Below are 68,707 nucleotides of genomic sequence, written 5' to 3'. Positions count from 1 at the left end.
CCAACTCTTCTATGATTCTATCCCAGATCTAAAGCACTTGGGGCTACCAGTGAGCTTCAGCCTTTGCCCTTGACACAAGGATGGTGAACCTGGTGGTCTTCCAGATGTTCTTGGGCTTCAGCTCCCATCAGCCCCAGGCAACGCAGCCCAACGGTCAGGGTGGGATGATAGGAGCTGTAGTCGTATGGAAGGCAGCAACTTCCCCATGCCTGCGTCGCAGTCTCAAGGCTGCTGGCCCTCCTGGCCTGTCTTCCCCAAAGGACCCCTGTCCCGCAGAGGTGTCAACAGACAGGCAAGCAACCTTCAGGACTGAAATAGCTTAAGCAGCTTCTGGACGTAGAGCCCTTTATTTTACATCACACGACAGGCTCTTGACAATGCAAGGCACCAGCTGATCGAGGCTTGCTTCCACCCACTCCTTATTTTGAATCCTGCTGGAAAAAATCATTGTAGGTCATGCAGAGGGCCGAGAGGAAGCCAGTGTACTCCTTGAAGTCAATTTCTTCGTCTTTGTTTTTGTCTAGGGTCTTCATAAGCTTGTCGATTCCCCCATCCTTCATCTTCTGCAACGGAAAAGGGAGCAAATGAGAGAGAGCATCAGAAGAGCCCTGCTGGATCAAGCCAATGGCCCATCTAGTCCACCTTCCTGTTCTTGCAGGGGCCAATCAGATTCCACTGGGAAGCCCACAGGCTGGGCGTGAAGGCAAGAGCCCTCCCTTACGCATGAGGACACCAGAAGACCCTGCTTTATCAGGCCAATGGCACGTCTAGTCCAGCCTCCTGTTCACGCAGGGGCCAGTCAGATTCCACTGGGAAGCCCACAGGCTGGGCGTGAAGGCAAGAGCCCTCCCTTACACATGAGAAGACCCTGCTTTATCAGGCCAATGGCATGTGTAGTCCAGCCTCCTGTTCACGCAGGGGCCAATCAGATTCCACTGGGAAGCCCACAGGCAGGGCGTGAAGGCAAGAGCCCTCCCTTACGCATGAGGACACCAGAAGACCCTGCTTTATCAGGCCAATGGCACATCTAGTCCAGCCCCCTGTTCTCGCAGGGGCCAATCAGATTCCACTGGGAAGCCCACAGGCAGGGCATGAAGGCAAGAGCCCTCCCTTATGCATGAGAACATCAGAAGAGCCTGCTTTATCAGGCCAAAGGGGGCTCATCTAGTCCGGCATCCTGTTCTCACAGTGACCAACCAGATGCCCCAATGGGAAGCCTGCAAGCAGGACCTGAGTGCAACAGCAATTCTCCCCGTTTGTGAGAACTGGGATTCAGAGGAACGCTGCCTCCGACAGTGGAGGGATAGCCTTATCCCTCATGAATTTGTCTTAAACCTATAAGAACATAAAGAGCCCTGCTGGATCAGACCAATGGCCCAACTAATCCAGCAATCTGTTCTCACAGTGAAAGCAACTCTCCCCTCCTGTGGTTTCCAGCAACTGGTATTCAGAAGCGATACCACATCCGACAGTGGAGAGAGAACACAACTATAGTAGCCATCGGTAGCCTTATCCTCCATGAAACCTGGCTAATCCTCTTTCAAAGTTGTCCAAATTGGTGGCCATCTCTATCTCCTGTTGGAGCGAATTTTAAATATGCACTGTGTGAAGAGCCTGGTTGTTGGATCAGTCCAGTGGCCCATCTAATCCTGCCTCCTGTTCTCACCGTGGCCAATCAGATTCCACTGGGAAGCCCACAGGCTGGGCGTGAAGGCAAGAGCCCTCCCTTACGCATGAGGACACCGGAAGAGCCCTGCTTTATCAGGCCAGTGGCCTATCTAGTCCAGCCTCCTGTTCTCACGGCGGCCAGCCAGATGCCCCAGTGGGAAGTCTGCAAACAGGACCTGAGCACAACAGCAACTCTTCCCACTGAATGATTCCCAGCAACTGGCGTTCAGAGGCATACTGTCTCCATCAGCGGAGATAGAACACAGTCAGTGAGAGACAGAGAGAGCAGGGAGGATTTGGGTTCATGTCCAATTGCCTGCCTGCCCCTTGCAACTTTAACTCTCTTTCCGAACTCAGGATTGTACCCCTTGGGAGTTTTTCTCGGTGCAGGCCTGTTGAAATGAATGGATCTTCCTCACATCGTGCCTAATGATTTCAGTGGGTTTACTCTGGGTAGGACTAATGCTGGATACAACCCTTTGGGAGGAAGGAAGTACTAAAAGGCAGGTGCCTGGAGGGAAACTGAGGCCCGGAGAGAGAAAGAGAAAGCCTGGGGAAGGAAGGTAACACAGATTTTCCCAATCTCGCTCCAACCTCTCCTCTAGTCCATGGACAAGGGCCAAATCCTGACTGCTACGCCACCCTGTCCCCTCCAAGGATGCATATGCGGGCCAGTGCCATCTACAGTACACTGACTGGTGGCTGCTCTCCAAGGTTTCAGATTGAAAGCTTTCCCACCCTTATGTGGAAATGCCAAGGATTGAACCTGGGACGTTTTGCATGCAAGACAGGTGCTCTAGCACTGAGCTGCGGGCTTTTCCCAGAGGTGATGTGCCCTGTCAATGCACTGCCTCATTCCCCATGATGGAGGACGCACAACCTGAATGCACCGCTCTGGTTTCCCAACCGAGTGCTTTGTTTTGGGGAGGTTTCTGTACCCCTGCTTCCAGAGCTTGGAAAAGTTACTTTTTTTAAACTACAACTCCCATCAGCCCCAGCCAGCATGGCCACTGGATTGGGCTGATGGGAGTTGCAGTTCAAAAAAGTAACTTTTCCAAGCTCTGCCCGCTTCGCCCGATCCCCAGGCACTTGCCTCTTCGAGTGCCAGCTCCTTCTTCACCAGCTCCTTCAACTCCTGCTTGCTTAAAGTAAACTTGTTGCCTTCCTTCCCTGAGTATTTGTGGAAGGTGTACACCAGCGTGGCCAAGGCTTTCTCCAAGGGTGTCTCCATGTGGCCGGGCAAGATCTGAAAAGGAGAAAAGGTGGGCGTGAACCATAGGATGAGTGCAAGGAGGTGAATCAGCCACGGAGAAGACTCTTCCCAGCAGCTAACATGCAGCTGTTTGGCTCCTAGGGACGTCTGTTGTAGCGGAAGGTGGACTTGCGAGACGCCAGGAAGAGGGAGACGAGAGAAAAGTGGGAAAGGGGGCGTGGCTGTAAGGGGGCATGGTATGACTATCATGAAGGGACCCTGCACTTCTGAATTTTCCACTACACTACTGATAATAATGATGATGATGATAGTAACAAACCGGTTGCTCAAGAGGCTGATATTTCCAGGGCTCCTACTTTCCCTATCACGGTATCGTTGTCATGCCAGAAGGCATTTTGTTCGTGGATTTCAACCTGTTGTGCAGTTCAAGCCAGAGAGCCCTGGATTATAAGGTGTATTCATCGTGGGTAGGAACTGGGAGAGACCATCCTGTTGGGGGGAAAACTAAGCAGAAGATGATATATATATATATTTTAAAAAGAAACAGGCTTGGCAAACAATTGTTATATGAAGCAGGGAATCGTGCAATTAAGGAGAGAGGAAACCAGGAGATAACTGCTCCATTAGGAAGGGATTTTCCTGGAAATGCCGGCCCTCACTCTTGGGCGAGTGCACCCAGGGCCAGCATGTCCCTGATATTGGTACTCGGAGCTTTCGGCACTTTAGATGTACGGTTGTGGCTCATAACCCTGGCAGGTGAATGATGAAGGCAGCCTGAATGATACCACGCAGGCTGTCCTATACACAACAAGCGAATTCACTCCCTGCGCCTGGATGTCATTACATCACCGACATGGTATCACCCACCGACTAGAGGGAGAGACTGGCAGGCTTGGGGGGGTGAGGTAGGGTGGGTGGGAAGGAACCCGATGTGGCCATGTGAGTACTGGGTATGCTCAGTGGCCACAGAATGTGTTCTCTTTTAGGAGGATGGGGGAGATGGTGGTAATGGAATGGAGTCTTTCAGAAAAGGGCATGGCTGGCAGAGACCCTTGTGAGGAGCGTTCTCTACTGCAATGTTTACACACACATGCACACACAGACGCCTTGCTGTCCATGGAGAGGCCTCTCCCCTCTCTTGTACTTATTCCATTCATTAACCTTTGCAGCAAATTAGCTAATCGCTTAGGAACTCTCCGTGGATCCAAAGGGCAGAGTGTTTCCTCTGCTGATCACCTTAAATCTGTGAGCTCTGCCTGCTTTTCGTAGCCACCCACACACAAAAGGGAGGAATCATCAGGCTCAAGGGAACCCCAATGTTTACAGAAGAAATACTAACACGAATAATAGTGATAAATAATAATGTTGTATCCAATGTTAGCTCTGCTTGGAGTAGACCCATTGAAATTAATAGATATGACAAATTTTGGTATGTTCATTTCAGTGAGTCTGCTCCAGTGGTGTAGTCATCCAGGGTCTTGGAGGGTCATAGACCCCTTACTTTTTGGGGAGCTGGGTCCCTACATCTCTAGCGTCCTACAAGCCAATCGGCATGAAAGGGGAGTGTGTTAGCCACTGAGGAGAGTCTTCTAACCTACTTCCTTGTCCTTTCCTGCTGATTGGAGCCAATCAGTGTGAAAGGAGGTGAGTCGGCCACTGAGAAGACTCTTCTCAGTAGCCAATACACTCCCCTTTCTTGCTCATCGGCTCCTGGGGACGTCTGTTGTTACAGGAGAAGGCATGCATGGGAAGGACTGAGGAATGTGGAGATGATGACAGAGAGCAAGCAAGTGAGGGGACACAAATGTGAGGGGGCATGGCATGGTTATCACAAAGGGACCCTGCACTTCTGAATAGGACACTACACTAGTGGCCTGCTCTGAGTAAAATTCAGTTCACTACCACCCAAAATCTTGTGGGGAAAATAAAATTAGTGTGCCGGGGTGGGGTGGGGACCCCAAAATAGCTCAATGAGGGCTGATCATACTCAGTGGGCACAGAAAGATGGGGGCAACAGGGTGAGCACCCCTGTTTTACAGACAGCAAGCTCCCAAAGATGTCCTCTGCACCTCAGGCAAAAGATGATGATGGTGGTGGTGGTGGTGATGAATAAATTGACTGCCCACCTTTCACCAGCAGGTCCCAGGGTGGATAACGGGTTACAACAGTTTAAAATGCAATGTTAAGATGCTAGGTAAGGGAATTTCTGGAGAACCACAGCCGTTCTGAGAGAGAGAGTGAGAGAGAGAGAGAGCAAAACATCCCATGCTGAGATAGAAGATTGGAAGATTGTCCTGCTTGGCCGTCTTCCCCTCCTCTGACTGTCTCTCCCCCACAACAATTTTGATTGTAAGCTTCTTGTGGTGGACAGGGCCGGCACCAGACATGATTGGGCCCTTGGGCACCAGCCTGCCCTGGGCCTGCGGCAACATAACCCGACACCTCCCCGATACAGGCAGCATGGGGCTAATAAGCCTGCCCACGCACCCCACCTACCGCTTAAGAACATAAGAAGAGCCTGCTGGATCAGGCCAGTGGCCCATCTAGTCCAGCATCCTGTTCTCACAGTGGCCAACCAGGTGCCTGGGGGAAGCCCGCAAGCAGGACCCGAGTGCAAGAACACTCTCCCCTCCTGAGGCTTCCGGCAACTGGTTTTCAGAAGCATGCTGCCTCTGACTAGGGTGGCACAGCACAGCCATCACGGCTAGTAGCCATTGATAGCCCTGTCCTCCATGAATTTGTCTAATCTTCTTTTAAAGCCGTCCAAGCTGGTGGCCATTACTGCATCTTGTGGGAGCAAATTCCATAGTTTAACTATGCGCTGAGTAAAGAAGTACTTCCTTTTGTCTGTCCTGAATCTTCCAACATTCAGCTTCTTTGAATGTCCACGAGTTCTAGTATTATGAGAGAGGGAGAAGAACTTTTCTCTATCCACTTTCTCAATGCCATGCATAATTTTATACACTTTTATCATGTCTCCTCTGACCCGCCTTTTCTCTAAACTAAAAAGCCCCAAATGCTGCAACCTTTCCTCGTAAGGGAGTCGCTCCATCCCCTTGATCATTCTGGTTGCCCTCTTCTGAACCTTTTCCAACTCTATAATATCCTTTTTGAGATGAGGCGACCAGAACTGTACACAGTATTCCAAATGTGGCCGCACCATAGATTTATACAACGGCATTATGATATCGGCTGTTTTATTTTCAATACCTTTCCTAATTATCGCTAGCATGGAATTTGCCTTTTTCACAGCTGCCGCACACTGGGTCGACATTTTCATCGTGCTGTCCACTACAACCCCGAGGTCTCTCTCCTGGTCGGTCACCGCCAGTTCAGACCCCATGAGCGTATATGTGAAATTAAGATTTTTTGCTCCAATATGCATAATTTTACACTTGTTTATATTGAATTGCATTTGCCATTTTTCTGCCCATTCACTCAGTTTGGAGAGGTCTTTTTGGAGCTCTTCGCAATCCCTTTTTGTTTTAACAACCCTGAACAATTTAGTGTCATCAGCAAACTTGGCCACTTCACTGCTCACTCCTAATTCTAGGTCATTAATGAACAAGTTGAAAAGTACAGGTCCCAATACCGATCCTTGAGGGACTCCACTTTCTACAGCCCTCCATTGGGAGAACTGTCCGTTTATTCCTACTCTCTGCTTTCTGCTTCTTAACCAATTCCTTATCCACAAGAGGACCTCTCCTCTTATTCCATGACTGCTAAGCTTCCTCAGAAGTCTTTGGTGAGGTACCTTGTCAAACGCTTTTTGAAAGTCTAAGTACACTATGTCCACTGGATAACCTCTATCTATATGCTTGTTGACACTCTCAAAGAATTCTAATAGGTTACTGAGACAGGACTTTCCCTTGCAGAAGCCATGCTGGCTCTGCTTCAGCAAGGCTTGTTCTTCTATGTGCTTAGTTAATCTAGCTTTAATAATACTTTCTACAAGTTTTCCAGGGACAGAAGTTAAGCTAACTGGCCTGTAATTTCCGGGATCCCCTCTGGATCCCTTTTTGAAGATTGGCGTTACATTTGCCACTTTCCAGTCCTCAGGCACGGAGGAGGACCCAAGGGACAAGTTACATATTTTAGTTAGCAGATCAGCAATTTCACATTGTGTGTCATGCCAATGAAGTGCCTACCATCAACCCCTTAGGGAAGCCTCCAGCACCATCGTGGGTGATGGCAGACGTGCCCACACAGTGCTTGCACTGACAGAAGAGGTAGGTGGGGAGTGTGGGTGGGCTTATTGAAGCGCACACTGTCTGTATTGGGGGAGGTGCCAATACCCAACACTGCCACAGATCAAGTAACAGGAACGCCACCCTCCCACCCTTCAGGGCCCCCTCTGGGCTGCAGGGCCCCTCGGCCAGGGCCCACCTTGGCCGTCCTCTGGCGCCATCCCTGATGGCAGAGGCCTCTGTTTTATACTTTGTGAATGTGCTATGCCCATTGCCCACAAGTGGCTGTGAGGGCCACCAACTTGGATGGCTTTAAAAGAGGCGTAGACATCTGGTTGTGAGAACAGGGTGCTGGACTGGATGGTCCACCAGCCTGACCCAGCTGGGCTTTTCTGACATTCTTACTTGTTTATAAAAATATTTGTATACCCCAATTTCATCAAAAATAGCAAAGCAGTTTACAATTAAGGTACAATGACAAAGCACACAAAAATTAAAACAGTTCACCAGTCACGATGCTGCTGCTGTTGATGATAACTGAGCATGATATTGAGTTGCACTTCAAGAGTATTCGTATTAATATTTGTTTTTTTTAAATTGGTGTACCTATTGGCATCCAACACATGATAAAACAGATCTGTGTACTTAAACTCCCCTTAAATATTAGACAGGCATCGTCTCAGTGGCCTTTTCAGTGCCTGCTGAAGACGTTCCTCGTTCAACAAGCCTTTTAAGTCTGCGTCTGTGGTGGAACTGTTTGAAAGACATTTTAAAAAAAATTTTAAAAGATTTTTTTCTAAAAAAACCATGTTTTAAAGATGCTTTGTTTTAAAAGATTCCATAATATGTTTTGTTTTTAAGATGTTTTTCCCCCCTGAATTGTGTGTGTGTGTAATTTGCAAAGTGGTGTAGAAATGTGGAAAACTGAATGAAAGGTTAGAAAAATGAGAAACCTGAACTGACAGTTTTGCCTACTCCCAGGCGCCCTGTCTGTAAATGACATACACCCCCCCCGGCCAATTTGATGTGTATAATGCTCAGTGTGTACACTTAATGCTGAGCTAATGCTCAGTGCGTACACTTGCAAGGGTTTCTACCTGCCCCCACAACCTCCTTGCTGTTGTTCACTGTTGCCAAGGCATCACCTCATCAGCCAAGAGGAACAATGCAGCATATAAACTCCAGAATAAATATAAATTTGAAAAGGCCTCTTTGTGGTCAAAGCTGCTGGAAGGCAGAACCCCACCTGCAAATTAGGCAGTTGAATTCAAAGCCGGTTATCTGTGACCAAGGTGGGGCTGGGATCCTGTTGAGGATGACGTGACTGTTCACATGAGCTCATCCTGGCAAACAGACCAGAGCAGGGCTAAGGTTATGAAGATCCAGGTTCTGACGGAGCTCCTGTACCTTTTAAGACAGGGCTTTTAGGACCGTGGGCACGTGGATTTTTGAGGGAGTGCTGTGGGTGTCACCCCCTATGGTCACTTTCTTCTCTCCTCCTCCAGATTAGTACCCACCCGACCCCAGAGACAGAAGGAGAGGAAGCGTGCGCACATACACACTTCTGAGAGATCGGGTACAAGCTGGATTTAGCAGAATCCAGCAGAATTAACGTGAGCCTCAAAAAATCCGTAGAGCTGAAAGAGGAAGTGGGAACGAGTGCCACTTTTCCAATTTCCTCCTTCAGCTCTATGGGCTTTTTGAGGCAAAAATAATAACTGCCACAGCACCTCATGACCAAAGAGGCAGTAAGGGAGGGCTCAAAGGTTTGATGGACACCCAAGGGTGCCATTGCTTCCGGTGGCATTTTGGCAGCCCTTAAGAGTTACATCAAGCTGATGATTTCATCTAGTGTGGTTTCTCCCTTCGCAAAGCTGACAGGCAGATGGGTGAAGATGTATTTGAAGCTTTTAAAGATACAAGATAACTTAAGAATAGCCTGCGAGACCCCAGGTGCTTAGACTAGCCCAGCATCCGTTTTGCACAGTGGCAAACCAGATGCCTCTAGGAACCCCACAAGCAGGACTCAGAGGTCATGAACCTTTTCCTGTTTATCTGGTTTTCAGAGGCATACTGCTGTTGCACATGGAGGTTCTAATAGCCATCAGTAGGTGGCGTTTTGATCAAATCTTGGGTTTGTTTTTTTAATCCATGCATTTTATCTAGTCCTTTAAAAAAACCTGTTTAAGTTAGTGGCTATCCCCACAGTTTGCAGCAGTGAACTTTGGAAGTTATTATCTGGGAAATTATCTCCACGGAGCTATTTTTGTTTAAGGGTCCATTGAGGAGGGGGGGGGTCAAAGGAGAGGACTCAAATTGGGCACCTGGAGGTGTTGCAAGACCCTTAGGATATGCACATATATGTATACCATTTGCATATGCCGATTTATATGTTGAGTTGTAAATTTAGGCTGACTTTTCAGAGGGAAATCTGTTCTGTAGGGATGGGGGACAAAGTTCTCCAAGCAACACACCGACTAAAATGCAGCTTGCGTTCCAAGTGTGCACATCTCTGAATTTTGGGATGCACTTCTCCAACCGGGGAATGTGTACAAAAGGGTGTATGTTAGCAGAAAGCGTGCCCGGAAGTGCACGTTGGTGAAAATGGCGTACAAAATACATTGTATTAGAGGAAATTGCGTGCAGGACTGTGAGCCTGAGGAACAAGTCACAGTGAAACGCTGCTTCATTTTTGTGTGCTTTTTATAGAAATATATGTGATTATTTGGGGACATTCGCACAAAAATGAAGGATTTTCATTTTCACGAGGATGGAAAGTGTACCAAAGACTGGAGAAATCAGAAATGGAGACAAACGGAAATTGGCACATTCATTCATCCCTACCTGTGAGCAGGGATGGAAAGGTCTGTCAATTTCGGTTCTCTCAGTTTCTCATTTTTTCCAATCTTAAATTCAGTTCTTCACATTTCTGCAGCAATTTCTGATTTTTTAAAAATCCTCATGAAAATTCTCCAGCATTTGAGTGCAGATTTCTCCTAACAGACGCATCTTGGTAGGCATGCACACATTTTTGTAAGCAATTTCTCCTAACAGAATGCCTTTGTGTGTGTTATTTTCACTAATATGCACACTTTCCTCCAATATATGCACTTTTGTGAACCTTCTTTGGTTGCAGAACTGCACTGCAAAATTAAGAAAAGTACAAATTTTGAAGGACGGCCGTCGTTTGGTTCTCATGCTCTTTCGGAAAGTGTGGATTTGAAAGATGCGCTTTAAATGCAAACAGTCGAATTTAGATTTGGAAACAGGTGGAGTTAAACAAGAGTTCCAGGCCATGGACAGAGAACATTCCCCTGATCACAAGGATTACTGTCAACTCCTCCCCTTACTGTGCCTTTTAACCAGGGCTGTGGAGTCAGTAAGCCAGACCTTCAGCTCCGACTCCTCTATTTTTCTACTGTCCGACTCCGACTCCTTCATAAATGGCAAATGTATATTAACTAGTAATAACAAATTTACTGTAGTAAATGGTAGCACAAGGCATTTCATCACCACCACATGAATCCAGAGCCCAATCCCTGGGGCTGATGGGAGTTGTAGTTCAAAAAAGTAACTTTTCCAAGCTCTGACTCCACCCAAAATTGCTCCCGACTCCGACTCCACAGCCCTGCTTTTAACAACATCCCAGAAATGCCTGTGTACACTTCCCACCTCTTGTGTAAGGAAAACTGTCACCTGCTGCATTTCATTTCTGTACGCCCAGATGCTGTTTAAAGGCGTGGAAGCAGGCAGCCAGGAATAAAGTTGGCAATCGTAGCCTCTGGAATCAGGGACGTTAAGCCAAGCATCTGAGTTAGTGAATTCTTTCCGAAAGGTCAAAAAACAGAGCCCAGTTTCCTTCTGAAACCACAAAGGCTTGAATGCGAACAGAGGATCTGGAATGATTTAACTAGGCTCTTTCTCTGACTCACAAAGAGAGCTTACAGTGTGGAAAGGGCGCTGGCCGGCCTGGAGGTTGCAGACCAAGAATTGCCAGGTATGAACGTACACAGGCAATTCAGAATGCCGGATCCATGGGCCACTCCAAAGTTGATTTGAACATGCAGAGTTGTGTGTCCTCCAAGCAATCCAGCTGGCTTGCACATCTGGAACTTGTGTGAACATCTGGAGAGGAATTATCTCCTCCTCCAGGGAGGACTTGCTCCCAGCTCAGTGGCAGAGCACCTGCTTTGCATGCAGAAGGTCCGAGGTCCAATCCCTGGCCCCTCTGGGTAGGGCAGAGACTAAAACCAGGAGTGGATTCCACTCACACACTGACATGGAGCCACCATTGCATACAGCTCAGTTGCTGGAATTTAGCTCCGGCTAGTGACTCAAGGGGCACTGTAAGCAAGGAAGGAAGTCAGCATCCCAGCTGTGAGGGGAAATGCACTCTGCACGTGTTCGGCAGGTGAGGCCTAGCTGGTGGTGCCAACATCAGGCGTTGCCTGGTTGGTGCTGACCCGTGACAGGGCTGTTTCAGTGGTGGCTCTCTGTTTGTGGAATGCCCTCCCTCGTAAGGCGCACCTGTCTCCTCTTGGCTCACTATTGGCTTTCAGGAGGAAGTTAGAAGCATTTCCGCTTACTCCCAGGCATTCGATGGCTGATGGGGACTGTTCCTGGCAACCTGGAGATAGCTAGATGTTTTGTTATGTTTGCTGCCCTAGGCTACTTCTGGGAGGATGGCCGTGATATAGATAGATAGGTAGATAGGTAGCTAGGTAGCTAGGTAGCTAGGTAGCTAGGTAGGTTTCCCTACTGAGTATGTTCCAGGGTGGCAAAAAATAGATCCTGAAGCCCAGGATAACAACCAGCTACAATCTTGTTTTTTGGGGGAGGAGGGCAGGAGAGTCATTACTTTATTGCCTTTCTGGATTGAACTGAGAATTCACCTATTCCAGCATCCTGTTTGCATCAGCAGTCACCCAGGTTTGCCCCTAAAGGAGGGGCGTGAAGGGTGACAGCCCTTCTTCCCTGCAGTTGGTAACCCCTCCCCTCCTGATAAGCCAGCATTCAGAGGTAGACTGCCCTTGTCCATGGAGGATCTGATTGAGCTAGCACAGCTAATGGCTACTGGGGGTGGGGTGGGGTTGGGGAGAGCGATCAATCTAGAAAGCATCACAAGAAGGGAATAAGTGCTGGCCTATAAAGCCAAACCAAGCCATCCCGGTCGGTCGATAAAACGGATGGGCGCAAAGTGCTGATCATGTGAAGCCATTTTGGGCAAAGCAATTGGCAAGCAACTCACCGGATGAGAATGTGGACGGCGACCTTGAGAGGCGAAGCAGGAAACTGGGTGTGGTGCATTATCTCCCTCTTATACGCTTTCAGAGGGATCCCCAGAGATTGAGGCTAGCAGAAAAAAACAAGAGAAATTGCTTGATCTTGTTGCCAGGATCTGTCCTAAGGGACTGCTAGCTTTCGGCTGTCTTGCCCTCTGGTTGTTCACAACCTTTCTTTGAGCTTAGATTTAGGGTTCTCTTGCCCTTATCTACGGGCTCTGGATTTGGCTGAAGGTGACCACCTTTTTATTTTATTTCAGCAGGGCTTCTGTGCAAGGAGCGGGGAACCTCTGGCCCCGAGAGAGATGTGTTCTGCTCTTGGCCTAACTTATTGTGATGCAGTTTTGCAGTTTAGACTCTAGACTTCACTGGTCAGGGATGATGGGAGTTGAGAGTCCAGCAACATCCTCCCCCCTGTGTCAAAGGCTCTTTATACAGCCTGCAGACTTAACAGTCGACTCTGCAGCTGCCCTGCCCCCCGTCAGTTTCAGAGCCAAGAGAGAGGGTGTTTATTCTTTTGGCGAAAGGTATTATTTGAAAGGCGTCATTATCCCACAATGTTATTACCAACAGTTCAAAGAAAATGCACCTTGGCAGCTGCTGCGGCGTGTTTATCTCAAGCAGCAGGTGGTGTGCTGTCTTAGCATCCCCTGGGCACGCATTGGCACGAGGGACTAGAAACTTCCTCCTACGCAAATGTTCGGAGAGTTAACTTTTGCCAGGACCCCGGAGAGGAGGCTGAACGCTGAAGGATGATGCTGACTGTTACCTTTCACTTGTTGTTGTTATGTGTCTCCAAGTCGACTACGACTTATGGCAACTCCATGAATCAGCGACCTCCAATAGCATCTGTCATGAACCACCCTGTTCAGATCTTGTAAGTTCAGGTCTGTGGCTTCCTTGATGGAATCAATCCATCTCTCGTTTGGCCTTCCTCTTTTTCTACTCGCTTCTGTTTTCCCCAGCAAAACGAGGCATCCATTCTCTCTGATGCCCTCGCTGGCCTTGCGTTGTCCCTTCCTTGAGTTCTTTCGCCTGGCTGCAGCGGTGCCCTTGAGCTGTGAGAATGCCTCTTGCTTTCCTTGATGGAGAAATGGAGAGATGTACGGGAACCTCTGGTTTTTGTGTGGCTAGAATACACTAAACACAAACATCACATCCACCCACGGAAAGATATCCCGCGAGCGAATGCCACCCTCGGGTTGAAAAAGATTCCTCACTTCTGGTCTACACTGGCTGGCAGCAGCTCATTCCAGATTTTCCGACACAGGCCATTCTTGGCCCTACCTGGAGTTTCTAGGGACTGGACCTGGCACTTTCTGCACGCAAAGCAGATGCTCTTAATGGTCCCTTAAAAATGTATGCCAAGTAACCAGGAACATAGAAAGCTGCCTGGTCTGTCTAGCTCAGTGGCACTAACCGGCAGCACCTCTCTAGGGTTTCAGACAGCGGAGTCTCTCCCAGGCCTACACTGCGGATTGAACCGGGGACCTTCTGCATGCAAGGCAGATGCTCTGCCCCAGAGCTACAGCCTTTCCTCAATAAAGTAAGATTCCAGTCCTCATGGTTCTGATGCTCTGAACGATTCAGAGGTTTGACTTCTAGAGACCCCAGGAGCAGAGCTGAAGCTGAAGGCTGTTGATGCTAGGAGCTCCCAGTAACATTTTAATGTTTCCAAAAGACAGAGCAGAACGAGGATAACGAAAATTCTTCCAGAAAAAATGCAAAAGCTGCTTAAACGCGCTGTTGCGGGAGGTAACAGTTTTCTTGACAATGTTGTATAAAGGGCAACCAGTTTACCCCCAAAATTGCTTCTGCATTTGTGTGCCATTCTTGCTCTCAAACATGTCCTTTTTTGCCATTATAGCAAACTCCCAAACTATATTAAACCATTTTTTTCCAACAAGGGGGTAACGTGACTTTTCAGTGTTGAGCCAGTAACATCCATGCAGCTGTTAACAAGTGGGAAATAAATTCCTTAATTCTTCTGAAGAGCGAGGGACTGTTTTGCAGAAGAGAGGGCTGTTTTCTCCGCAGGCCAAACACAAATAGACCTCTTTGTGTACAAAACAGAGAGACCAGGAGGGAGGAAATGAGAAAAGGGGGAGAGAGATGAAGTCATCAGTCCTACAGAGCTTCAGGGTTGAGGTGGGTTGGGTTTGAAAAGTGTCTTTACAAAGGCAAGAAGTTTGAATCCCTTTCTGGGAATCGAGTGAGATGCACGCCCAGGATATGCCCCGTCTGTGCAGCTGGTGCTTTGACAAGAATGCATAATGTTGATTGCGCACTTGCAAGGAATCACTCCTTCACTGTAGCAGCGCCTATTCTCTGGAACTCTCTGCCCATTGATATGAGGCAAGTGCCTTTGTTGCACTGTTTTTGGCAACCTCTAAAGACCTCTTTGCTTCAGGCAAGCCTGCCAGACATGTAATTTGGACAAGGGATTTCATTTTATATTGCATGCTTTCATAATTGCTGATATTTTTTTTACTCTTTTGATCCATGTTAGGTTGACTTACTTTTAACGCTTAGTTTAAATCAGTATTTTTAAATGAACATTGTATCCTCTATGGAAGGCCCTTCGAGGTTATCAGCATATAAATGCTGATAAAAACATAAATCCCCTTCACCTGTCCGATTTGGAGATCCATCTGATTTCGCTATCTTGGTTAGGGCAGATGGCACCATTTTGTGATAGTATATATTTTGGGCATAAATGCAGAGTGCTTCTGAGTTTGCACAGAGCTCTTTCCCCTTGTGAAAGAGGCATTTTTTTCTTTTCAAAACCTAAGGCATGGGTGCCTTGGAGAATGCATTCAGAGCACCTAACCTATCGCCTCCTCCACCCCACAGCGACATTCTTTATATAACACCTTAAATAAATTTAACAGTGGACAAGCTGACTGACAGCTGTGAACTACACTAGCTCAATGGAACTTCCAGGTTCAGAGGCAGTTTTCTTCTGAATGCCAGTGACTGATGGGTTTGCTGGAGGACTCTGCCTGACCACCATCAGAAGCTGGATGCCGGACTAGTTAGTCAGCTGTGCCCTCCTCCAGGATATTCCACTCCATCACCCCTTCCACCCAGCTTCCTGTTCCCTGTTCCCAAACGTCAATCAGTATCCTATAGCCACTGAGCATGGGAGCCACCAAAACAAGGTCCCCCCCCTAAAGATTTTTTTCTACTTCAGCAAACTTTGAGGTCTGCTGTTACCCTCTCCCCCTTGTGTGTGGATTTATTTACAGGGATAGAGTGCGGTTGCATATGGCAGGTTTAGGGAATGCGGCCCCACAGGCCTCTCCATTTGGCCCTCAGAACTCTCTTCAGGCCACACCTCCTAAGCCCAGGTCATACCCTTCGCTGGCTCTGGTTTGCACCCTACTTGAGGATTTTTGCACTGTGTCCTTGAACTCAGATTGTGCCTCTTGCTTGCTTGAACGGAGAGGGGACTGGGCGTGAGTGTGTGTAGGAACTAGACTAGGGAAACTTTGCATTCATTGCTCTGCCCACTTTTGCCTCTGGCCCCACCCGCTACTGGCATGTGGCCCCCGGAAGGTTATCCAAAGGGGAATGCGGCCCTCAGGCTGAAAAAGTTCCCCCAGCCAGCCCTGAAATAATGAAACAGGAACATTATCTTGCCTCTCTTCTCCCAGAAAAGAGAATCCAGTGAGGAAACAGATTTGACGAAGGTCCTGTTTGAAAGCAAAATTTATTGTGGAAGCAGGAAGGGGCGATTAATAATCCCCATGCTACAAATCAGACGAGCTTTACAGACGGGACCCATGTGGGGGGAGGAGAGACCCCGTGCAGCGGAGATCTTGATTCTCCTGCCTGCACTGACACTTGCTGCTCCCGCCCGCCCCCCAATCACTTGCTTCGGGGCATCTTGTCGGGGCAGCCTTGGAAGAAATCGTTGCACATCATGGCGACGCAGGCCAGGAAGACGGCGTATTCTTGGAAATCGACCTCATTGTCCTTATTGTTGTCGAGGTTGCTCATGATCCTCTGGAAACTCGCCTCGTCCTTCTTTTTCTGTAGGAAGAAGGTTTGAATCAATTTTTTCCCTAAGAGACGAGGTTGCCGTGCTGCAGCCAGAAATGGATGATTATTATTATTTAAATTTCCTCCCAAAAGGAGCCCAGGGTAGCAAACAAGAGACAAAACACTGAAAACATCTTAAAAACATTTAAAAAATAAAACGTCTTAAAAACATCTTTTTTAAAAAAGCTTTAAAAACATCTTCAAAATCAATTCCAACACAGACACAGACTGGGATAATGCCTCTCCTTAAGAGGCTTGCTGAAAGAGGGAATCTTCAATAGGTGCTGGAAAGATAACAGAGAAATGAATGGGACTGGCCTGCTCTTAAAAATTGGACTTGGGTAAATTGGATCATTCCTTTATTTTCACCAGTGACATTTCCATCCCATCTCCAAGAAGCTTGAGGTGGTGGACAACAACCTTGTGAGGTAGGTTAGGCTGAGAGGCAGCAACTGGCCCAAGGTCACCCCAGTGAGTTTCATGACTGAGTAGGGATTTGAACTCTGGCCTCCTGGACTCTAGACCAACAATCTAACTCAGAGGTGAGGAATCAGTCTATAGTCGAATGTGGCCCTCCAGGCTTCTCCAAAGTTAGTCACGCCCATTGATTTCAGTGGGTCTGCTCTGAGTAGGGCTCACATTACAGATAACCCATGTATGCGTGTGCGTGCGTGCACACATGCTCAATTATTGGGCAAAACAGCACCATCTACAGTCTTGGTAGAAGGTTGCTGAAAAGAATGTGTTTCAAATGTTTGGCATTCAGTCACCTCTCTCTCTCTCTCTCTCTCTGCCTTTGTAGCCATGTTTGTGGGCAAGGTTTCCCATTAGGCTTGTGGACAATCTGCTCATTGATGGGGTATGATGGATGTTAATAGTCAGCTGGCTGTTCCAAGGGCCTCCCGCTTGCTAGGGTGAAGAGCAAAACCATCTGGCCTCACCCAGGGATGGGGGAACCTCCAGGTGTTACTGGACTCCAAATCCCATCAGCCACACCCAATGGCTACCATTTTGCATCTGCCACGAGGCCTCAGACCTGTCGTCCTTCTGGGGCGGAGTGGTTGTGGTTGAGGTGGGAAACGGCATCCGCCAACCAAAAAGCAAAGTCTGCAAAGTCCTCTCTATCTGGCCTTTGGGACTCTTCCCTGGCCACACCCCTTCTTCCCTGGCCACACCCCTTCTTTCCGGGCCACACCCCTCACTGGCCCTTGAGTGGTTTTGCCTGGCCAGGATGTGTCCTCAAATTCTGATCCTTCGTGGATGGAGGATGGAGAGGGGTGTGTGAGAGTGTGTGTAGAAACTAGCCTACCAAGATAACATTTACATTTGTTGCTCCGCTCACTTTTGCCTCTGGCCCTGCCCACCACTGGCATGGAGCCCCTGGAAGGTTGCTGAGAAGGGAATGTGGCCCTCTGGCTTTGACAAGGGTTCCTCTGCCCTGGTTTACACTGACCGGGAGCTGGTCTCTCCAGGGTTTCAGACAGAGAACATTCTACCTGGAGAAGCTGGGGACTGAGCCTGGGACCTTCTGCATGCAAAGCAGCACCACATTCACACCCTATATTTATTCCACTATTATTCCACTTTAAAAAGCCGTGGCTTCTCCCAAAGACTCCTGGGAAATGTAGTGTGAGAATGGTGCTGAGAGTTGTTAGGATACCCTTATCAGAGCTTGGAAAAGTTACTTTGTTGAACTACAACTCCCACCAGCCCAGTCCAGTGGCCATGCTGGCTGGGGCTGATGGGAGTTGTAGTTCAACAAAGTAACTTTTCCAAGCTCTGACCCTTATTCACCTCACTGACCTGCAGCTTCCAGAGTTCCCTGGGAAGAAGGATTGATTATTAAACCACTCTGAGAATTGTAGCTCTGTGAGGAGAACAGGAGTCTCCTCACAACTCTCAGCACCCTTCACAAACTACCGTTCCCAGGATCCTTTGGGGGAAGCTAGGACTGTTTAAAGTGGAGCAATAGTGGAATACACGTCTGGTGTGAATGTGGCCCAGGTGCTCCGTCACTGAGCTGCGGGCCTTACTCCACTAACCAAACTCTAGACAGGCTCCCTCCGTCAACTTACGCCGACGAATCCAGGCAGCTCTTTCAGAAGCAACTCCTTCAGCTCCGCCTTGTTGAGCTTGAATTTGTCCCCTTCCTTGCCGGAGTAGAGGTGGAAAGTTGAAATCATCACGTCCAGGGCCTTTTCCAGGGCACTCGCCATTTTTGGATGCTCTCGAAACCTGATGGTGACAGAAGAGGGGATTGGAAACCAGAAGCCCAGCCAGGCAGCTGAGAGTGGTGGCTGGTGCTCTATGGGACTGGTAGGGCGGAAGGCAGGAAAGCCCAGAAGAGGTGGAGGCAGAGCTAATGGTAGGTGGAGCCACAGCCAATGGCTGTGGCCTATTGGGACTGGTGGGGCGTAAAGCAGGGAGCCCAACGGGAGGTGGAGTTGAAGCCAATGAGAGGCAGAGCCCCCTAATTCTAGTTTTGTTTCCAAGCCCGTCTCTGCTGAGTTCAACAAGGGGCAGCTCTGAGACTAAGGGACTGACGGCCAGGGTGACCCCCTGGACTGGCTGTAAGTAGGGATAGGTGAGAAATTTGATTCGGTTTGCGTTCCAAGCCACATCTATCGAATCCGCACTTTCTGAAACAATATGAGAGCTGAAACACGGCCGTCCTTCGAAATTTGCCCTTCTTTGAATTTTGCAACGAAGTCCTCCAACCAGCCCATAATGTTTACCGAAATGCCTATGTTAGGGGAAAGGGTGCTTGAAAATGAATACATGAGAGAGAATAATATACAAAAGTGGCATTAAATGATGGGGAACGGCGTGACCAGATGTGTACACGAGTCAAAACTGCCTCCAAAAATGAGTTTATTTGGAGAAATTCGCATCAGCAGTCCAATAGATTTTGCTTTTCCATCAGGCTTATAGGAGGCATCCTGGAGCCATCGTGCAGGGAGCAGGCCTGTGTGTGTCTCCCATGCCCAGCCTCTCCTCAGACTAGTTAAAAACACAAGCCTCCCTGGGGTGGGGGGAACTCTCTTGAAGAGTTTCTATAACAATAGTTCACCAGTTCATGGGCACTTCACAGACCCGTTAGCCCACCTGGCCACTCTGTTAGATTAACAAAGGACACTCATCTGACCAGCAGAGCAGGTTTCTTAGCCGCACAGCTCAGCTCTATGTACCAAATCAGAGACTGGAAGGGGACTCGTAGAAATCATCTATCTCAACCCCCAAACCCATAACAATGCAAACACATGCAAAGAACCATACATAGACAAATCCTTAAAATCTTCCAGCACATCAATAAGAAGGGGTAAAAAATTAACCGAATGCTTGGATAAAAATATGGGTCTTCAGCGGCCGTCTCAAAAGGGGAAGAGAGGGGGCTGATCGTACCTCCCAGGGGAGAAAGACACAGGTGAAAGACGGCGATGCCAGTGCTAACTTCTACAAGAAAGCGAGGGGACTGGATGGGAAGGTGCCTTATATCGCGCCAGACCATTGGGCCACCTAGTTGTCTACACTGACAAGCAGGAGTCCCAGGCAGGGAACATTCCCAGCCTTACTTGGAGATGGTGAGGATTGCACCTTCTGCACGCAAGGCAGATGCTCTGCCGCTGAGCTATGGCCCTCCCTCTGCTCATGCTGGACGTTCCGATAGGATTGGAACCATATTAGGTGACTCTGGGGAGAAGACGCAGGGAAAGCGATGGGAAGGAGGGCATGAGCAGGGCTGTTTTGCTCTTTCGCGTCTTTATTTTTTATTTTTTATAGCCTCCAGGCTGGGATTTGCCGCTGGAAGCCAACGCCCAACTTGTCCAGGAAAGGAAAAGGGAAGACGCGGAAGCTCTGAGTCATGAGTCCGCCTTGGGAGATCAGCAGTAGCATTTGGTGGCCAGGACAGAGAAGGCTTAAGTAAAGCCGATGCAGTGATAGGTGGAGGATGGCCCTCCAGAGGGAGTCTGTACTTGGGGGGGGGTGCTGTGGGGAACCCAGGTCCTCTTAACTGGCAGCTGGTCCTCTTGATCTCAGACATGTGGAGGTTTAACTGCAGTCAGTCACTGATTTTTTTGGGGGGGGAGCACTTTGTGTGCATCCTCACCCTTTAGTGACTGGGGATCTGAGCATGTGCAGAGTACTATTCTTCTTGTTATTGAATAACAGCCCTGCTTGGCGATGCATTTTGTTGTGTGAAAATCAGAAGACAGGGCATCCAAAGCGACTTGTTGCAGAGTCCGTGTTGTGATCTCTGTGGCTACCAGTGGTAAACATTTAGGGTAAGACTCTGCCAGATGGTATTGGAGATGCAGGTCAGTGACTGTCAGCAGATTGTTCCTATTTGCTGCCCCAGGCTCCTACTGGGAGGAAGGCTGGGTTATAAATCTAGTATGTATGTAAGTAAGTAAGTAAGTAAGTAAGTAAATGCCATGGATGTCACCCTTGTAAACTGGGCTGAAGCTGGTTCTTGGGAGGAATAAATGGTGCTGGTGCAAGAAAGGTTCACCTTGGATGGAAAATAGTTGTTACATAAACTGAATGCCTGGATAATACCTGAGGATTTTCACTGATCTCCTTTACAGAGCTAGTAGTTTTCAGTTCCTTCTGCATTTAGTGTGTGATATTCCATGTTAGTCATACTCAGAGCAGATCTATTGAAATCAACGGACTTAAGTAACATTGGGTTGCAGCTAGGGATGGAAAGATCTGTTAATTTCGGTTCTCTCATTTTCCCCTTTTTCCCAATCTTAAAATCAGTTCTCCACATTTCTGCATCAATGTTCTCCAGCGTTTGAGTGCAAATTTCTCCTGATAAATACCTTTTTGTAGGCAGTTTTGACATTTTCACAAGCCATTTCTCCTCATCTAATGCATTATTAGATGTTGTTTTCACTCACATGTTCATGTTTATGCAGACTTCGCCCTAATGTATGTATCTTTGGAAGCATTGTTCGGTTGGTGAACTGCGTTGCAAAATTCAAATCTGTGGGAATTTTGAAGGATGGCTGTGATTCGGTTCTCATGGAATGTTTTTAGTGTTTTTGTTTGCCGCTCTGGACTCCTCCGAAGAGGAAGGGCATGATATAAATAAATAAATATTGTTTTGGAAAGTGCAAATTTGATAGATTCAGCCTGAAATGCAAACTGAATTGAATTTCTCGTCAACGTTAGTCCTACTCAGAGTAGACAATTGCAGTTAATGAACTGATATTAGTCATGCCTACTAACTGCACTGATTTCAATTAATAAATGTTTAGAAAGTAGAAATTAGCTAGATAATGCCACCCTGAAACCCATTGATTTCAATGGGCCTACTTTGAGTAGGACTTAGTTGGCGATCACCCCCATGCCACAATCTCTCTCTCTCTTCCTCTATAATTACAAATTCAGCACTCCATTTGGAGTTCTGTAAGTTGAGACGTTCCCAGGAAAGGCATCCTGAGACTGACCGAGAAAGCGTCACCCTCGTTCTATTGACAAGGATTTTTTTTAAAAAAAACACTCAAACTAGGCACATAGAAATAACAAACAAACTTACCACGGCAACCAAACAGCAAAGCGATCCAGAAGACTACAGGGCAGAATGTGAAGGGGAATGAAAGACTCGAGCCATATTTAAAGCCTTGGCAAAGCTGCCCTTTTTATTGTTGATGCAAAAGGGTACACCCACTGGGGATAGAAAGAGACCAATAGGGGTCCTACCAGTTTTGTGAGGTTTTTTTGCGGGCTACGAGGGCCTTTGGTGATGGTTGTTTCCTCTCCCTCCCTCTCTCTCTCTCTCTCCAAATTCCTGGGCTGATTCTTTCCAGCTGTCTGGCACAAAAAGGACCTTCAGAAATGCCAGCTTTGGCAAGATCAACATAAAAGTTACCGAAGCAGGAATGGGAGACCCGGTGAGGACCAGAGATGACATCGGAAGATGAGAAAAGAATCAGCGACAAGGAATGCCCAAAGAACGACAGAAGGCAGGGCAATCAGAGCATGTCATGATCTCACATATGAACGTGGGGATATGCTTGCAGCAGCCCAGTTCTTGAACAGGAGTGGGGAACCTTTTTTTCAACCCAAGGGCCGTAGTCCTTTCCGGGCAACCTCCCAAGGGCCACACCCCAGTGGTGGGTGTGGCCAGAGGCAAAAGTGGGCGAGGCAACGAACGTAAAGTAGGCTAGTTTTTACACACACACACACACACACACACACACCTCTGTTCTTCCTCCAGACAAGCAAGTGGCATGACCTGAGTTCAATGGCACATTCTGGCTGAGCAAAAACACTCAGGGTGCGATGCCGAGCCACTAAGGGGTGTGGCTCAGGGAGAGTTCTGCGGGCCAGATGGCGAGGGCTGGAGGGCCTTGAAATTCCCCATCTCTGTCTTAGAGACCAAGAATAGGTGCCTGAGCTCTGCTTGTCTCTGCCACACACTGCTGAAGCTCTTGCACCATCGGATGTCTGCTGTGCGGAGTTGATTTGTAGTGGCCTCTCGTATGTTGATTTTGAAAGCCAAGGGGCCTGTTTGATGCTGTGGCTCAAGATCAGTGTTCAAGAGGCACCATATCAAAAGTTCAAAATATGGTGCAGCAGCTGGAGCAGCAGCATGTGAAACAGCAGGCAGCATATTGCATGGCGCCTTAGCATGTATGCTCAGGCAGTTGCCCATCTGCATGTGGCAAAGCGGTGGCAGAGATTTGTGTGTGTGTGTGTGAGGGATGTGTCAGAATTCCACCCAATTCGGGTTCGGTATTGAATTTTCCATTAACTCGCTTATTCTTTATTGCTGCGGATCGGATTTTTCTGTAGGGATTTTTTTTTTAAACTGCCTCTAAAATATTGATATTAAGAATGATAATGTTATCGATATTTCCTTTCATTTATCAATATTTCCTTTCAATACGTTGATGTTTCCTTTCAAAATATTGATATTAATATCAATATTTTTTGCGAGGGAAAAAACCCACAGATCAGTAAAAGCAGAGGCTAGGGGACAAAGAACAAACTTAAATCGATACCGGCCTGTTAGGTTGACGGAATGTTTTTGAACCGGCACTGGCCAATGGATCCCATCCCTATGTGGCGATAGAAATCCTCTGCTGACACATCTGGAATGATAAGCCGCTCTTCCTCCCTGAAAATTATTTGAATTTGCCCTGCATCCTGAAAGTCGTCAGAGAGTGGAACAATTGGGAGGGGGGAACACAACAGGGGAGGATTGTGAGACACATCAACACAACACCCTTGAAGCAGAGGAGAGCAGAAAGGTATCTCCTCATAAGTCAGATGCACTCAGGAGTCTCTATGGTGGATCACATGAATGCGGACAATATTGGCGCTGAGAATCCGTCCCCTCAGCCTGTCGTTCCAGTCCTTGTTGACTCCCCTGCTAGCATTACTGTTTCTCCATCCCAGTGTTTGTTCTGACAAAGAATCCATTGGGGCCGGCCCTGCCTTTAGGCGGAGTGAAGCAGCCACCCCTCAGGCAGCTGATTTGGGGCGCCACGAAAGGGCAACAAAATGGTTATTTAATTTATTGTATCCAGCTATGTTCTCCTCAGAGTTGACCGAGTGATATTAATGGACCTAAGTTCATCATGGTCCTTAATTTCAATGGGTCTACTCTGAGTGGGACTAACATTGCATCCAACCCTATTATTGTTGTTGTTGTTATTGCAATTTTACTGCTGGCAAGTGAAAGAAACTTTATGGCAATATTTGTCTGCCTCAGGTGCCCAAAATAACTCGCTGTCCCCCCTCAAGTGGCAAAACATCTTCGGCCGTCATCCTTGGAGTCGTTTGGGCACCATCTTGGCTTTTAGTGCACTCGCGGCTGGGCCACAGGGCTGTCCCGGAAGAACTCGTGGAAGAAGGTACAGGCCGCTGCAATGAAGCGGATGTACTCTTCGAAGTCAACTTGGCCGTCCTTGTTCGTATCCAACAGTGCCATGAGCTCCTCGTAAGCACCATCTTTTATTGGCAGCTAGGAGGGAGAAGGAAATGCATGGTTGAGAATGGAGAGGAAGGATCAGGGACTGAGGGGCCCTTTCAGAATGATCAGCCTTATACTGCTACCACTAGGATCATCATCATCATCATCATCCATACTTTTTTGTTTTGGTAAAAAATAAGGTGCTGGTACCCATACTTTGGTAAAAATGCTGTGAGTGCCAGCACAAAATGGCTGCCATTGGCAACCAAACAAGAGGTGCCAGTACCGGTGACTTCCATCACAAAAATGCACTAATAATAATAATAATAATAATAATAATAATAATTTTGATGATGATGATCAGTGAATAAGGAAGGGGCCCTTTCAAAATTATCGGTCTATTATTACTACTAATAGGATAATAATAACAATAACAACTACTACTACTACAATAATAATAATAATAAATACTGTAATGCTGATTATCATTGAATGAGGGTCCTTTTCAGAATTATCAGCCTAATAATAGGTTAGTGATGATGATGACAACAACAAGTATACCACTCAGTCCTCTGTGTGTTTTACAAGAGGGATTCCCAGCCTTTAAGGGCCAGGGGACACATTTGGAAATCTACGAAACTATCCCAGGCGCCACAAAAGACCCATTTCACAGAAGAAAAACTGGTGATGATCAGGAACCTCTCCCTTCCAAAACAGGCAAATTCTGATGTATGTTCACAAGGATTTTTTTTTTTTAATTGCAAATTGCTGTGGAAATGTGGAGAACTGAATTTAAGATTTGGGGGGGGAATGAGAAATCAAATTGACAGATCCTTCCTTTCCTAGGTAGAAAAATGAACTGGACTGCGTTGAAGTCGATCTCGACTTATGGCAACCCTATGAATAGGGGTTTCATGGTCAGTGGTATTCAGAGGAGGTTTACCATTGCCTTCCTCTGAGGCTGAGAGGCAGTGACTGGCCCACGGTCACCCAGTGAGCTTCATGGCTGGGTGGGCATTTGAACCCTGGTCTCACAGGTTGTAGTCCAACACTCTAACCACTATGCCACACTGGACACCTCCTAATATCTACATTGTGGTAATTTCTGCTGGGACCCCGTGTGATTTTAAATCATTTCCTCTCTCTTTGTGCCTAGCACCTCCTCCATAAGCTCTTCCTGCAGTTCTGGTGTCCCAGTGAAAGGAGTCCTTCCTGCAATTTTAGCTCCTCCCTCCAAGTCCCATCAAGAAGCTGTACCGCCCAGGCGGATCCTCAGAATGGGGTTTGGATACTTACAGTCTGCAGGCTGGGAAGCTCGTTGTCCAACAGCTCCCGCAGTTCCCCTTTGCTGAGCGTGTGTCGGTCGCCTTCCTTCCGGCAGTAGCGCTGGAAGGTGCAAACTAGCGCCCCAAGGGCCCGCTCCAGGGTGTGATATTGTTCCATCGCTGAGTCTGTTGGCCTATAGCCCTGCAAAGTGGGGAGATGGGTGAATGAATGGGCTTGTCATATTTGTGATGGCACACAAAAGATTTGTATCGCTTTCCAAGCAATATCCCCCAAAGCAGTTCCAAATAAAAACAGCCTACAAAGGTAGGTGGGTAGGTAGGTAAGTAGGTAGGTAGCAGGGATGGAAGGACCTGTCAATTTCAGTTCTCTGCATTTCTCCTTTTTCCAATCTTCAGTTCAGTTCTCCACATTTCTGCAGTAATTTATTTATTTATTTTAAAAAACGAATCCTCATGAAAATTCTCCAGCATTTTAGGGCAAATTTCTCCTGATAAATACATTTTTGCCAGCGGTTTTGACACATTTTTGCAAACAATTTCCCATTGTATAATGCAGTTTTGTATGTTATTTTCACTCATATATTCATTTTTATGCACCCTTTCCCCTAATGTACGCATATCTGTAAACACTGGTTGGTGAACTGCATTGCAAAATTCGGATAAGGGCGCATTTCGAAGGATGGCTGTGTTTCACTTCTCATATTTTTCTGGAAAGTGTGAATTTGATATTTTTGGCTTGAAATGCAAACTGAGCCAAATGTCTCCCACCCCCATCCCTAGAGGGTAGAGAGATCAGAAGTGGGGAATCTGGTACCGTTCAGATATTGTTGGTCTCTAACTCCCGTCAGCCCCAGCCAGCATGGCCGTTGGCCAAGGATGATAGGAGCTGTCATCCAGCAACATCTGGAAGGCCACGGGTTCCCCACTAGAGATCTAGCTCAGGGATAGGAGCCTTTTTGCAGCCTGAGGGCAGCATTCCCTTTTAGGGTACCTTCTGGGGAGCACATCTGGAAGCACAAGGCAGCAGAATGCCAAATGTCTGTGTACTCACCCATCCCACTCTGTCCTCCATCCAAACAAGCAAGGGGCATGATCAGAGTTCAGGGACATGTTCTAGCCAGGCCAGAACCCTCGGGTGTGTGTGGGGGGGGGTGCCCCAGGGAAAAGGGGAGAATTGCTCTTGCCCTCAAGTCCTGCTTGTGGGCTTCCCTTGGGCATCTGGTTGGCCATTGTGAGAACAAGATGCTGGACTAGATGGGCCACTGGCCTGGCCCAACAGGCTCTTCTTATGTTCTCATGGCTAGGGAGGGGGGCATGGCCTGGGGAATATCCCGATGGCCGGATAGAAAGGCCTGGAGGGTCACCTTCTACACCCCCCCCTGGACCTAATGTTCCTCTAGCTGAAACATGACACTGGACTAGATAATGAGCTAGTGTGGTGTAGTGGTTAGAGTGTTGGACTGGGACCTGGGAGACCAGGGTTCAAATCCCCGCTTGACCAGAAAGCTCTGGGTGAGAAAGATCTGGGTGATCTTGGGGCAGTCACTGCCTCTCAGCCTAACCTACCTCACAGGGTTGTTGTGAGGATAAACATTGGGAAGGGGAGAACCATGCTCATACACCACCTTGAGCTCCTTGGAGGAAAGGTGAGATAAAAATGGAATTAGCCCTTTTCCAGGGACGCCCTAAGAAGCCATCGTTTTTTGTTCACGGTCTTCACTTCCAATTCAGTCCCCTCTGGCTGAGAAACATTTAAAATATTAAGACACGGCATCAAGCCCCACAACAACATGTGCCAAAGCATTAGCAGCTCTCTCCCTCTCTCCCTGGCCCCCCAAAGGATATCAACGTACCAGCCGAGATCTCCCGGGTCGAAGGATCTTCACACAGGAGGAAACTGAACCTAAAGCCGCCCAACCTGTCCAGGATTGCCTTCTGTGGTTCCAACCAATTCTGGCAAGCCCTCCTGTGTGTGTTTCCAGCTGCGGGCAGGCCTTGGGAACGAATGCAACCCACCCATCGGTTGCATCACCCTTGATCCACACCCAGAGTTGCTGCAGAAGACGGGTTTGTGGCCTGCACCCTCAAAATCCCAGGCTCGTGCTTTTATCGTCCTTCCATCTGGCATTCCATTTTTGTAATGGTTTTACCCAGGAGGCATGACAGCCCAGTTTTTCACACCCTCAAATTAGGGAAGGGGAGAAATTCACGTCAGTTCACATTTAAAGCTGAAATGATCGTGTCTGCATTTTCCAACACAATAAGAGAACTGAAAAACAGCCAACCTTCAAAATTCACACTTGTTTGAAATTTGCAACGCAGTTCTCCAACCTAACAATGTTTACAAAAATGCTCATATTAGGGAGAAATGTGCATAAAATGAATATATTAGTGAAAATAACACAAAATGCTTTATATTAGGAGAAATTGCTTGCAAAAATGTCTACATTAGTCAAATCTGCATGGAAAATGTGTTTAGTAGGAGAAATTCAGACAAAAATGTTGAAGAATTTTCAGGTGCCCCCCCCAATTGCAAATTGCTGTAAAAATGTGGAAAACTGAATTTAAGACTGGGAATTTGCAATTCTCTGGATTTTGTGGTGTAGGTCTTCAATCAATGTTTACAAAAATACATATATTAGGGGAAAAGGACAAAAAAAAGTTAATATATTGGTGAAAATAATAAGATGTATGATATTAGAAGAAATGGCTTGCAAAAATGTGCATGAGGCAAAATTGCATACAAAATGTACATATAAGGAGAAATTTGCATGAAAATGTTGACCGATTTTCATGAGGACTTTTTGTTAAAAAAATTAATAAATCACAAACTGATGCAGAAACATGGGAAACTGTACTGGGATGAGAAAACACAATGGACAGATTTGTTCATCTCAAATTTGTCCTACTCAGAAGTGAGCCCCGCTGTGTTTAACAGGGCTTACTCTCAAGTAATTGTGCACAGGGTTGCACTCCAAATAATCTCAAAAGTGCCTTGAGGTCTGTTAATAGCACGTCAATTTCCCTGTCAGGATATGAAGGGGGGGAAACTCTGTTGCTCCTAAGAAAAACAACAACCCCCTTCTATTTTAAAAATAGTGTTGTGTGTAATGTGTCACAAAGAAAAACAATATTCACACCTCTTCCTTACACTCCTGAACTTGTCTGTCAGTTACAATGCATGTCAATTGCAATACTGCTGAAGTTAAGTCCAGCTGAGTCCTATTGCATTTACTCCCTAGTAGGCATGTAAGAAGGCATCATTTTCCGTTCCACCCTGTATTCATCACATGCAGTACTGTTTCTGTTCAGCTGCAGTTTGCCTTCCACTTACATGATTTGTCTTACTGTCCACCGGGGTGAAACTACATAACTTACTTAATGAATTACATCAACTGCATCAGATCATGTGCAAAGGAAAAGCAATGCAAATGATGGTGGTAGGGAAGGTAATCAGTTACATGTCGTTTGTGGACTGAAAGCAACAACAGCAATACCAATCGGATTTGCTGGACTGATTTCCGCTCCGGATGCAGGGCAATTTCTGTTCCTGTTCCTGCTTTCAATGGAATTCTCTGACATCTCTGCTCCCTGTTAAGGGTACATACCACCTCAGTCTTGAATGAGAAAGGAATAAAATCTGTAGTTCATTGATTTTAAGTGTTTTGGCTCTCTTGGAGAAAGGGGGGGGATGGAACAAGAAAATAGACTGGGTGCTTGTATAAACAGGAGGGGACTCATCCACTTAGGGAAGTTATGGAAAATTTGAGCAAGGGCCTTCTTACTTTTTTTTTTTAAAAGGGAAATAGCACAGCGGCTTTGCTCTGTGGGCTGTCTTTGTCAGCCTTTAGATTGGACAAAGTTTTGAATGGAATAAAGTTTGGTAGCGTATTTTCAAAAAGACAGGTTCTCTCCAAGACAAACACAGCTCCTAAGTCCAGCGTAGTCAGGCAGACAGGCAGGGCATTTTAACGGGAGCCCATGTGGCGTTTGTTTGGAAATATGGGGTGCCTGATCTGTGGAGGGAGAGGGGGGGGGCTTTCACATTTTTTTAAAATAAAAATTTTAAATTAAATGTTGACATAGAACACAAATATTGTTACATGCACAAAGGAATGGTTTGATAACAGCTTATGCAATCCATGTGACCTTTCCTAATTTTGCAGAATAACTCAGGAAAAAAACCAAACTGAATGTAAAATATCATCAAAATCTACTATTAACAACACCCCTATCAACCAATATTATTTATTTAAAAAAATGATATCCCAGTTTTCCTCCCAGAAAGAGCCCAGGGTGGCAAACAAAACACTGAAAGTACTCTTAAAACATCTTAAAAACATATTAAAATATCGGAAAAACATATTTTAAAAAATCTTAAAAAGCAACAAGCAGTCTGGGATAAGGTCTCTACTGAAAAGGCTCATTGAAAGAGGAAGGTCTTCAGCCAAAACAAAAAGAGAGATTGGTGCCATTTAATATCCTAACAATTAAAAATAAAAACCTACTTCTGAAGAACTCCCCTTTCTGAGTTGTTTGAGTTCCCGTATTGAAATTAACCATCTCTTTCCAAAATAAAGCTGAACAGGGCTTTCATAATTTCGTATTCAGTGTCAAGCGATGCCAGATCTATCCATCAAAAACCTTCCTTGAAGACGAGAAGGAGGGAAGCATATGTCTCCCCGCTGATATTTTACATTAAGGAAGCTGTTTTTTAATAGTCAGTCAGGTCATTAACCCATCTAGCTCAAGGCTGTCTGCACTGATGAGTGACAACAGAGTTTCCCAGCCCTACCTAGAGATGCTGGGGTGAGGCCTGAACCTAGGACTTGCTAGGTCATTTAGCTATGGTCTTTCCCCTAAAGATAAAGTAAGGTTCCAGTCCTCATGATTCTAAATAAAGAGCTACTTTTTAATAGGAAGATGCCTTCAACTGAGTCGGGTCGCTGGTCCATCCCATTCAGCGTGGTCTGCAATGACTAGTCACAGCTTGCCACCCCAGGGTGTCATATAGGGTGCTCTACGATTGAGACACGGCCTTCCCCCCTGTAGATATAGGGCTGCTCTCTTACCCTTCACCTTTCCAGAGATGAAAACAGGCAAACTCCTGGGCAATCTACACTAAGGATCATTGCCTATACTATTAATGCTTTTGCTCTGACAAAACCTGTCCTGTCTTGTGGCTTCTGAGGAAGAGTGGAGCCAATAAGCTGGCCACAAGATTCCTTTTTAAAGTTTTCTCACCCCGTCTTAAGGATGTTTTATCTCCCAGTGAAGCCTTATACAAAATCTATCATGATTTGGAGCAACTGAAACCCATTTAACTTTTTAAAAAACAAAAACAAAAATAGAGATAAACAATTTTATGGGGCAGAGAAGGAAAGACACACTGTGCCACTTTGTTTCTTGTTTCTCATGCATGTGCTCTAGATCAGAGATGCGTTATATGGAGGACCATGCTGGACCAGCCACAAAATGTTGCAGTATGGTGAAGTGCTGCAACCCTTCACAGAACGTGGTTCGCACCTTCCTTGAGCATTTTTGCCTGGCTGGAATGTGTCCCTGAGCTCTGATGATGCCTCTTGCTTGTCTGGATGGAGGGATAGAAAGGTGTGTCTGTTTTGTGTAGAAAGTAGCTTACTCTCCCTGGCCCCCATTACCACTGGCATGCGGCCCTCGGTAGGATTCCCAGAAGGAAATGTGTGCTGAACAAGGTTCCCCCTCCCCGACTTAAACTTGCCAGCCGAAAATCTCTAGTAACACACACACATAAAACATCATTTGAATCATCTTTATTACTGTCCAGCAACCACCTCCTGGTGGTGTCTGCCTGGGCAGGTGCAACAGTTAAAGAGGCCCCCTTGGAAATGTCAACTTCATGTCTTCCGGTTCTCCTCATCAGCACACTCTTGGAAGAATTGGTTGCACAGGCCAGCGGTGAGAGCCAAGAAGACTGCGTACTCCTGGAAATCCAGCGCCTCGTCCTTGTTGCTGTCTAATTTCTTCATCAGGTTCTTGAACCCAGGTTCATCAATCTTGCCCTGCGGGAAGGAGAAGACCTCAGTAAACCTCAGCTTATTTCCCTGGGAAACACAGATCTGGGTGCAGGGGTGTTGAGTTTCAGTTTTTGAGGGGTAAAGGGCGAGATCCATCAAAAGCTGCAGAACAAAAACTTTATTAAACCACACCCAGCAATGACGCTGGGAGCTGTCCGCCTGGAAACAGTTCCCCCGCAGTCACAGGGAACTTGCTCTCCTTAACTTCAGTTCCGTTCATTCGTGCTGCGGAGGGGAAGGGCCGTAGCTCAGGGTTGGAGCATCTGCTTTGCAAGTAGAAATCCCAGGTTCAATCCTTGGCCTCTTCAAGAAGAGCTGAGAGGCACTCTGCCTGAAACCCTGAACAGCTGCTGCCAGTCAGGGTGGGCAGCTAGACGGACACAATTGGTCTGACTCAAGGCAGCTTCCCGTGTTCAAAAGGTCTCCTGTTCCCTCAAAAGATTCTGCTCTTTCCCCCTTGTTTCCACATAGGCTTGGAACAGTCTCTCAAAACATCTGCGGGATTAGTCCTGCCTCATCACGCAGATTAGACCTCGGGCAAAAACTGGCCACCTGACTAAGTAGGGATAGGTGAATATTTCCATTTTATTTTCTCTCATTTTCCCAGTCTTAAGTTCTGTTCCCCATATTTTCACATCAGTTTGCAAAAGTCCTCCTGAAAATTCATCAGCATCTTAGTACGGATTTCTCCTTGTTGTATACAATTTTACCTACGTTTTTGCAAAGTATATTTTCCCTAATATGAAGCATTTTTGTACGCAATTTTTTACTATCATATGCTTTTTCATGCACACTTAACTCCACTATATTTATTTCTAAAAATATTTGAATATAGCTATTCCGTGCAAAACATCAAAGCCATTTGCAACGTGTTAAAACACACACACAAAATGAACCGCCGTAGAATAAAAACATTAGAGATACAATAAAAGGAAAGGCCAACTGCTGTGGGGGGGGGGGGGAACATGTTTGTATATATTACTTGGCTGGAGACCTGCTTTGCAAAATTCAGAAAAGTGCAAATTTCAAAAACCAGCTGGGTTTCGACTGGTGTATTGTTCGGAAAGCACGGGATTTGCTAGGTTTGTCTTTAAATGCGAACTGAATTGAATTTCTCCCCCAATCCTACACCAGACTTAATTGTGATGTCAGGTGAATAATATAGGTGGCCTGTGGGTGGAACATAAGAATCTGGCCTGCTGGTTGGACCCAGTTTCAGACCCTTGACTTAGACCCCAAAGGTGTAGCCAAAATTCTTCTATTGATAAAACCTCATTTTTACACTCTTTATTTTTAATTTTTATCTTTTGAGTCCTTTTAGTATCACTCCTCCATATATCTATGCATATATATACATGTCTGCATGTCTGTATATATATATATATATATATATGCATATTGTATTTTAATTGTACTTTATGCATTTTAATTTACTGTAATGTTTTGTGTTTTTATTGTGTATAATCTTATTATGTAGGTGTGTGATTTTATGTAAGCCACACTGAGTGCTCTATCGTAGGGTAGAAGGGTGGGATAGAAATATTTTAAGTAAGTAAATAAATAAATATTGAATCATGCTTCCTCCACCCCCAGAAGGTAAATCTTCTGTCTTATGATCTTACCCTGACAAAGGTGGGCAGCTCACTGAGAAGCAACTCCCTCATCTCAGCTTTGTTGAGCTTAAAGCGGTCGCCTTCCTTGGAGGAATATTTGTAGAAGGTCTCCACCATAACCCCTAGAGCCTCTTCAACGGGAGTGTCCATCTTGACCTCTGACAAACACAAAATAGAAGCAGAGAGAGGAGTGAGTATAGGATTCAGGCCACAGGGTGGACCTTCCCCAGGTTTAGAGTTGGGGCAATGTAGAGGGTGGGGGAAGAGAAATTTTGCTCTAACCTCCTCTGGTTTGCTGGCCCCACTCCCGTGAAACTGACACCCTTTTGGAATAATGTCAGTTACAAGGCAGGCTTGAATGTTGGCAGGCTTGCAACAGAATAAGACCGGGTAGCCGATATGCAACAGGAAAGGGTCCCAGCTCAGCGGCAGAACTTCTGCTTTGCATGCAGAAGGCCCCAGGTTCAATCCCAGGCATCTCCAGGCAAGGCTGGGAATGTCCCTTCTGTGAAATTCTGGAGAGCTGCTGCCAGTCAGTGTAGACAAGACTGAACTAGATGGCTCACCGGCCTGACTCAGTGTAAGGCATTTTCCCGTACGGTGCTTTGGCCAGATGTCGCTGGACTCCAATTACCGCCGGCTCCCGCCAGCATGGCCAAAGGCCAGGGATGATGGGAGTTGTAGTCCCACAGTGTCTGGAGGGCACCGAGTGAGCTACCTCTGAAAAAGACATCTGTTGTTTGTTTTTAAAAGAAGGGGGAAGGGAGAAGGGGGGGAATGACTCACCCAGATAAGCAGAGGGAGAAACTCAGCAGTAGTGAGGTGGCGTGGGGAGGAAAGGATGATGTCAACTCAGCCAAGGCTTTCGTCTTTTGAGCCCGCCAAACTGCTGCTTTGCATTGCCTCTGCTGCTGGAAATGCTGGCTCCTCCAGCTCAGTTTTGCATTGGAAGTCCTTGGCTCTGAGCCATCTCTTCGCTCCCAAGCTGGTCCCAAGTTCAAGTCTCCCCTAATTCGTTTTGCCAGAAGAGTAGGAAGTGGAAGTGAAAATATTATCCTTTTCAAAAAAAATCCCTCTGCTGTTTGGGCGACCTCAAAGCCCGGTATCAATTAATGAAGTTGTGCAGAAGCAAGGGTTTCGACAGGGATATATGTACCCTTTCCAGCTTTGCAGCCCTTTTGAAACCATGAACTGGATCTGCCAAAAATCTCTCTCCCAACTTCCAAGGCGAGATAGTCAGCCCGTACATGTGTGAACATGACCGAGACTTACAAGGAAGGGCTGCAGCTCAAAGGCAGAGCATCCGCTTTACCTGAAGAAAGTCCCAGGTTCAATCCGCAGCATCTCCAGGTCAGGCAAGACAGGTAGCACCTGTCTGAAATTTTGGAGAGTCTCTAGTTGGCAGACAATAGCAAGATAGATGGACCAGTGGACTTTTTGAGGCTGGGATCTAGTTTAAGAATATCTGCTCCAATGGACAGCTCTTCTCCATGGTTTGGGGGGTCATCTCCAGGTCTGCAACTTTAGAGAACTGGTTATCAGCTTGTTTCCGGGTTCAATTTAAGGTGCTCACACTAGTGTCGAAAACCGTAAATGGCTGAGGCAAATTTTAATGAGAACACCCTCATTTTTGTTTGTGGTTTTTGTCTCGTGGAGACATTTTTTGCAAGCAATTTCTCCTAATATGCATTTTTGCAAGCTGTTTTCACTCATATATTCATTTTTGTGAACGTAGACCCCTAATCTATGCATTTTTGTAAATCTTCTTTGGTTCCAGAACTGCATTGTACAATTTGGATACAGTAACATCTCAGTTAATGAATCCTCCAGGAATGTAGCTCCTTTTAAGGGAAGGCTGTTTTTAAAGGTGAAACTGACCAGCTTTGCTTTGGTAGGGATAAACTTTCAAGACCATGCCATAGCTTTAAGGTGAAACTGACCAACATGTGTCTTTGCTTTGCTATTCATAAACTGACTAGCCTGTTATGTTATGTTATGTTATGTTATGTTATGTTATGTTATGTTATGTTATGTTTTATTTCTAGGCCACCTTTCGGCCAAATAGGCCCCCAAGGCGGCTTACACACAAATACAAAATACAAAAAAAAAAAAAAAAAACAATTTACAAGAAAAAAAAATCAAAATAACAAAGTCCTAACATCTCTAAAAAAAACAGGAGCAGCAAACCAAAAGCATTCATCTTCCTGGTAAAGGGCAGTCCCCAGAAAAATGTCACTAAGAGCAGGGGTGGGGGGGCAAAGCAGGCGGAAAAGCATGCCCCTTGATGGTCCCAGCACAGTCCCATCCCTGCAGCAGCACGACTCAGTCTGCAGCTCCTCCTGATAAGGCCCAGGCAGAGGGGTGGGGCAAGGCAGGTGGAAATGCTTGCCCCTTGATGGTCCCAGCACAGTCTCATCCCTGTCATAGCCTGTCCCTTTGCTTTGCTAGGATGAAATTGATATGCCTGTGCATGTTTGCTTTGCATTAAATAAATTTATTATTTATTTATTATTTATTTAAAATATTTATACCCCGCCCTTTTTCCAAAGAACCCAGGGCGGCTTACAAAAATAATCATGAAGAGTTAAAACAGTAAATATACAGAATTAAAATAGTTAAAATGAATTAAATCAAATACAAGGTAAGAGTTAATTACCAATTCAATTAAAAGCCCGTCTGAATAGGATCGTCTTCACCTTAGCACGGAAGGAAAGAAGTGAGGAAGCTAATCGTACTTCACTGGGGAGGGAATTCCACAATCTGGGGGCAGCCAGCGAAAAAGCCATATTTTGTGTCTTTACAAGAGAAACTTGTGAAAAAGGAGTAGAAAGTAAGGCCTCACCGGATGATCTCAGAGTCCGGGCAGGATCATAGGGGGAGATATGATCTAACAGATAACCTGGACCTAAGCCGTATAAGGCTTTATAGGTCAAAACCAGCACTTTGAATTGTGCCCGGAAACATATTGGCAGCCAGTGGAGCTGGTACAACAAAGGGGTTGTGTGTTCCCTGAGCCCAGCTCCAGTTAACATTCTGGCTGCAGCTCTTTGTACCAATTTAAGTTTCCGAGCAGTCTTCAAAGGCAGCCCTACGTAGAGCACGTTACAGTAGTCTAATCGGGATGTAACTAAGGCGTGTGTCACCGTAGTCAAGTCAGACAGGTCAAGGAACGGGCGCAGTTGCGAACAAATCTTAATTGAGCAAAGGCACTCCCGGCAACAGCAGAAACCTGGGCCTCCAGGCTCAAAGCTGAGTCCAGGAGTACCCCCAAACTGCGCACCTGCGATTTCAGGGGGAGTGTAACCCCATCCAGCACAAGTTGAATCCCTATCCCCTGATCCGCCTTACGACTGACAAGGAGCACTTCTGTCTTGTCAGGATTTAATTTCAGCTTGTTCATCCCCATCCAGTCCACCACTGATACCAGGCATCGGTTTAGAACCTGGACAGCTTCCTTGGCATCATTAGGTGGAAAAGAGGAGTAGAGTTGGGTGTCATCAGCATATTGGTGGCACCGAACCCCAAAACTCCGGATGACCTCTCCCAGCAGTTTCATGTAGATGTTAAATAACATGGGGGATAGAATTGAACCCTGAGGGACCCCATAGGTCAATGGCCAAGGGGTCGAACAGGCATCCCCCATAACCACCTTCTGGGTTCATCCCTCTAGGAAGGACTGAAGCCATCGTAACACCGTGCCTCCAGGTCCCATCCCAGGAGGATACCATGGTCGATGGTATCGAAAGCTGCTGAGAGATCCAGTAAAACTAACAGGGACACACTCCCCCTGTCCAGTTCCCTACAAAGGTCATCCACCAAGGCGACCAAAGCCGTCTCAGTTCCATAACCGGGCCTGAAACCAGATAGGAATGGATCTAGATAGTCTGTCTCATCCAAAAAACTCTGGAGCTGAGCGGCCACCACCTGCTCTATTATCTTGCGCAAAAAAGGAATATTGGAGACTGGCCGGTAGTTGCCTAATATTGAGGAGTCCAGGGAGGATTTTTTCAATAAAGGTCTTATCACTGCCTCCTTTAAACTAAGGGGCATTCTGCCTTGTTGTAAGGAGGCATTAATCACTTCCCTGGTCCACTCAACCAGTCCCCCTCTGGCATTTTTTATAAGCCAGGAAGGGCAAGGATCTAACATGCAGGTGGTCGGACGTGCCTCTCCGAGAATTTTGTCCACATCTTCGGGTTGAACAAGCTGGAAAGAATCCATTTTAATTAGACAAGCAGGGGCCAAAGTTACATCCACAGAGACTATCAATTTTAGCGTCTAAGTCGGAGCGAATCTGAGCAACTTTATCTGCAAAATATCGCGCAAACTCAGAACAACGGGTTGCTGAGTGGTCAACATCAGATTCATGGGGGTCAGGGTGTAAGAGATCCCTGACCACTTGAAACAGTTCCATTGGGCGAGATCCCACAGATGCAATGGAGGCGGAGAAGAAAGATTTCTTCTGGGCCTGCACTGCCACGGAATAGGTCTTTAGGTAGACTCTGGCCCGTGTTTGGTCAGATTCGCTCAGAGTTTTCCGCCAACGTCTCTCTAGTCTCCGTCTTTCGCACTTCATTGCCAACAAATCCTCAGTAAACCAAGGGGAGGACTTGGCTCCAAAGCGCGAAAGGGGATGCTTAGGAGCGATTGTGTCCACGGCCCTGGTCATTTCCTCATTCCAGAGGTCAACCAGGGCTTCGACAGAATCACCTGCCGAGGTGACAGGAAAATCCCCAAGAGTCATCAGAAAACCATCTGGATTCATCAGTCTCCTGGGGCGGACCATTCTAATTGGTCCCCCACCCCTGCAGAGGTTTTGAGCTCCAGTGAGTTTGAACCTAACCAGGAAGTGATCTGTCCATGACAAAGGAACTAATGCGAGCTCCTCCACACCAAGATCACCTACATCCCGTCCAATACAGAAAACAAGGTCCAAGGTATGACCAGCAGCATGCGTGGGGCTAGATATTATTTGAGACAGACCCATGGTTGTCATGGAGGCCATGAAATCCTGAGCTACTCTTGCTTTCTCCCAGGGCTGGGGAGGGAAGGATCGCATATGATTCAGAGGAGGGGGGGTGAGGGTGGAGGAGTGGGTGGGTGCTGGCTAGGCACATTTAAAGCCCTGTTGAAGCTGCCCCCACCATCTGTGAGTGGGTGTTGGAACCTCTCCCTATTCTTTCCATCTTATTCCTACCTGTGGGACCAAAGTTTCTGTTAAGAAGTAATGTCCAGGAATGCATCTCCTTTGTTAACTGAGGTATTAATGTATATACAAATTTCAAAAGATAGCTGTGTTTTCGTTCTTCAATTGTTTCGGAAAGTGTGGATTTGACAGATTTGGCTTTAAATGTGAACTGAATCAAATCTGTTCCCCATCCCTGCTCTGAGTAGGACTTGGATGAATAGAACCCATTGTTTCTTCTTTGTGGCCTGAAATTTCTTTAGCAGCTTGCAGAGACAGAATGCATTAAATTGGCACAGTTATTCCTGCACTCTGCCTTGTACGAAGTATTGCAAAGTGTTATAGGATGACTTGCTCTTCCCCTCTCCTCTTCTCTGTGTTATTTAACATCCAGCTTGATGAAGAAGAGCACTGGACGACTCAAAAGATTGGCCACAGTTTTTGTGACGTTTTAGTGGGTGTTTCAAGTATCACCTTACTGTGACTAGGGATGGGAGTAAAATTTGATTCAGTTCATATTTAAAGATGAACTTACTTAACTTACACTGTCAAGGACACTGCTTAAATCAAAGCACTGGCACCCTTCGAAATTTGCAGTGCTCCACATTTTGCCGTGCAGTTCTCCAGCTGAGTGATGTGTACGAAAATGCATCCAGGGGAAATAAACACCGCAGACATTCGCGGAAATGACATGGAAAATGCCCTCTGTTGGAGGAAATTGCTTTGCAAAATGTGCCTATCAGGTAGAATTGCATGCAAAGCTGGGCATGCCAATTCACATCCACGCTAAAATGCTGGTGAGTTTTCATGAGGATTTTTGTTTGTGTTTTAAAAATTGCCAACTGGTGTGGAAATGTGAAGAGTTGAACTTAAGACTGGATAAATGAGAAACCAAAACTGATAAAACCGCCCATACCGAATGGTGATTTATGGATTCCACCCCTCTCACGCACCCCCACAGAGCTGGCTAAAGTACCTACACAGCAGCTAATTACTTCTGTTTCTAGTCCTCGAGACAGCCACTAACCTCAGCCCTTTCCTTTTCATGAATATTCAAAGACTGTTCTTCCAACATGAACAAGACCAGACCTAACTGGAGACAAGGCCCCAGGCTCTTCAAGTTAAAACCTGCCTAACAGGTGTCTGAAAAGAGACACACCCAGGAATCTGAAGCATTCTCTGAGCCCTGGGTCTCTCTCTACATCGCAGGCGGTTTGTTTCTGGTGATGTTGTTGTGGCCTGTTGCCGGCCTCTTTGCAGAGATGGACGCCCCGCATTTAACTGTAGACACCAAGGCTTCAAGTGTAAAACAACAAACAGCAGACTTCCCCCCCCACATACAGAAATACATCTCATGTACTTATTAGCGTCTCCATCCCAGAATATTCTTCAGCGTGCTAGCCTAGTGGAAGACCTGGAATGGATTGGCGTGCAATCAGGGCTTTCTGGAATCATGGCTTGCAGAATGGATGGGTCATAAATGCTGCTCAGGCTCCCTGTCCTAGCTTTAGACTCCTTCCCTTGTAACCAAAGGTTACCTGCCACACCTGGAACCACCAGAGAAAGAGAAGCCTTTGGAGAGATGATCTCATTCAAGCACCCACACATCTCTTCGGCTCTCGAGTTCCGTTTCCACTGCTAAACCAGGTCGAGGTTGGCTCTGGTTTGCTCAGTCCGGGAGTCCCACTCCATTCTGGGGGAGAGGACAATGCCGTTTCTGGCATAAACACCATTTAATATGTTATAAGTGATCCTTGATTGGCTGGGACATGTGTCTAGGACACGGCTGGGGTACTTGCCACCATCCAGGTGTTGTTGGACTATAACTCCCATCATCCCTGACCACTGGATACGGTGGCTGGCCTTATGGGAGTTCAGCGACATCTGGAGAGGGCCAACAGGCTGCCCCCCTCATGATGTATGCTTGAACTCACATTGAGATCTGCACCCATTTTGCAAGTCACCAGGCAATGCTTCCTTTCCCGCCACCTCCCTCGCAGGCTGGAACTCTGTCTCTGTGCCAGGGTGTGGCACTTCAGACAAAGGAGTAACTCCATCACGAGGAGATTACTCAACCTCGCAAAAATTCAGGCAGGGGAGGGGAACACACACACACACACACATGATCACTGTGCCCATCCCAGCAGCCTCAGGCCTGGCCTGCTTGAGAGGAAAGCAAAAAAGCCAAGGCAAACGTGCCAGAAAACAAACAGAAGGCAAATGAGCGTAAAAGCCACAATTTACAAATGCAAAACACTCAGACAAGTCACAAGCACAAAAACAGCAAACCCGGTAAACGTGAACAGAACGGCATGTAAACACAAAACCAATGAATGACAAGCGAAGCAAGACTCCGAAGTAGATTGGGAACGAGCTCTCCAAGACTGCCAACTCGTTTCGCGCTTTCTCAGACATCAGAGGACATACGTACATGGAATATATCAAGTGGCAGCTATCAAGCCCTCGTGACCTGAGCTGCATTTTTTTTAGCAAAGGGCATCCCCAGTGCTATACACCCGGGTGGATTACATCAAATCACAACAAATAGTAACAGTCGCAGGGTAATTAATCCCTCCAATTGCTATAATCCAACTGGACAAATAATCACCCAGCCCAGTCAGGGTAAATGTTTGAAAGCTGCTGAAGAGGAAAAGGCGCAGATGCAAGTCGCAACAGAAACAAACCTTCTTGGTGAAGATTCCTGGTGGTGGGTGGACTGGGGAGGGAGAGCTATTCCAAACCGGTCCTTCCCAAATAAAGGGGCGGGGAAACTTTTTTCAGTGAGGGCCACGTTGCTTTCCGGGAAACCTCCCGGGGGCCACATGCCAGGGGTGGGTGGGGCCAGAGGCAGACATGAGCAGGACACAAACGTCAGTTTCACTTTGGTACAGTAGGCTAGTTTTTCTACATTATTTTCACAAGCATATGCATTTTTATACATGCTTTATCCTAATATATGCCTTTTTGTACATATAACTTGATGGGAGACTTTTTGCACTGCAAAATTCAGAGAAGGGCGAATTTCAACGTCTGACTCTGTTTTGGTGCTCGGATTGTTTTGAAAAGCCCAAATTAGGTATGTTTGCCTTGAAATGCAAACATTGTAAAAATGGCCCCTGCCTTGAAACAATGAAGGGTGTGGTTTGTGGGTTTTTTTACATTGTGATGGTCACTGCCTAGAAGATCTGATAGTTTCGGTTCTCTCCATTTCTCTCTTTTCCAATCTTAAATTCAGTTCTCCACATTTCTGCAGAAAAGTGCAATTTTTTTTAATTAAAAAAACCCTCATGAAAATTCTCCAGCATTTTAGCTCAAGTTTCTGCGGATCAACACATTTTTATCTGCAGCTTCGACAAATGTACACATTTTTGGTAAGCCATCTCTCTGAATATAATGCATCCTGGCATGTTACTTTCACTCATATATTCATTTTATGCACATCTATTCGTTTCCCCAAACATATGCCGTTTTGTAAAACTTGTTTGGTTTGGCAAAGTGCGTTGCAACATTCACATAAGTGTGGATTTTGCAGGATGGCAGGTGAGCCTCTCCACTCTTTGACCAAATGACTCAGCTCAACCCAGCAGTGTGCAGAACGAGCCGGATGCCTGTGGGGTGTGTGTGTGTGATGACTCACCCAAGACACACACACCCTTGTCAGATTTGCCAGGAGACAAATGGGAGGCAGGAACCTTCCTTCCCCTCTTGCTGGTTTGATCGGCAAGCAAGCAAGGGGTTGCTTGGGCCCATCATGACAAATACCCAAGCTGTCTAAAGGTTGGGCCGGCTGCTGAAGGGAGTTGTGAGCTCTCTTGCTCAGCAGTCCAGGGTGGAAAGGAACTGGGGGGGGGGTCTAAGCAGTGGAGGCTGGTCCATTAGGGCAAATGGAGCGCCGCCCTACCAACCTCAGTCTGCCCTCAGCCAGCCCCTGCCTGCCTGTCTTCTTACTGACAACCAGTCCAGGGGGTGGCCCTGCTTGTAGTGTTTGTCCTCCTCCTATATCTCAGGGTTACCCCTGTGCGCTCAGCAGGGAAGAGGATAAGGACGGGACTAGAATGATTTGGCTCTGCTTGTCAATGGGCTCTGGCTCCACCTATCACTGGCTCTGGCTCCACCCACTGTTGGGGTCTGTGCCTTCCGCCCCACCAATCCCATTGGGCACCAGCCACCACTGGGTCTAAGGCAAAGGGGTGCCTTTTAAGGAGAGTGAGGGAGACACAATCCTACACACACACACATACACACACGGACACGGACACACATGTACACGCACACACACACAGAGCCTTCGCTCTGTTTTTCTTGTGCTTCCCCCTTTGATGCTATCTTAGAGTGTCATCTTCTGGGGACTCCTCTGTCGTATGTTTAACACTGCTGAAGACTAGCTCAGTGATAGTTCATCTGCCGACAGTCCCGGGTTCAATCTCCAGGTAGGGCTGGGAATTGTCCCCATGTCTGAAACCCTGGAGAGCTGCCAGTCAGGAGGAGGAAGGGGGCAAAACTAGAATCAGCTGGCTCCGCCTCTCATTGGCTGTGGCTTCACCTATTGTTGGGCTCCCTGCCTTCCGCCCCACCAGTTCTGATGGGCAGCAGTGCCTGATGCTGCCACCCCCCCTACACCCCTAAAAACAAACCCTGAAAAGGTACCCCTGTCAGAGATGGTGTGTGCATGTGCGAAGGTGATAGGAGTTGCTGATTCCATCTTATCTCCAGATCAGCCAATACTGGTGGGAGCTGTAGTCCAAATCAGCAGGAGAGCACCAGGTTGGGGAAGTCTGCTCCAGATGTAGTCTGAAATCTGCTCCATGGGGAGCCTTTATAGCCTCCTCAGTTCTGAGAGTCAGCTTCAAATCCCTGCTCGGCTCAGGAGGTGTCAGGAAGGCTTCTGAGCATGTACAGAGCATCCCTCTCCAATGAGTAATAACCATTAGCTCCCACATACCTGATGATTAGGAGCTGGGCTACCGGGTTACAGAGTGTTTTTTTTTAAAAAAAAATATATGCAGGAAGCCATTTCAGAATGGGTGTTGGTGCTAGTAGAACAGAGAGAGCGATTGGCTTGCCTTGTGCTGCCACCTAGTGTTGCCCATGGCTCACTGCAAGAATTGGGCGGGGATGTTGCGCATTCACCAGGGAAGGCACTGGGAGGTGCCACTGTGCCTTTAGAAACTCCCTGCTGCCCTCTGGTGCTCAGGACCAGAACTGCATGAACATGTCCTTTTGTTAAATGTGCTCCTGATTCCAGAAAGCTCATCTTGGATCTTTAACACGGTTTACCATGGGGATGGGGAACCTATGGCTCTCCACAGGGTCCTCATCCGTGTGTGTGTGTAATTTTCATGCCTCTAAACTCCAGGTTGCCAATGTTAGTTCTCCTTGGAGTAAACCCATCAGAAATAATGGACGTGACCCATTTAGGTCCATTAATTTCAACAAATGCACCCTGAATATCAGGATGAGAAAATCGATCCATTTTGGTTTCTCTCTGTTCCTCATTTTTCCAGTCGTAAGTTCAGTCCTTCCACATTTCCATATTGGTGATTCCCCCCCCCTTAAAGACTCCATGAAAATTTGCCAGAACTTTAGTGTGCATTTCTCCCAATGCACACATTTCCCCATGCTATCTTGCTTAATATGTACACATTTCTCCAAACAGGATTCATTTTGGTATTCTGGTTTCACCCGTATATGCATTTTTCTGCACACTTTAACCCAGTGAATGCATTTTTGTATCCATTCCTTGGCTGGATAACTGTATTACAAAATTCAGAGAAGGGCAAATTCTGAAGGCTGAAAGTATGTTTCAGCTTACACGGTGTTTCAGAAAATGCAAACTCAGTTGATTTGCCTTTAAATTTCTCCCCCTTAACATTTAAGGCACATCCAACGCACTTTTAAACCACATGACTTCCCCCAAAGAGTTCTGGGAAATGTGTTTTTCCCCTCACAGAGCTACAACTTCTCGGCACCCTTAACAAACTACTGTTCCCAAAATTCTTTAGGGGAAGTTGTGTGCTTTAAACATGCATTTGATGTGCTTTAAACGATAGCCTGATCCTCCGTGGATTTGCCTAATCCTCTTTTAAAACTGGTGCCCTCCCTATCTCTCCTGAGAGCGAATCACATCGTTTTAACAATGCGCTGTTACTTAAACTATTCAAGAGCACAGACTGGCATGAACACAGAGCTACGATCCCTAGAGTGGTTTGACAATTGACCCCTCTTCCCAGGGAACTCTGGGGACCATAGTTCTGCAAGGGGAATAGAGGGGGTCCCCTAACAAGTTCCCAAGATTCTTTGGGGAAAGCTATGAATGTGAAAGTGGTAGTCAAGTGCTTTAAATATATGGTGTGGATGTGGCCATAGACTGGAAACAGACTGATAATTTCCTACATTGGGCTCTTATATTCACTACCTCTGTTGTTTTTAAAGCTCTTTCCATGGTGTTTCACTCTATAATTTTCTGCCCTCTTATCCCTGTTATCTCCTGGTCAGTGATCTTTGTTCCTCTCCCCCAACCTTCTTCAACCTGTTGCCCTCCAAAGCTCAAAGCTTTAGACTGCTATAGCAAACTGCTATATCCTTCATAAAACTGGAACTCAGGATCACTTGAAGAAGATGTTCAGCAATAGAATTGAGGCAGACCAAGGGAAATACACCTTCACCCAATACGTGGTTAACTTGGGGAACTCATTGCCACAAGGTATGGCGATGGCTCAGGTGTCTTTGAAAAAAAGGGCTAGGCCAATGCATGGAGGAAGAGAGGCTTGTCAGAATAGCCAAGTTAGCTAAATAGAACTTCCATGGTCAGGGGCAGAATATCTTGCTGGAGACAGGGAAAGGTCAGCGCCTTTGTGCCTGACTGGCTTTGGAGCATCTGGGAACAGAATGAGGAAACTAGACAAACTTTTTGTTCTGATCCAGAAAGGCAATGGCCTCAGTGAGGGCAAGGAGCTTGTTCAAGAAAGGTTATGAAGAAAGGAGAGGCGCTCATGTGACTCTGACACGCTGATCCAACTCCAGGCTTTATTGAAACGCTATTCACAGTCTGACAGCTGTTGTATCCTCATGACACATTGACACCCTCACCCCCCCACACACACTGCCCATCACCCAGACACGATATCCCAAGTGTTGCCATCGAAAGGAATTAAAGGGATGGACAGATCATTTCCATAGAGAGTTCCCCATTCCCAAACCCTCTGGAGAGTTCAGCTTCATGCGGATATGCCGACGGGACGTGTCATGAGCAGCCCAGCCAGCAGGGGGAGCTGGAACAATGGCAAGGTTAAGGCAGGGAGTCGGACGGCCGCAGTGGGGCAGCAGAATTAGTCCGCACTTTCAAGGAGCTGCCCAAGGTGCTTTGGCTCCTTGAAAGTTCAGACTAAAACCCGGAGCGGATTCCCCTGCCCCGCTGACATGGAGCTGCCAGATACCACTAGATACGAGGTGGTGGTGGTAGAGGCTGGCTTTCTCTGTTATTTGTCCCAGGGGCTCTCTACTTGGTGAACTTCACGCTCTCCTCCTGCTGCCGGATCAGGCAGGAGATGGGGCTGGCGATGCCCCCAATCAGGTTCCAGTACTCGTCGAAGCTGATCTGCCCGTCGCGATTCTCATCCAGGTCGCAGATCAGCTTGTCCGCCGCCTGCTTGTTCTTTGTGTCCTGGAGGTGGGAGGGGAGAGAGGAGGAAGACGAAGGGATGACTCAGGTGAGGAAAGCAAGGATGGAGGCCGTTGAGCCGAAGGGTGTCGAAACCTCCACGGCTCACTCACCTCGCCAAAAAATAAAAAATAAATCACTGTCTCGTATCCTTTTGTCTGCAAAAGTGGATATGTAGTGCTTTCCAAGAGGATTCCCCACTCTCTTTAATAGTTGGGCCGCAGGCGAGTTTGACTCTGAGCCTAAGTGTGCAATATTCCCTCTTCTGGCTATTTCACTTTGGTACCATGGTATTGCTTATCATAGCTCACATGTTACTTGGCATCCTAGCCTAAATGTTTTAGCATGTGTTTTTAAATTGCTTTTTTTAAAATGTGTTTTTAACATTTGTATATTAGTTTTTAATGTTTTTAATTGTTGTAAACTGCTCAGAGAACTTTGGCTATGGGGCGGTACATAAATGCAATTAATAATGATGATGATGATGATGATGATGATGATGATGATGATAAAGTGCCCAATATACCCTCTTCAGGCCACCTTGCCATTGCACTTTGGTGCCATACTATTGCTTATCATGGCCCACATGTTAGTTTGCCTCCTGACCTAAGGGTGCAATAGTCCCCCTTCAGGCCATCTGGCTATTTCACTTGGGTGCCATACTATTGCTTATAGTTTGCTGACTGACATCTTACTTTCCCCTTCTGGCCACCTGGCTATTGCACTTGGGTGCCTTCTGTTGCTTACCATTGCTTTCTGACTGGCTTATTAGCCAGACAAGCAACGGTTATGTAAAGCAAAGCAAGAGCCTGCCATTAGGTGCAATAACAAGCCCGTCAGTCTCCACTCTAGATGGAGAAGCAATTATAACAAGAGCCTGGCATTTTATCTAACAGCCATTACAGACAGGGACATGGATAAACAATAATAAGCCAGTCAATGCTTAGATGGGGAACAGCAAGATGCAATAATAATAGGAATCATATGTGCAATAGCCAGACAGGCTGCACTTAAATAAGAGAGATCCGCAGCTCACTGATAGAGCATCTGCTTTGTGTCCAGAAGGTCCCCAGTTCAATCCCCAACGGCATCTCCAGGTAGGCCTGGGATAGAGGACCTGCCTGAAACCCCGAAGATCTGCTGCCAGTCAGTGTTGGAAATATTGAACTAGATGGCCCAATGGTCTGACCTGGCATAAGGTAGCTTCCTAGGTACCCTCCTTTGCCTCTCATCTCACCGTCAGCATGTGGTTGAGCTCGTGGCTGAGCATCTTCCGGAAATCGCCCTTGCTGATCCCGCGCCGTTTCGTGCAACAGCACCCTTTGCCAGCGTATTTGTTGTAGTTTTTCACCAGCGTATCGATGGCCCACTCCAGCTCAGAGGGGTCGCCAGCCATGGTCTCTTCTCCCTTGGCTCCTGCAAGGAGAACGGAGGCATGTCATTCACAGATCAGAACATGCGAATCTGTCTAAAATGGCCTCCTAAAATTGTCCCACCCGAAGCCCCGTCCCTATGTTAGCACCTCTTTGTCTCCCGCACATTGTCCTGGACGGAGCATCATCCTAGGATGGGTGGGTGAGACTTTTTCAACCCAAGGGCTACATTGACTCACAAATAACCTTCCAGGGGCCGCATGCCGGCGGTGGGCAGGGACCAGGAGCAAAAGCGGGTGGAGCAAAATATGTGACTTCTTCCTTTGTACGGTAGGCCACATCCCACCCTGGCAAAAGTGAGAGTTTTCTAAATGCGCACTCCCCCCTCCAGCTTCCTTTCAGGCAAGCAAGAAGCGCAATCGCAGTTCAAGGACACAGCCATGCAAAAGCATGGCGGGGGCAGGGCGAAAGCAGTGCTGGTGAGGGGTGTGGCCTGGAGAGAGTTTCGAGGGCCAGACAGGGAGGTCTGGAGAGCCGCATTTATAGGACTACTACTCTGCCCAGGAAGCTCAATAATCCTTCGAGCAGCTTTCCCCAACCTTTGGCTCCCCAATTGTTGCTGGACTCCAACTCCCATCAGCCCCAGCCAGCAGGGGCAATGCTCAGGAACGATGGGAAATGTGGTCCAGCAACATCTGGGGAGCCAAAGGTTGGGAGAGGCTGCCTTAGAGGGATGTGTGACACTGTCCTCCACGTGGCCCAAACAAAGCACAAAAGAAAGCTGGTCTTGAAAGCTGCGGGAAGGCCTTTGCTGCAGGAATGTTGTTAAGGTATAGCCCTAGCCGGGGGGGGGGCAGAGTAAGACTTCAGACTTTTGCAGCAGACCCCAGATCCTTTGCCCCCCCTTTTTGACTTAGTTTTTAAAATTATGTCATTTTCATGGTTTACATCATATCCTGAAGAGCACCTCTTCACCCTGGCCTTTGACACTATAGTTTAGGACTTGACTGTAATTCGTACTGCATTTTCATTGTTATAGCACATCCTGGGACTTTATAGTTGAAGGGTGGGTAAGAAATTTAATAATACTAATAGTAATAGTAATAGTAGTAGTAATAGGGCAGCTGGGTGCACTGCAAAGTGTATCAGTGGTGAAACCTCAGCCATTCGCCATCTTAATTTCCCAGAGGCATCGGCACATATAAACTAGCATCTGCAAATTTGTGGGCCTGTGCCCAGAATCATTGAGCTACCTTGCGATGCCGCTCCCTTCCGCCCCACCTAATCAACTCATTAGAATACAAGAAGAGCCCTGCCGGATCAGGCCAAAGGCCTCTCTACTCCAGCAGCCACCTTCCCCCAGTAGCCAATCAGATGAATCTGGGAGATCCCCAAGCAGGGCGTGAGCACAATCGCCCTCTCCAGCTGTTATCCCCCAGCGACTCGTTTTCAGAGACACGATGCCTCTGATCCTGGGAGGTATAATGTATAGCCAGCGCTCTTTTGCTACCTTAGGGAAGTGCGTGGGACACTGAGGACTAGTGGATTAGATGAAACGGTGTACGATTGGCTCTGAATTTATGATAAAACAGCATGCATTCCCAGCGGCATTGTACCATATGTTCCCCCGAGGTGGCCGAGGCCAGATGAACAATGTGAGTCTTTACCTGCAGAAGCCAGTTTTGTCCCTCCGAAGACCCCTCTCCTCACTTTTTTTTTTTTTTTAAAAATCAAAGTCCAGAGCTGCGTTTGTAAGAACAAAGGGGAAACAATCAAGGTGCTCAGAGTACTTCAGCAATGGAAGTTCCACAAAGCGGTTTTTGCCTTTTCAGGATGGGCTTACGTCACAGGATGCAACGCCACCCGGAATTTGATTTTTTGTTTAAATCCAGGATAAGAGGGCGGGAGTTGGTCTCATTGTTTTACTCAGCCCTTTCCTGAGCTGGCCGTCACTTTCTGGATCATAAAAAAAATACAGTGTTTTCTCAGGTCTCCCTTCATATATGACATCCTGTTCAGGATGGAAATGCATGCAAATTCCGCCCAACTGGGCTGGCCATTGAATCTTACTTTAGTAATGGCAATGGGACAATATTCTCCGTTGCCCCTGAGTGGAGCCCAGTAACTTAGGAGCTGCACAACAGGCTGCATGGAATTCCCACAGATCTGACCTCCAACAGAAGTTACGAGACACGACTAACGTAGGCCCCTTAATTTCAGGTCTTAGTTGGATACAACTTTTGGACGTGCCGTGAGTAATCATACTGAATGAATACATGCTTAGCACAAAATATATAATGGGGGTTGTTTGTTTTTAAATGACTGCTCAAATTTATTTGTTCTTTTCCAAATGTCTGCTTAAGCGGCTTGCCTTTCGCTGCCCACAGCACACCCGCTGGTGTGGACGGAAGGTAGCAGGATGATGGAGAGATGATGGACTTAAAAAAAAACAAAAAACCCAGAGTGCCATGTCCCCAGCAGTGTGGAAAGTCCGCTGCAATTCCACTAGTAGCTTAGAGGAGGAGAACATCAACTTATTACCGCGGAGAGCTGGTCCTGTCTGGAAGCAGCCCGCGCCCTAGAGTGGGCCTCGATATTCACGCCACTTTGGGGACCCCCGGACTGGTCCGTGGCGGTTGCGCAAGAGATACCACGCCAATAGAAGGACGGATGGACGGATGGGAAGATGGCTGGATGGAAAGACAGACTGGTGGGAAGAAGGCCGGAAGCATGGAAGGACAAGGGAGGGGGCAATTCTAAGCGGCATCGCTCCTTCCTGTAGAAGAGAAGCGAGAGCATGGTTTACCTACCATGCGCAGAAGCCCAGCTGTGTGATTTGTGCTGACACATTTGCCCGCTTCCCTGAGCCAACGTGTGCCAAGGGGCACTGGAGGCTGGTCCGTTAGGGTGAAGGGGGCACTGCCCCCCAGTGCACCAACCTCGGTCTGCCTTCTGCCAGCCCCCACCTGCCTGCCCTCTTACAAGCAGTGAGTCTGGGGGGCGGCCCTGGCTGTCAGCTTCGTCCTCCTTACTCAGCGCTGGCCTTCGGAGAACTCATCAGGGTGGAGGACGGCAACCAAGCCCAAATCAGTTGGCTCTGGTTCCACCTGCTGTGGGCCTCCCTGCCTTCCGCCCCACCAGTCCCAAAGGTCAGCAGCCAACGTGGTTAAAGTGAAGTGGCATTAAGAGATGGGGAAGAGAGAGGGCAAGCCACGAGGAGCAAGAAGGGCCAAGTAGGGCTACCGTGGCTTTGGGAGCGGGGGCAGGGAGCGAGGGGAGAGCTGTTACTGGGCCAGCGAGATGCTGGGATGGGAAGGGTAAGGCAGCCTCCAGCATCCTGTAATGAAAAAGTCCACATTAGGATTGCCGGAGGAATCCCGTAGGGTTTCATTCATAAAACAACCCCTGCAAAACCTGGCAGAAATGATGGAGATGATTTCCCCAGTTGGTGGCAATTTTCTGTCCCGAGGGAACCTTCCGCTCCATTCAGCTCCTTGCTGAGGTTTGCCATCATGGCATTGCTCCCATCCCTCCTCCCTGTCCTAGGAATTCCTGCTCTTGTTTTAGGAGAGCGTCGCCCTTAGATAACACTCTGCTTGTGAGCCCATGACACCTCACCACCGACTGCATCGCTCCTGGCTGATAATACAGGAAAGCGTAGGAGGCCCGGGCCATGCCCGCCGTGAGAGGAAACAAGGGCAGGTGCCTAACAACTCTTGCCCAACCACCAAAGATCCGGTCTCTCCGGCCTGTCCTGACTTTACAGAGGAGCGTTTCGAGCATCTTGATGCAGATCGCAGCACCCTACAAAGTAGCCGTGTGTGCGAGGTGGAGAGAGAGAGAGAGAAATGAGTGGCGGCTGATGTCTAGGAGAATCGGTGGGGCAGCAGACAAGGAGGCCGGCAATAGTGGAGTCTGAGCCACTCACAGGCAGAGCCAACTCATCCTAGTTTTGTCCTCATCCTCTCCTGCTGAGTTGTACAAGGGGGACACTGAGGATGGGGGGAAGAGGGCCAAGCGGACAGGCAGGGCCACTCTCTGAACGGCTTGCAAGTAAGAAAGCAGGTAGGCTTGGAGGAATCGAGACTGAGGCGGGTGGGGCAGCTCTGCGTTTGCCCTAATGGACCAGCCTCCGTTGTCTGGGGGAACAAAGCAGAAGGGAGCGGCTGCTTGGCTTCTAGTGCAGCAGTAGCCAACCTGGTGCCCTCCATATATGAGCCCCACCCAGCAGCCAGCTGGGCCTATGCCAGGGACGAGGGACAGGATTTGTGGCCTTCCAGAAGTTGCTGGACTACAACTCCCATCATCCCCGTTAAGCAGCTATGCTGGCTGGGCCTACACACACACACACACACACTTAGGGCAGAATTTGGTCCCCTGGCATTTTCTTTAACGGAGCAGAGGGATGGAGCAAAAGTTTTCCACTGCAAGGCAGGGTGAAGCACAGCAGCCCAGGTGTGCGAGCTCTACAGGTGTCGGTCGTGATCTGAGCCACTCGAGCAAGAAAGGACTTGCTCGTATCTCCCCGGCGGGTTCCTCCGTTCCTTCACCCCACCCCTCCCCCGTGTCAGGCATGCACTCCTATGGCGGATTTAATTTCCCAGCTCATGTTAAGAGCATAAGAACGCCAGCCTGGTTGCTGGTTCAGGCCATAAAGGCCCATCTAGTCCAGCATCCTCTTCTCACAGTGGCCAGCCGGAAGCCCCCAACTCTCACCACATGAGATTCCCAGCCCCTAAAATGTACTGCCTCTGACTGTGGAGGCAGAACATAGCCATCTCAAGGCTAATAGCCATTGGTAGGCGTATCCGCCATTAATTTGTCTAATCCCCTTTTAAATCCATCCCAAGTCGGGGACCGTCGCTGCCTCTTGTGGAAGCGAACTCCGTAGCTTAGCTATGCACTGCAGGAAGACGTCCTTCCTTTTGTCTGTCCTGAATCCTCCAACATTCAGCTTCATTGGGTGTCCCTGAGTTCTAGCGTTATGAGAGAGGGAGAAAAACTTTTCTCAGTCCGCTTTTGCGATGCCGTGCATCATTTGACACACTTCTACCACGTCTCCTCTCGCTCGGCTTTTCTGTAAATTTAAAGAGCCCCAACGGTGGCGACCTTTCTCATAGGGGAGTCACTCCATCCCCTTGATCGTTTTGGATGCCTGTTTCTCAATCGTTTCCAGCTCTACGATATCTTTTCTAGGTGAATTGAGCAGAACCTTTTGCCTTTGCTGCAGTCGTTATCGGCCAATATGAGAAACTCCAAATCCTTTTGGATGGTGCTACACTTCGATTATATCATCTTATTCTGGCATCACAGCAGGGAACCCGTAGAAGCAGTCGAAGAAAAAAAGTCATAGCACGCTAAGAGCACCCTGCCAAGTTTCTTCGCCCGGCTGTGAATCCACCTCCAAATTCCCGCTTTATTATTTAACGCTCGTCAGCATTTTTCATTTTTAACCAGGCTCCTGATGAAGTACAACACCCTAGATTCCTTTCTGCCTCCAGTTTTTCTGCTTCAATTACTGCTTCCAATTTAGTCATAATTTTGCCCCAATTTGAAGCAAATCAGCTGGGCCTCAAACCATACTTTTCCTTATTTTACCTTTCGGGATGTACCTTTTTAAAGCCTTTTTAAAAACACACGCACATACACATACAAGGTGTATTATTCTTGCGTTTTTATCCTGGTGCAGAAGACCAAACAGTCCATGGCAAACTCAGTGGCTACACATCTGCCCGTGCCTCATCTTTTTTTCAAAAATAATTTCAAGTGAAAAGGTTATTTCTTGCAGCCTCCAAGCCTACTGTTTATCAGTTTGTTAAGTTGCTTTGAGCACCGATAATGGACTTGTTGGAGCGTAAGTATTTTAAATGCATTATCGGTGCTCAAAGCAACTTAACAAACTGATACACAGTTCCTTAATAGACTGATAAAGGTAGGCCTGGAGGCTGCAAGAAAGATCCCTAAGATCCTTAGGGATGGGCGAGAAATTTGATTCAGTTCACATTTAAAGCAGAATCTATCAAATTCGCACTTTGGGGAACCACATGAGAACCGAAACACAGCCATCCTTCGAAATCCGTACTTATTTGAATTGTGTGAGACAGTTCTCCAATCAAAGAATGCTTATGAAAATTCATATATTAGGGGAAAGTGTGCATAAAAATGAATATTTTAGTGAAAATAACACACAAGAATACATTATATAAGGAGAAATTGCAAAAATGAGTATATTAGCCAAAATGGCATACAAAAATGTGTTTATTTGGAGAAATTCATACTAAAATGCTGAAGAATTTTCATGAGGATTTTTAAAATATAAAAATTGCAAATTGCTGCAGAAATGTGGAGATCTGAATTTAAGACTGGAAAAACGAGAAACTGAGAGAACCAAAATCTTTCCATCCCTACTATGAATTAATGAGTCAAAAGCAGTAACTTTTTTTTAAAAAAAAAAGATCACTACATAATGAACCATCAAAGCAACCGATGGAAAAACTTGGGGACAAGTTTAAGCTTGATCGACCAAATCCACAGCAGTCTAACAGAAAACTCAAATAAAGAATAGTCTTCACTTGCTGCCTAGCTACGTAGGGATTTCATTGGGAAGGGTGTTTGAAAGGCACGGCCCCACTTCTGAGAAGGTCCCCCTCCCCATACCAGTTGAATCCTACACCTATTTCAACAAGGCTGTGTCGATAGCTTTGTATGAAATTTCACAGAAGTTCTGAAACGTGACAGCTTTTCAGTTACAAAAGGAGCGTCAAGAAATTGGCATGCATCTGACCATTCAAAAGAAATAGCTGGCACCATCTTAAGCATCTGGTTGGCCACTGTGAGAAGAGGATGCTGGACTAGATGTGCCATTGGCCACTGATCCAGCGAGCTCTTCCCCATGTTTCAGGAAGTAGCATCAGAAATATTGTTTCCTTGAGTGGGTGTCTTATATCTCAGCTCCTGCCAGTCTCTAAGTTGGGATTTTTAGAAAGGCTGGAAAAGTCAGTGGAAAGATCAAACTGGAAAAATTAGGTACTGCCATAACTCAGTAGAAGAAGAGGGCATGTTTTGGATGTGGAAGAATGAGGAATGGATGAATTTGTCAATTTTGGTTTCTCAGTTTTCCAATCTTAAGTTCAGATTTCCATATTTCCACCTCCGTTTGAAGATTTTATTTTTTAAAAAAAAGTTCTCATGAAAATTCATAAGCATTTTAACGCAAAATTTCTCCTTTACATGCAATTTTGCCTAATGGAAACTTATTTTTTTTGCAGACCATTTCCCCCTTAAAGTAATGCAATTGTGCTTGATATTTTCTCTACTATATACATTTTTATGCACACTCAACTCCAGAATATCCATTTTTGCATGCATCGCTTGGCTAGAGAATTGCGCTGCAATATTCGGAGAAGTGCAAATTTCAAAACAGCATTTCAGTTCACATATTGTTTCCAAAAGTATTGGCAATTAGGTAGGGTCATCTTTAAATGGGAATTTCTTTTCCATCCCAAGGAAGCACTTAAGTTCAATTCCTGACATCTCCAGACAAGAGTGGGGAAAATGTCTGCCAGAAACTCTGCAGAACTGCTTTCGGTATGGTGCAGAGAGCTAAATTTATTTTATAGGGTTCGGTCATCATGAGGAACAAAAAGGATCGATATTATGACTGATTACATTTTCTCGATCAAATTGTCAGCCTACACTGCCTTCAGTATCTAAAGGGTGGGCGAATCTGTCAATTTCATTTTCATTTCCTCTTGGTTTCCCTTTTTAAAAACTATTTTTTCTTTCAAGTCCTCATGAAAATTCATCAGCTCTTTAGTGCAAATTTCTCCTAATATCCACATGCTTATGTGCAATTTTTGCCTCCTATACACATTTTTGAATCGGTCGCTCTGTGAGGGGTAAAGTTACAGTTCCCAGGATTCCTTGGGGAGGAAATGTGTTTTAAATGCATGGTACGTTGTTGTTGTGCTATGGCTAATTTCAGTCTTGTGGATTTCAATGGGACTCGTGCAGGTAAATTGCCCCTGGACCCAACTCCAGAAAACCAACATTTTTTTAAAAAAAGCAGCAAAATGTGTCACATCAACAGCAGTGTCTGTTTCAGCCATTCCGTTTCAAAAACAAAAGTCGCACAGAAAATACAAAAGTTGTCACTTGGTATCTTCATTCTAACAAAGGTCTGGTCTGATCGTTCTCCATGAGCAGCTGAACCCACAGCTATGAATGTAAGAACATGTTGCTGGGTTCTAACTCGCATCATCCATGCTGCCTGGGTCTGAGGGGAGTCCCACAACCTCTGGAAAACCTCAGGACCCCAATCTCAGGACCCATGCCTGAGACCTAGAGCTGGGGGTGTGCCATGAAGTGACCAGATTTGCTGATGAAGTGGCATTATTCAGGGTGGTCGAAACTAAAACACAGTTGCCCCAAGCTCTTTAAAGATCTTTCCAAATGAGGCGAAAGGGGCACTTAATAAGAACTTCAGAAGAGCCTTAATAAGAACTTCAGAAGGCCCATCTAGTCCAGCATCCTGTCTTCACAATGGCCAGGCCCAGTGGCTCTGAGAAGCAGGATCTGAAAGCAATAGCGTTCTCCCCATTTGAAATTCCCAGTGACTGGTATTTGGAGTGGAGGGACAACATAGCTATTGTAGTGACACCACAGAGAAAACCTTTGGCCTGAGCCCCACAACGTCTTATGACATGCCATGGAGGACTAAAGATGCGTTTCTGCAGAAGACCTCAAGAAAAGGAGGGGGGGAGAGAGAGATCCTGCTGTTTCTTAGGCTGCAATCCTATACCAGAGAATCATAGAACAGCAGAATTGGAAGGGGCCCATCAAGCCATCGAGTCCAACACTCTGCTCAGTGTAGGAATCCAAACTAACCCATTAACTAACTTGGGCATAAGCCCCATGGAACTCATTGGGACTTTACTTCTGAGTAGACATGTATATAATTGCACTGTCAGTGTATCTTTTTCTCTGCCTCCGTCTGCATCATTTGTCTCAACGCACCCATCCTGGCAACGGCCGTAGTATGCAGAAGGTCCCAGGGTTGATCCCTGATATCTCCAGCTTGTTCTGGAAAGCCACTGGCCAGTGAGGTTTGGCAATACTGAACTAGATGGACCAATGGTCTGATTTGGTAGGAGGTCGCTTCTAATGCCCCTATTTATAAACCAGCCCTTTTTTCAGAACATGAGGACTGGAAACCTACTATTATATTTAAGGGAAGGGCCATAGCTCAGTGGTAGAACATCTGCAGAAGGTCCCAGGTAGGACTGGGAATGTCCCCCGCCTGAAATCCCGGAGATTAGTGTGGGCCATAATGAGCTGGCATGCTCTGACCTCGTATAAGACAGCTTCCTAAGTTCCTAGAGTACACTGATCGGTGAGCCTTTCCCGATGGAAAGATCTGATGACTGGCCTCAGCTCTGCAAAAGCTTAACCCCCGTCAGTGGGCTTCAGGGATTCCAGTTACAGAAATTAAGGAGACCACGTGAGGATGAAGTTGGCCCACCCCAACTCAAGACTTGGGAAGGAGCTTCCTCAAACACCTGCTCTGGGCGCTTTCTTTCTGCAATTTTGATTCCTTCTCCCCCCCCCGGTCTCTTTTGTCCCAGATCTTTTGACTTCCGTCTGCACGTCGGCCCCAGTGAGGCTGGTTTGCTTCACCAGGACCTGTAGAGGCACGTCCTCCTGTTCAGAAGGCCCTTGCCTACATTCCGAGCTCCTTTGCCGCAAAACCGACACAAACCCTGCATTTGGTCGTAAGGCCCTCTTAAGGAAGCCTCTCTGCATCCATCTGACGGGCAATGGGACAAGGCTGTGATGGACCTCTCCTTACCTTGCATGACTGTGGCTTGTGTGGCGTGTGTTCTGTCTGCCAAAAACTCCTGCTACCGTCTGTCTGTCTTGTTCCGGCTCCTCCTGTGTTGGCTGGGCTGAGGCTATATGAGATAAGGCGCCTCCCACCTCTTACGTTTACTCACTACCTGCATCACGAGGCCGGCTCCAACTTCCATTTAAAGAGAAACATTCCCTCCCCGCACACAGACACTTTTAGACAGACTTTTTGGGGCGTTCCTCCAGGTAGGGCTCAGCAACTCACCTGGCACTGGAAGAGGTGGACAAGCAAGAGAGTGCTCCGATTGCAAAATTGGAGGATCCTGCCTTCTTCGGCTTCTCGTTCTTCCTGATGGTGATGCAGAGCATCACCCACGCTCTGCACTGGTGTGTAAGGCACAAGGTATGGATGGACGGAGAAGCCAGGGTGTATTCCATCTATTTTTTATAAAAAAAATTACAAACCGGTAGGGATGGAAAGATCTGCAAATTTCGGTTTCTCATTTTTCCAGTCTTAAATGCAGCTCTCCACATTTCTGCAGCAATTTGCAGTTGTTTTTGTTTTTCTTTAAAAAAAAAAACCCTCGTGAAAATTCTCCAGCATTTAAGTGCGAATTTCTCTTAATAAACAGATTTTTGTATGCACTTTTGACGAATGCACCTATTTTTTTGCAAGCAATTTTTCCTGAATGCATTTTTGCACGTTATCTTCACACACATATTCATTTTTATGCACATTTCCCCCAGTATATGCATTTTTGTAAACATTGGTCGGCGGACTACATCACAACATTCGGATAAGTGTCAGTTTCGAAGGACTGTGTTTCCACTCTCATTTCATTTCGGAAAGTGCAGATGTGATCGATTTGGCTTGAAAAGCGAACTGAATCGAAATTCTTGCCCATCCCTACTCAGCGGCTTTCTTTTTTTAAATCTTAACCCAGTATTCTGCCTCCAAAAGTGAGTAAGGCCACAAAGAGGACGTGCACGGCAGTGCAAGGCATCAGCAACTAACTTTGTTGTCAGTGCTGGTGGACTTCCTGGAGACACCTGGCTGGCTAGTGTGGACAAGAGGATGTTGGGTTTCGGTGGACGTTTGGTCTGAAACCAGTTGCTGGGTTTAGACGGACCAAGGTTTAGTTCCAGAGCAGAGAGAATCTGGCCTGCAGACCAATCTTAGCCTGCCGAGGGGTTCAGTTTGGCCTCAAAGGCCATTTCCCCCCAAACAACACCCACTGACATCACTGCCTCTCCAGACGTTGCCAGACTACAACCCCCATTATCCCTGATCATTGGCCATGCTGGCTGCTGGGGCTGGGAGCTGGTCCATCTGAAGGGCCACAGCTCCCCCCCGCATGAAGATAAATGGGACTTGTGTTAGTGAACAATCCCATTGATTTTGCTGTTCACAATCCCTTGTGGCAGCAGGAGATCTTCCAGTCCACAGGCCTGTTCCAGCCTACCAGCGCCCTCCAAAACAGCCAGAAAGCCATTAGGAAACCCTGCCCACCCCACATCATGTGATGTCATTGGATGTCACTTGTCAATCATTTCAATCGGCCCCATCACTTTCCACAGCAGACCCAGGGAAAGGGCTGTAGCTCTAGTGGCAGAGCGCCTGCTTTGCGCGCAGGACGTCCCTGGTTCAATCCCCAACGGGATCTCCTGCTTGGGAATAGGATCCTGCCTGTAACCTTGAAGAACTGCTGCCAGTCAGTGTAGACAATACTGAGCACGATGGACCAATGGCCTGACTCTGGCTTCCTATGTTCCCAGGGTTAGACTTGAAGTTTTACATATTTTGTGCATGTATTATGGGTTGTAACCAATGCTGGTCCTACTCAAAGGAGACCCGTGGAAGTTTATGGACACAACTGACTTAGGTTCATTAATGTTAGTGGGTCTACTTTGAGTAGGACATAGTTGGATGCAACCCTATATATTTCAAGTATAATCCCCAGTCGGCACCAGTGTTTGGGGCATCCAGGTGTAATATTACTAGGACAAATTAAAAACAAAACGTCATTGATTCATCATTCAGTGGACTAATCAATTAAGATATTGTCATAAATCAGTGTGCAGATGTCACAATCGTTCTGAAGGAAGAGGAACAATTTTCCTCATTGTTTTAAGATGATGTAAGTATGCATCACAGAAGGCCCAGTCTTTATTAGAAAGAGCATTTTCTGCTGCATGTGAGAAAGGAATGCTGAGTTAATTCTGAAGGTGGGGTAGAAGCTTTTTCTTTTTTTAAAATGAGGCATTCATCTATAAGAACCTTGTAATGTTAAGAATTTGGTCCCTGAGCTTCCTTGTTTTCCTCTTCTCTCCTCATCCCCTTTTCCTTTTGTGCATGTCTCTTTGTAGATTATAAGTCCAAGGGCATTTTTTTCTTGATTTGTAAACTGCACGGTCACCTTTTCCGGCTAAAGAGCAGGCTCTTAATGCTTTTGAATAAATAAGTAAATAAATATATTGCAGCTGGTTCCATTTTTGAGGAGACATTTCTCTTGGAAACAAGATCTAGGATGATCAAACAACATTTGATATCTGGGAGTTTATGGAAAGTGGGGCATGCCTTTTCATGGTTTATAGTGCAAGAAGGTGTCCTTTTCCATTCCGCTTTGTATTTGTCGCATGCAGCACTGTTTTCATTCCGCTGCTGTTTGTTTTCCGCCTGAAATGATGTTATTTGTCTCACTGTCTGTTGCGGCAAAATTACTTATGTACCTAATTTATTACGTAAATCACATAAGCTACATTGCCATTCTGTTATTCCACCCCGGCGCAAAGGAAATGCAATGCAAAGGTGTGTTTGGGGGGACAGGACTTAATAAATTACTTATTGTTCGCAGACTCAAAGCAACAACAACAATGAACACCGGTCATATTCACTGGATCGATTTCGGTTTTGCACATGAGACAAATAAGCAAACGTTGGCCGTTTCTGCTTGTGTTTTCATTGGAATTTTGCGGCATTTGGGGGGACACTAATAAAAGATTCAGTAGAAAGAATAACTTCAGTAGAAAGAGAATTAGAAGCACCTTGATTATATTATTAGCTTATACTGGTGGTTCCCAAACATTTTTTCACTGTGGACCATTTCAAAATGGCTAGTGGTCTTGGCAGACCAATTCATGATTTTCCTGCCTGTCGGAGCCATTGTCATGCACTGTGCTAGACGCTCTGAGGTTTTTAAATTGGTTAAAAATCTATCACTTCATTTCTTTTTATTGTGTTACAGATTGCATTCCATAGTATTCCAATTGTGATACAACGTAAGAAACAAAAGAAGCAATAAAAATATTATTTGGGAACCCCTGACTTATACAGTTAAAGTCTCTTTACATTTAAGAGAGCCAGTGTCGTGTTTTGGGCTTCTGGAAGCGGCTGGTCTGTAGATGTTGCTGGACCCTAACTCCCAACACCCTTGGCCATTAGCCGTGTTGGCAGCCAGGCCTGATGGGATCTGGATTCCAAAAACATGGTTGAGCTACAGATATTGCCATCCCTGAGCGTTGGCTGCTGAGCCTGGTGGGAGCTGGACTCCAAAAACCTTGTTGAGCTACAGCTGTCTTCATTCTTCAGCATAGGCCAAGTTGACAAGGTCCAATGGAAGCTGGAATTGAGCAACAACAACTGGAGGACTCCCCACCCCTGCCTTAACATATCCTGGTCCTGGATGGAGAACCTGTGGCCTTCCTGATGGTGTTAAGACTCCAACTCCCATCATCCTTGAGGATTGGCCATGCTAGCTGGGGCTGGGGAGAGTTGGACGTCCATCAACATCCAGCGGTCAGCAGGTTGGGGAAGGCTGATCTGAACTGTGACCTCGGCTATCTGGAAAGGACAAGATTAATAAAGACAAGAGATGTTAAAGAATCCATGGCCTGTCATTGTATTTTCAAGGAAATCAAATAACTCACTGCCCAAATCACCAGGACATACTCTCTAAGGTTTGTAATCCAGCAGGAGCCTGACTGATTTGTTAACGCCAATGTTGCAGCAGTCCTAAATATCCTATTGTTTGGTGTGTGTGTTTTTTAAAAAGTGTGGGATCTTTCATATCAATCCACCTCCAGGGAACAACTTACACCCTGAATCATGATGGGATATGTGTGAGTCATCACTCCAGTCTGACTTGCAGGGAAGGGATCGCTGCCATAACCACGTTGAGCTTCCGTCCTTCAATGTGTTGCTGCCATTTCACAAGCAAGGTGCGTCAAATGGCAGCTAGCCATGTGATACAAGCCGTCTTTGGAACAGATCTCCCAGCCCTAATCTGAAACGAATCAGACTCATTGTTGTGAAAGAGAAAATTAAAAGAGATGCCTTTCCCCCAAAAACATAGCAGGAAGCCCTTTTAATACAGCCTGTGGGAGAAGTCTAAACATGAATACAAGGTGACACCAAGGTGACACTGCGGTGATACAGACAAAAGGGTTGGTTGCATCAATTTTGGTAGATTATCTGGTCTCTAGTGGTCGATTCTCTGTTGTTTAGTTTATCCCTGCCTCCAGATTTGGTACATCGAAAGCAAAATAATCATAATAATACTGATGATGATTATGATGTGGTATTCAATGCTAGAATTACCCAGCGCAAACCCATTAACATGACTAATTTAGGTTGAGCAGAATTTACTTAAATACAACCCATGTTTATTATTATTATTATTATAAATGTGTTTATTCAGAGAAATTTGCACTAAAATGCTGAAGAATTTTCATGAGGATTTTTTTTTTAAAAAAATGCAAATTGCTGTAGAAATCTGGAGAACCAAATTTAAGGTTGGAAAATTGGCAACTGAGAGAACCAAAATTGGCATATCCTTCCATCACTGAGTGTACTACATGCGACCTACCCCAAATCTGTCCCTAAAGATTAGCTGGAGACCAATATAGGGCAGTGGCTAGAGTCTAGGCATGGGACAGCCTTGTCACTTGTAGGTTCCAGATCACAGCCAACTGTGTCTCAGATCCTCACAGAGCATATAAACAAGATTAGAATCACTTTGCATGCTGTGAATAATGTTAGCAGATTATAAACAGCAGTTGGTTGGAACCTCAGAAGCTGGATCCTTTGCATTCCATCTTTAAAACTATTCAAGGCATGAACTGTTTTTGTTAATTATTGCTGACCCATCATCTTGGCACTTCTCCATCTGAAGGCTTCCCAGTTCTTGGCCTCTCAGCCCACATCCTGTGGCAAAGAGTTCCGCAGTGTAATTGCCATGCTGTCCAATTAAAAAAGCATTTCCTTTTCATAAGTCTGGAATGTGCCACCATCTCTGCCTACCATCTCATCATTCATGGAAGACAACAGATGACATCAGCCTGATGGGGATGGAAAAGTGCATTTTTAGCTAGCAGGAAATGAAAACAAGCAAAGAAAATAAACACAAAAGGAAAAGAATGTATTTTTTCCTGGACCATTTTCTCCATTTCAAACCATGCGCACATGCCCGCAAACACACCACACACACACACACACACACACACACACACACACACACACACACACACACACACACACACACACACACACACACAGAGGGATGGGTGAATCTGTCAATTTTAGTTTCTCTCAGATTGCTATTTTTCCAAACGAAGTTGAGTTCCCCTTCATTTCCAAATCAGTTTGCAATTTTTTAAAGGCCTCATGAAAATTCACTAGCAATTTAGTGTGAATTTCTCCTAACATACATATTTTTGCAAGCACTTTTGCCTGATATACACATTTTTGCAAGACCGATATAGGCATTTTTATCCATGCTTCCCCCTAATATACACATTTTTTGCACGTTAGTTGGTTAGAGAGCTGCCTCAGAACAAATACACAGAAGTGCATACGTAACGGAAAATAATATTAAAAAATGCATTCATTGAGGGGGAAATTTTTTGGCAAAAATGTGTATAGTAGGCCAAATTGCATACAAACGTGTATATTAGAAGAAATTCACATTAAAATGCTGATGAATTTTCATGAGGACTTAAAAAAAAAGAAATCGCAAAGTGATGTGGAAATGTAAGTACTGAAGATTGGGGGGAAATTATATTGTCCAATATAATTTTGTACTTGTGAAATCTGTGATATTTGCAGATGTTCACGTCCTTTTCAATTACATTCCTGTAGTATGGGGATTAATGGCAAGGCAATCGAAGTGGACTTTCCAAGCCTTTATGGTCGCTAAGAGACTTCTACATCGAGCCTGGAAGGACAAGCACCCACTGTCTATTACACAATGGGGACCTCACCACCCTGGCTATATTTGAATATATTTCCTATAAATGTCAATATCTCATGTGGATACCTATTTGGACATCTGGAGGGCCTATATCAACTTATATATCTAAATTAGGATGGGTGTACTGATGGGTATTCATTAATAGGCAAAACAAAAAAACACCTTGTGGCTTAAGAACATACCTATAGCCAACAGATATTTCCATCAAACTTTAAAAAGCAGGGAAATTGGGCAGCTGTAGTGAATGCACTAGGGGAGCAGGAGAACTGACCTCCTCTCTGAGATATTGCACTGCCCTACAAATTTGTAAAAATGCAAACACAATTTGGGTTGGTCTTTCACAGTCCAATCTACTTCCTGTGTAGCTTGGAACAATTTGGTAACATGTGCCTCTGAGCATATGGTGAAGAACAGGTGAAGGAATATACAGTGTAATATCGCTAATATCATGGGATTCCTCAGAAAATCCTTAAATTACCATCAAGCTGACATGAGGAGTATTTGTACTGTACTGTACACACAAGGCAGTCATCTTTTAGGGGGAGCAAAACCTACCATAAAAGAATACAAAATAAATGTCTGCTTTGAATGGCAAGTTCAAAGCAATTGAATACAATTAATTTTGCAATGCAATTCTCCAACCAAAAATGTGTACCAAAAATGCATATATCAACAGAAAGTATTCATGAAAATGCATATATTAGTGAAAACAACATAAAATGGGAATATTTAGGGGAAATTGCTTGCAAAGATGTGTATATGCTGATGAGTTTTTGTAAGGACTTTATTTTTAAAAAAATGCAAACTGATGTGGAAATGTGGTGAACTGAATTTAAGATGGGAAAAATGAGAACCTGAAATTGAGAGAGTTATCCATCCCGACTACTAGCCAGTTTCAGCTGAAACTGGAATTTCTGCTGTGGCAATGAGTTGCATAGGTGCATAACTTGATGCTCTTCATTTTGTTTGTTTCAATCAGTGTTACCGGATCTATCCAAGTTTTAGTATTTTGTCTTTTTTGGATTGTATATTATTATTTTGCGACAAACAGAACAATTTCTTTATTCATTCTTTCCACATGAGATACATATTAGATGCCCCATTTTGAGTCCAACCAGTGGCCAAGCAAAGGCTGTACCATCTACTCGAATTGGCAGCAGCCGCTCTTCAGAGGCAGAGATGTTTCCTACAACTGCAACTTGAGATCCGTTTATCCATGGATTAAACTTAGTGCTTTATATGTGCAAAGCCAGAGTTATTCACTGCTCTACAGCCCTTCCCAGTTTGTAAGCATTGTCTGTGTTCTGGCATAAGGTGCTTTACAAGATTTCCAAGGAAGGCAGGAAATCTTACGACGTTTCCACAGAAGACAATAAAGTTTAGAAAAAGAATGTAATGCAAATGCCAGCAGGTTCAAGGTGAAACTCCAGCAGCTATCTGTTTTGGGCAAAATTGGCTCCGATCACTGGTAGAAACAGCAGACGAGTTTGTCACATCCCAGGTGACATGCAATAAAGGCACTGCAAACAGCGATTATTTTTCTGGATGCAAATCAACATTCGGAAGAGGAAGGGTGTGCAATGGCCAATGATAATGGTGTTAGTCCCTTTGAGAAAACAGAGAGTTTTCATTAGATTTAATTTGAAACAAATGGAATGGTAAGAAATCATGAATTGGGATGGATGAGAAGCTTGATGGTGGACTAGTGAAAGGGAAAGGGAAACTGGCAGCATACAGGCCACATCCAGCCTCTACTTTCTTTTCTCTTGCTCTTCCCCACTCAGCTCCAAGGCAGGCTGGGAGAACTAGGTATGGCCTTTGCTTTTTTTTTTTTTACTTGAATGGTGTCTCTGGCCTGAGGAGGGACTTCCATCTTTCAGAGAAAGGAACGCCTTCCATGTTAGCTGACCGAGCGTTGTTGGATCCATTTTATCCAGGTAGTCTTAGAGTTCTGCTAGTTCTATTTCCCATGCCCAAACCTGCGCCCCTCTAAGCTTCTGAACCTCAGTAGTCAATTGATGATGTGATTTCAGATGCCTCTTTAAATTTGCTCAAAGTGAGTGCACAGCACAAAAGGGACAGGATGTGTGCATTGCTGCAATTTTCATCAGGGACTGTGGAGAACATAGCTCAACTAACTCTTTATCGGAACAGGGATGGTTTCCAATTAGTTCTCCAGCAGGCATGTAAACAGAGTAACTTACTACAAGAAACTCATACAATGTTTCTCCAAAGAGCCTTTTGGCTAGTATAAGCAGGTGCTTGGAGCCCAGTTTGTTGATTTCAGAAATAAGTTTCTTGTATTCTTGGTGAATCTCTTCACATTTGGTCGCAGTTATCACCCACAGGATATGATATAATAAAATTACAGTGCAGTCCTACACATGTCTGCTCAGGAGTCCCACTGATGATTTCGTACAATTTCCATTTGTTTCAAATTAAATCTAATGAAAACTCTCCAGTTTTTCAAAGGGACTAACACCGTTGTTATTGGCAATCACACACCCTTCCTCTTCCTAATGTTGATTTGCCTCCAGAAAAATAATAGCTGTTTGCAGTGCTTTTATTGCATTCACCTGGGATGTGACAAACTTGTCTGCTGTCTCTACAAGTGATCTAAACCATTTTCGCCCAAAACAGATAGCTGCTGGAGTTTCACCTTGTAGTTAGTGAAGGGTGCTGAGAGCTGCTAGGAGATGCCCTGTTCCACTCACAGAGCTTCAATCAGAGCATCCAACTGTTAAACCACTCTGGCCACTGGAACTCTGACAGGGGAATAGGAGTCTCCTCTCAGCACGCTTCACAAACTACACTTCCCAGGATTCTTTGGGGGAAGCCATGGCTGTCTAAAGTGAAATAAAGGTCTGCTGTGGGTGTGGCCCCCTGATTAGGCAAGCCAAGCAGCTGGGAGTCTGGCTTTTAGATCACTGACAGTTGGTTCTTACTGAGCATGTCCGACGCTATCATTCAGTTCAATGCAAAATTTCTTAAATTAGTTAAAAATCAGCCAGGCATTTTTTGAACTTTTAAACTGCAGAAGATGAAGGTCAGAGTATGGGGCAAGGTCAGTAATATCATGATTACAGGTAGTCTGTGAACATGGCTGATTGTTAATTAATTTCAACAAATTATGAGACCACTGACAGAAAAAAGTCCAACAGGGGTCTGGATTTTTTTTCTTGTTTTACACTTTGAACTCTCGATTCTTTCTGACTCTAGTGGCTGTATAATTATATCCTTCCTACAAACTGATGGTGTGTTTTATTCTCATTCTTTTTCTTTATTTTTCTTCTTCTTTGTTTATTAGTATTATTAGTATTTTAGTACTAGTATTGGTATTATAAAAATTAGAAACTAAGAGAAACCGAAATTGACAGATCTGCTCATCCCTAACACAGGTTCGCTGATTGTACACTTGTTGAATGTAACATGTGAACAGTCCTCATGATAAGCAAATATCCCTCAAGAGGGAGCGCTCAGCAGCAAGCATGCCTTCCCAAAGTCCTTGGAATGTGCAACCGAACCATCCAAACCGATGCATGACTATTGTCATATTTCATCAGGTGTCCTTTCCTGTGACCTGGCACGAATCTTCTTTAAGCATTCCTGAAATATTTCAGCCTCCCCCTCCTCCAGCAAAGATGAAACGTGATGCCTTGATGAGGAAGGGAGAAACCAGGCTCAGCGATTAGGAAAGGGTTCGCTTGCTGCGCAACAGCCAAAGAGTAAGTCAGCGCCTTCATGCAAGGAATTCCAAGGTTCCTCCGTCCTGGTTTCTGGACACATAGCAGAGGAACGAGATCACCTTCATTTCTCAGGTGCAGCAAACAGATCCAAGAGCAGTCTGGTTTTTGTTGCACAAGAAGAACATGACACAAGGATGTGAAGACTGGGATGATGAGGTTTTTCCAGCCTGAGGGGCACCTTCTCTTCTGAGGAACCTTCTGGGGACCTCATGCCTGTGGTGGGCGGAGCCAGAGGCAAAAGTGAGCAGAGTAATGGATGTAAACTTTACTTTGGCCCAATAGGGTAGTTTCTACACACACTCGCACACCCTTCTGTCCCCCATCCAGGCAAGCAAGACGCAGAGCTTGGGAAAGTTCCTTTTTAAAACTACAACTCCCATCAGCCCCAGCCAGCATGGCCACTGGATTGGGCTGATGGGAGTTGTAGTTCAAAAAAGTAACTTTTCCAAGCTCTGAGCGAGAGGCGTGGTCAGAGTGCGAGGCACAACCATTCCAGCGAGGCGCAAACACTCATTGAGGTTGCAAAGCGGGGCTGTTAAGGGACGTGGCCTGGACAGGAGGGCCAGTCAGAGAGGTCTGAAGGGCTGCACTTGGCTTTCGAGCCTGTTTTCTCACCCCTAAGAGAACTGCCAAGCCAGATCAGGCCCAGATCCACAGGTTGTCTGGCGTTTTCTGGTTCCAAATTCCAATAAAAAACCACTAAAAATTTTTTTTGGTAATAGTACAATAAATACCAAAGGAAAGGACAGAGCAAACAGACCAATATACCACAAACAAAACTCAGTCAACTCAGGTGCCTCAACCAAGGTATCCAAGCACACCTTAGTTATCCAAACTTGACTCACCAATAAAGCCTTGTGCATTTATGCTGCCGTGGTGTATTTACATTTTCTTCGGGAGACTTTAGATTGGGGTGGGGGAGGAGGAGGCGTGGATGGAAGGAATGAAGTATCATAAAAAGACTGTTGACACTCCTGAGCCCGGCCTTCCTTGTTCTGACACGTCAGCTGATGACAAACCATTCCCTCCCACTCTTTTTGGCATCCCAGATTCCAAAATAGACCAGCCACATGCCTCTGGGAAGCCTGCGAGCGAGGCTTGGAGGCACCAGCCCTTCCCAGTTGTTTGTCTCCGGCGAGTGGAATTCAGGGATAGACTGCCTCTGAACACAGAGGCTCTACTTTACTATTATCACAGTCAGGAACAGCGAACTCATTTTTCCGAGCATGGGTTCACAACATTGCCAAAATTGCTCCAGCTAAATATGGGGGGGAAGGTATCACAGAAGTACGGGGGGGAAATATTTAGAAGGCTGAGAAAAACTAAAATGTGTGTGTGTGTGTGTGGGGAAACCCATAGCAGCCTATTTTATTTTA

At 46.3% G+C, this 68,707-nt stretch overlaps 5 protein-coding genes across 9 annotated transcripts; all 5 read right to left on the bottom strand.

Moving 5' to 3' along the window:
* Positions 1-413: 413 nt before the first annotated feature.
* S100A5 (S100 calcium binding protein A5) lies at positions 414-2,912 on the bottom strand. Its single transcript, XM_061605836.1, has 2 exons — positions 2,762-2,912; positions 414-563 (listed from the first exon to the last, which is right to left on the bottom strand). Exons 1-2 carry the CDS (start codon positions 2,897-2,899, stop codon positions 420-422), a joined length of 282 nt encoding a protein of 93 aa, XP_061461820.1. The 5' UTR covers positions 2,900-2,912; the 3' UTR covers positions 414-419.
* Positions 2,913-16,043: 13,131 nt separating this feature from the next.
* Positions 16,044-22,024, bottom strand: LOC133374968 (protein S100-A4-like). Its single transcript, XM_061606352.1, has 3 exons — positions 21,937-22,024; positions 18,470-18,629; positions 16,044-16,385 (listed from the first exon to the last, which is right to left on the bottom strand). Exons 2-3 carry the CDS (start codon positions 18,608-18,610, stop codon positions 16,221-16,223), a joined length of 306 nt encoding a protein of 101 aa, XP_061462336.1. The 5' UTR covers positions 18,611-18,629; positions 21,937-22,024; the 3' UTR covers positions 16,044-16,220.
* On the bottom strand, positions 22,013-27,709 carry LOC133374967 (protein S100-A3-like). Its single transcript, XM_061606351.1, has 3 exons — positions 27,458-27,709; positions 25,615-25,785; positions 22,013-24,369 (listed from the first exon to the last, which is right to left on the bottom strand). The coding sequence occupies exons 2-3, from the start codon at positions 25,759-25,761 to the stop codon at positions 24,205-24,207; spliced, it is 312 nt and encodes a 103-aa protein (XP_061462335.1). The 5' UTR covers positions 25,762-25,785; positions 27,458-27,709; the 3' UTR covers positions 22,013-24,204.
* Positions 27,710-31,381: 3,672 nt separating this feature from the next.
* On the bottom strand, positions 31,382-41,206 carry LOC133374695 (protein S100-A2-like). 3 transcript variants are annotated; one of them, XM_061605870.1, is made up of 3 exons: positions 41,143-41,206; positions 33,283-33,431; positions 31,382-31,645 (listed from the first exon to the last, which is right to left on the bottom strand). In XM_061605870.1, exons 2-3 carry the CDS (start codon positions 33,421-33,423, stop codon positions 31,481-31,483), a joined length of 306 nt encoding a protein of 101 aa, XP_061461854.1. In that variant the 5' UTR covers positions 33,424-33,431; positions 41,143-41,206; the 3' UTR covers positions 31,382-31,480. The 3 variants fall into 3 exon arrangements, with proteins under 3 accessions (XP_061461854.1, XP_061461852.1, XP_061461853.1); XM_061605868.1 differs by lacking the exon at positions 41,143-41,206 and adding an exon at positions 34,060-34,541; XM_061605869.1 differs by lacking the exon at positions 41,143-41,206 and adding an exon at positions 33,556-33,973.
* Positions 41,207-45,470: 4,264 nt separating this feature from the next.
* On the bottom strand, positions 45,471-57,464 carry S100A16 (S100 calcium binding protein A16). 3 transcript variants are annotated; one of them, XM_061606275.1, is made up of 4 exons: positions 57,339-57,464; positions 50,033-50,267; positions 47,356-47,534; positions 45,471-46,121 (listed from the first exon to the last, which is right to left on the bottom strand). In XM_061606275.1, exons 3-4 carry the CDS (start codon positions 47,512-47,514, stop codon positions 45,957-45,959), a joined length of 324 nt encoding a protein of 107 aa, XP_061462259.1. In that variant the 5' UTR covers positions 47,515-47,534; positions 50,033-50,267; positions 57,339-57,464; the 3' UTR covers positions 45,471-45,956. The 3 variants fall into 3 exon arrangements, with proteins under 3 accessions (XP_061462259.1, XP_061462258.1, XP_061462260.1); XM_061606274.1 differs by lacking the exon at positions 50,033-50,267 and having other exon boundaries at positions 57,339-57,455; XM_061606276.1 differs by lacking the exons at positions 50,033-50,267; positions 57,339-57,464 and adding an exon at positions 49,159-49,251.
* Between the last annotated feature and the right edge of the window lie 11,243 nt (positions 57,465-68,707).

Source organism: Rhineura floridana, chromosome 22 (assembly GCF_030035675.1).
Source record: "Rhineura floridana isolate rRhiFlo1 chromosome 22, rRhiFlo1.hap2, whole genome shotgun sequence".
Lineage (NCBI taxonomy): Eukaryota > Metazoa > Chordata > Lepidosauria > Squamata > Rhineuridae > Rhineura > Rhineura floridana.
Note: the sequence above shows the minus strand (reverse complement) of the source record. Positions and strands in the feature narration are given on the sequence as shown.

What these genes read in the sequence shown, in the direction of transcription:
- LOC133374968 (XM_061606352.1), bottom strand. Translation starts at nt 18,610, where the DNA reads ATGGCGAGTGCCCTGGAAAAGGCCCTGGACGTGATGATTTCAACTTTC. An exon ending in AGCTGCCTGGATTCGTCGGC is followed by an intron (nt 16,386 to 18,469) that starts GTAAGTTGACGG and finishes TTCTTCCTACAG; the next exon opens with AAAAAGAAGGACGAGGCGAG.
- LOC133374695 (XM_061605870.1), bottom strand. Translation starts at nt 33,423, where the DNA reads ATGGACACTCCCGTTGAAGAGGCTCTAGGGGTTATGGTGGAGACCTTC. An exon ending in AGCTGCCCACCTTTGTCAGG is followed by an intron (nt 31,646 to 33,282) that starts GTAAGATCATAA and finishes TCCTTCCCGCAG; the next exon opens with GGCAAGATTGATGAACCTGG.
- LOC133374967 (XM_061606351.1), bottom strand. Translation starts at nt 25,761, where the DNA reads ATGGAACAATATCACACCCTGGAGCGGGCCCTTGGGGCGCTAGTTTGC. An exon ending in AGCTTCCCAGCCTGCAGACT is followed by an intron (nt 24,370 to 25,614) that starts GTAAGTATCCAA and finishes TCTCCCTCCTAG; the next exon opens with CTGCCAATAAAAGATGGTGC.
- S100A16 (XM_061606274.1), bottom strand. An exon ending in AGCTCAACCACATGCTGACG is followed by an intron (nt 46,122 to 47,355) that starts GTGAGATGAGAG and finishes TCCCACCTCCAG; the next exon opens with GACACAAAGAACAAGCAGGC.
- S100A5 (XM_061605836.1), bottom strand. Translation starts at nt 2,899, where the DNA reads ATGGAGACACCCTTGGAGAAAGCCTTGGCCACGCTGGTGTACACCTTC. An exon ending in AGGAGCTGGCACTCGAAGAG is followed by an intron (nt 564 to 2,761) that starts GCAAGTGCCTGG and finishes TTTCCGTTGCAG; the next exon opens with AAGATGAAGGATGGGGGAAT.